This window comes from Nelumbo lutea, chromosome 3, assembly GCF_056320005.1.
Source record: "Nelumbo lutea isolate HS-2025 chromosome 3, American lotus-T2T, whole genome shotgun sequence".
NCBI lineage: Eukaryota > Viridiplantae > Streptophyta > Magnoliopsida > Proteales > Nelumbonaceae > Nelumbo > Nelumbo lutea.
In genome coordinates, this window is record NC_142686.1 from 99,612,919 (window position 1) to 99,685,007 (window position 72,089).

The 72,089-nt window shown below is 40.2% G+C and overlaps 1 protein-coding gene across 8 annotated transcripts; it reads left to right on the forward strand.

The window, feature by feature from the left end:
- Positions 1 to 6,869: 6,869 nt before the first annotated feature.
- Positions 6,870 to 52,734, forward strand: LOC148867135 (putative LRR receptor-like serine/threonine-protein kinase At1g53440). 8 transcript variants are annotated; one of them, XM_088978216.1, is made up of 25 exons: positions 6,870 to 7,123; positions 7,210 to 7,241; positions 10,313 to 10,479; positions 10,617 to 10,688; positions 10,993 to 11,061; positions 11,168 to 11,239; positions 11,327 to 11,398; positions 11,846 to 11,917; positions 11,993 to 12,064; positions 12,193 to 12,264; positions 12,403 to 12,474; positions 12,560 to 12,631; positions 36,825 to 36,896; positions 37,058 to 37,123; positions 37,317 to 37,379; positions 37,468 to 37,506; positions 37,588 to 37,637; positions 37,767 to 38,134; positions 38,257 to 38,455; positions 38,532 to 38,666; positions 40,452 to 40,570; positions 48,753 to 48,963; positions 49,095 to 49,332; positions 50,985 to 51,135; positions 52,088 to 52,734. In XM_088978216.1, exons 2-25 carry the CDS (start codon positions 7,233 to 7,235, stop codon positions 52,511 to 52,513), a joined length of 2,958 nt encoding a protein of 985 aa, XP_088834342.1. In that variant the 5' UTR covers positions 6,870 to 7,123; positions 7,210 to 7,232; the 3' UTR covers positions 52,514 to 52,734. The 8 variants fall into 8 exon arrangements, with proteins under 8 accessions (XP_088834342.1, XP_088834345.1, XP_088834339.1 ...); XM_088978219.1 differs by having other exon boundaries at positions 6,895 to 7,123; positions 10,308 to 10,479; XM_088978213.1 differs by having other exon boundaries at positions 6,993 to 7,241; positions 10,308 to 10,479.
- Positions 52,735 to 72,089: the final 19,355 nt, after the last annotated feature.

A 72,089-nucleotide genomic window follows, 5' to 3' on the forward strand; every position in this document is an offset into this window, starting at 1 on the left:
TGGCCCATATTGTGCCAAGTTGCGCCGGCCTGTACAATTCAAATTCCACATCATCAAATTCTCCTCCTTGCCCCAAGAAAAAAAAGGAGGGTTTCCTAATGCTTTTGTAAATAAGTTAAAAAGGTATTTTAATAAATTTATCTTTTCTATAAATTCCATTAACGGAATTAGGGGGTGGAAATTGGACGGATTGGGTTTGATTCGGTTTGGGTTATGCTTAAATGGGTTGGATTCAACCCACTAACTTGTAAATGACCCAGTTAGGAAAATTTAAATGGATTGGATTCAACCCAAAACCGCCTTAACCCATTAATCCTACATACATAAATTACAAAAAATACAGCAGGAATTATAAAAAAACATAAAAACAAAAATTACAAGAAAATATAACAAAAGTTATATATAAACATAGAAAATGAAAAAAAAAACAAAATTTATAGGAAAATATAATAAAGATTATAAACAAACATAGAAAATAAAAATAACAAAAACTACACCGTAGGTAAGAGTTTTTATGTTCAACAGTTCAAATAGGGTTTTGGGCTTTGTATAAGGGTTAGGTTCGAACTCGGACCTAGACATTTTCTATTAATAAAGAGGCAAAGCTCGATCCAAACCTGATCAAACACAACCCATGAACAAATCTATTCAACACCAATTGATGAAGACTTTTGCATAGATGTGTAAATCAGGTCGTATCGGGCCCAACCCATTATTGTAGCATAAGAGCCATGATGTGGCCTAACCCATACCTCCAGGCCATGCTGGACTTCGACTTTTAGGCAAACGAGCTAGCATGGCACAAGACAACAAAGTGAGCTGTGTTGTCACGGGCCTGTAGTCCAATCCGCAACATGGCCCAACACAACCGATATATAAACAATTGTATGCATCGAAATTCAAATAAAATAAAATTTTATGATTTTTTCAATTTTGTTATTTTATTTAAAAAATTTCTTTATTTTTTCAATTCTTTTAAAAAAATGTGCATCTTATGGCCTAACGCAAAGCCCGGCCCAAGCCTGCTTGGGCTCGTGCCATGGGTTGTGTCAGGCCTAACATCTTAATGATCCCAAAAAAGGCAAGCACGTCCCACATAGGCCCGCTAAACATTGGTAACCAACAAAGTCGTGTCATGCCAACCCGACATGGCCTAATTTATACTTCTACTCTAAGTTAAGTGAAAATGATAAAAATATAAGAAGAGGAAGAGTGAAAATTTGTTCATCTTCACATGCTCCAATTATTGTTTTCAATTCTTTTTTGATATTCTAATGGAACTGATGAATAAAAGAGGAGCTAGTGTTGAATGAAAAAAAAGGGAGAATGACCGATCAGCTGAGGGTCAGAATTTGTAGGCTCAAAGTATTGTTGGGGTAGGTGTCAACTCGGAATTGATGCCAATTCACGGCCAGGCATTGGTGCATAAAGTGTGGGTTGTTGACCTTTTGAATGTTTATAGCTTTGCAGTGGAAATTAGAAATTTGCATTGGGCAAATCCGTATTTCTCCGAAAAAAAAAGACTTGATTATTATAAGTTAGAAAGAAAGAGTAGAGTTGCAGAATTAAAACGAGTAGAGAGAGAATAGTGGTTACCCACATATAGAGGTGTAAAGCGTGCTGTGTTGGGCATCGGCCCATGGGCGGTCTATGAAAAAGATGGGACGTGCCGTGTTGGCTCATGGGCTATCACAAGTTGTGCCGCCTTCCCCAATGGAAATTTTGGGGGTTGACCTGGCACTGCCCACGGCCCAGGCCCGTGCAGGCCTGTGCCATGCTGCGGGCCTTGGGCCTGGCCGAACCGGGCTACACTGTTTTTTTTTTTTTTTGAAAATTTTGATTTCTTTAAAATTGTAAAACTAAAATATTTAACTTTCCTTTGAACTTTGGGAATTGGGAACTATTTAAAAAATTAAGAAATGAGAAATCTAAGTTATCTAACACATAAATGAAAAAAAAATACTTAACCAAATTGAAATAAGAATGATGGAATAACAAATTGGAAGAAAAATAGAAATTTTATTTCATTTAATTTTGAATGGTACAAATTACAAATACAATGATTGGATCATTGGATACTTGGATGAATGAAATATGAAAATGGAATAAATTAATAAAATATAAAAAATACAATATAGTTACATATTGAAAATACAAAATTGCATTGTTAAAAAATTAAAAAATATCAAATAAATTAAATAAAATTAAAAAAATTACAATAATTTGAAAAAAATAAAAAAATTCTATACAAGTAGTCAAATTCATGAATCATGAATCATGACTTTCATCATATGCTTTAGGTGAAATATCCGGTGTAGTATCATGCCCTCCTTTGTCTTGTAATCTATCTTCTACATCTAGCCAATCCTTGAAGCAGAGGCATATCTCTATGCTTTCATCATTCATGCAGTTTCTTTTGTCATCCAGCACCCTGGTACCTGCACTAAAACAAGACTTCGATGGAACTGTAGACACCAGAGGGGTTAGTAGATCACGTGACATGGCGGTGAGAACTGGATAAATTTTTGAATGTTCACTCCACCAGGCTAAAATATCAAAATTATTTGATCCTTCACCTAAATTAGAAAAATTTGCTTGTAAATAAAAATTAAGTTCAGTAAATGAACTTGTTGTAGAAATAGCAGATTTCTGTCTTCTACTTATTAAATAAAAATATTTTTCTCTTCTACTACTGGGCTCAAGGTCAAAAGTAGAAGATGTTGTACAATATAAACTGTACATTTCAAATAATAAATTATTAATTTCTTCTTTTTTATTTCCTATATCAATATTCATATTTTCACAATATGATTCAAGTAAAATATCTAAATCATCTTTCCTAATCCTAGGGTTTAATATTGTAGCTAAACAATAAAGGGGAGAAATGTTCTCCCAATATTTTTTTTAATTTATTTTCTATTATTTCAATAATACATTGAAATTGTAGATTATTTCTATATTTTGCAAAACAATCACTAATTACCATTAATTGATAAGGTAAATTACAACTAGTTGGATAATAAATTTCAGATAATTCATTAGTTACATCATAAAAGTGTTTTAAAAAATCTCTTATACACACTGCCATTTCCCAGTCTTCCTCAAATATCATATCATTAGGCATTTTTGAATTATAAAAATCAGTAAGAATTTGTTTATGAGAAATACAACTTTCTAACATAGCATAGGTAGAATTCCACCTATGATTTACATCTAATATAAAATGTCTATATTTTAAACCATAATTTTGACATAAATATTTAAATTCTTGTTTTCTTGCCCTTGAACTTTTTATATATATAATACAATTTCTAATTTTTGAAATATGAGTAGAAATAATATTCAAGGCATCTTGAATACATAAATTTAAGATGTGGCATGCACATCTAATATGAAATAATTTACCATTTAAACATGGTCTTAATTGGGATTTTAAAATATTTATTGCAGAATCATTATTGCTGGCATTATCAAAACTAATAAAAAATAATTTATTTTCTATTCCATAAGCATGCAAAGTATTTAAAATACTTACATCAATAATTGTGCCAGTATGTGGTCATTCAAGTCTAGTAAAACTTAAAATTCTTTTATTCAAAAGCCAATTTTCATCAATAAAATGGCCGGTAACACAAATATAACTTATATTAAATTTGGATGTCCAAACATCCGAAGTAATTGCAACTTTATAATTAAGATTTGTTAACAAATAAATTAAATTTTGTTTGTATGAACAAAAAAAAATTTAAAGTATCCGACCTAATAGTATTCCTACAAACTTTTTTATATTGTGGATTCACAGAATTACACAACCATTTTTCAAGCATTAGATCTTCAACTAATATAAATGGTTGTTCCGCATGTACAATATACTTAGCAAGTTCTTGTCTCATTTTTTCTTGTGAATATTTAAAAGTACCAAAATTACTCCCCCTCCCAAATTGTGTTTGAGTTGTTTCTCTCCCTTCATCTTTTTCTTTCTCATGTGTGAGCAGATGTCTGCTCAAATGACCTGTACCACCCTTGCTACAATAACTAAAATCCTTCATACATTTTTGCCAAACGGCCCTTTTCCCCTTCCCCTCAATATCCTTTACTTTAAAATTTTCTAAACCGGGCTACTCAACTTAGAGGCCCTCATTTTTCCCTTAGTATCAGTGTCGGGGTTGAAATTTCACTTCCATTGACATCAATTGCTTCAGTGCTAACACTATCATAATGTGATTGAATATCATCAATGGTGAACATGTTAGGGAATCGGTTTTCAAAGAGCCGATCATTTTTTTTAATTATAAAAAGATAAAAATTAATCTAATTCGACTTACCCAAATTGTCGGATCAAAATCCCAACTTGATTTCAACGGTTGAAGCCTTTCAACGTCCAAGCCTCCCAAATTGAGATACTTGAGTTGGTTGAGTAAGCCTTCTTCTTGTTGAAAGTTGAAACTTCAATAAAGTTGAGACTTGAGAATTGGAGAATGCAGAATCAAACAATCAGATAATCAAAATTATTCAAATTGTAGATAGTTGAGAATGTATGAGTATGAGAGAGAGAGAGAGAGAGAGAGAGAGAGAGAGAGAGAGAGAGAGAGAGGGAGAGTGAGAGAGAGAGAAGGGATTAAGAGAATTGTTGAATTGGTGTGATGATAATGGTGGAGGATAGGGCTATTTATAGGAATTGAACATAATTCAATTGCCCAAAATGCCCAAAAAACTAGCTGTTATTCAATTGTTAGGAGGGGTATTTTGGTCATTGTAAAGTTATTTATAACTTTACTCAAAAATCCCCTCTAAACTAGTTGTTATATAAGTGTTGGAGAGGCATTTATGTCATTTTTTCAACCCCCAATAAGCAAACTACACATAACCATTGGGCCCCATTGGGGGAGGGCAACAACTATATTCCAGGCGGGTCGTGCCATGCCGGCCCATGACGGGCCGTGTTGTGGGCTGTGCCGCAGGTTGGGCTGTATCGGCACGTGGGCTACGGGTTCATCGGGCCAGGCCGATCCAATTTCGTACCAGGCCACGGCGGCTCGACTTGATTTACACCTCTACCCACAAGATAACCGTGACCAACCCAACCCAATCCATTAAATAATAGTTTATTGCAACCCATTAAATAGTAATTTATTGGGTTAACCAACCCACTAGTTACCCAGACTAAATGGTTACAACCCAAACCCAAACAGTTAATTAATGGATGGGTTGGCCGGTTGGATAAAAAAATTGCCGCCCCTAAACAGAATGGAGCAAATGTTGACATCTAAAACTTCATGGGCCTTGGACTGGAATGAAAGTTCGGGGGTTTAGTGTCACTACCCCCAAATTTCAGGGGATTAATGGTGATTTGACGTGAGGCCAAGAATTTGTGTCGCGTCAAATAGTAAAATGTGCCAAAATCAGTTGACGTAATGTGTTTTTTGTTTAATTAGGCCTTAACTTACCATTAGCGGCCTAATCTTATGAAGTTCGTCCCTTCTGGGTCACATCCGGAAAAACTTTGGCCAGCTTTTGGGCATATCGCATATGACACGTAACCGTGGGTGTGGGGTGAAATAACAATTTCCCTCTGTGTTGTTTTGGCTTAAAAGACAAACAGAGCCACAGAGGCTTGAATGGATTAACGTGTCATGTGAATATTCTCCCCAAACACTTAACAGCCAAAATTTTCTGCATTTCATATGTAAGAAAAAGACTATGCTCAGGTACAAAACAAAAACTCCAGAGACTCCCGCACACCAGCTCCCAAGAATATCACTGTTGATAGTAATAAAAAGTAAACAGTAAGGATAATTTTGTCTAATGCTTATTTACCAATAATTGGTGGTATGCCGTATACCTACATGTCACAAAGGGATGGAGGATAAATTGTTAAAACCTTTAAAATTTGGTAATTGCAATAATTTTCTATAAACTTTTTTAGGGATAGTTGCAAGGACCCCTTTGTTTGAATCTAAAAAGAGGTATCCAAATGTTTTTGACCAAAATTTTCTATTTTCAATTTTCAATTTTTTTTATATGAATGGCTAGTTCAAAACTTTCCATTTCTTTTCTAAAATTGATTTATTTTTTAAATTTACCCTTCATATTAATAATTCAAAGATAAATTTGTAATTTTAAATTCTCATTTTTATTTTTTTAGGGGGTGTTTTTTTTTTTTGGGTTTCGAGAGAGGGAAGTTGGTCAATGACATTTTGATTCCCATTGGTTAAGAATCTCATGTTCTTTTTTTTTTTTTTTATATTTATATGGGGACCGAGTGATACCCATATTCTAGGTGGATAAATAACTTTTTTACCTTGGGGAAAAGTTGTCAACATTTAAATTGGACAAAAATACCTCTTATAATAATTAGTTTTTATGACTAAAATGGTCATTACCTTATTTACATGGGAAATAAAAGAACATGGATAAATGTAATTACCCAGGTAAGTCTTTCGTGAAAAACACTTACTTGTGTAAGTGCATTTACTTGGATAAATAACTTACCAAAAAGTGAACGGGCCTTAATTATTTATAAAGTTTGTATTATTTTTTCTTGTAGAAACTAATCTTAATAATAATAATTATATAGGTATTTTAGACATTTCTATGCCTTTTGTTAAAAAATTATATAAAAAGGGATCCAAATCATATCTACACCCCATAAAGAGTGACCCAGAGCTTATCCCAATCATGTATTGAGAACATCTTCCACCGACAACTTTGGGAGATGTTTCTGCGATGTGTATGTAGAGCGCCCTTTGGGGTGATCTATAAGGGATCTATTTGGAACTGTATCAAAAAGTTCAGGGAGATGATTGAGGGAGGTTTCAACAATTTCCCTTATATTTTATTTACCGAAATAGTTTGTACTTTTGTTATTTGTTACTCTTCCCGCTACAATCAGCTATTCTCTTCTCGTCTCATCAACGTCAACCATCTGAAGTGCTGCTCTTTCTCCAAGGGTTCTCAAATCTCGTAGCTATGTTTTGAAGTTCACTTTGGCCGTTCACTGCTCTTTAACTTCAGCTTGCGTAGGAGCTTTGCTTGTTGATCTGTAGCAAAATCCACGAGGAATTTCGTTGCAGAAGAACTGAAGAACGGATTCTCTGTTCTTGGAGCGAGAAATTAACTAAAGGTACCAATGGTTGTTTTAGCAGACTCGAGTAAGATTCTGTCTGCTCTTCTCTGTTTCCTCGTGTTAAATTGCTTCGCCGGTTTCAGATCTGAAGCCCGGGTCTTACCTGATGAAGAAGGTACATCTCGATCTTCTCTCTCTGTTTTGAATATTTTATTAATTTAGAACGAAAGAGTATCTTCTTTGTACAATTTTTGTTTGGTTAGCCGATGAAATTGCTTGAACTGCTCTGTTTTCTCTCAATTCATGGCACCGGAAATTCGCCATCACCGGCGACAAAAAATTCAATCAAAATATATAGTTATATACTCCAGTAAACGGAGAAAGGAACAATTCCCTCAAATGTCTGGAAATTCTTTATTTTCAAGATAAGAATTTCTTGGTTGAATCGGAGATTTCCATAGAAATGCACTTCGTTGTTGCTTGTTGGTGACGTTCTTCTCCTCGGCCGGTCAAAAACGACGCCTGTTTGTTTCGATAATTCTTTGGTGACCTTCTTCTCCTCGGCCGGTCAAAAACGACGCCTATTTGTTTCGATAAGTCTTCGAATATAAAATTTAAAAGTACTGGCATAAATTTGTCGTTGTTTCAGTGGTTTCTTTGCTAAAAGCTAGCAAGTAGCAATAAACAAGCCCTTTTTTCACTGGATACCAAGTACATGCTCACATGGTGGGTGTCTGGGTGGGACCAATGCACAGGATCACGAAGTTGACATCTCATTCGAATTCTCACCATGAATCTGCACTTCTTGAGAAATTCAGTCTTCCTTCGAATATGGTGTATCGGGATCACACCTGTAGCTGCAGGCTCTCTCTCTGTGTAAGGTAGGGGTGCTCACGGTTCGATTAACCGAACCGTGGGGTAATTTTCTAGACAAACCCGACATGTTCGATTTTAAAATCTAATCGAACCGAAACCGGACCGATGCAATCGGTTAACCATGGATTTTTTTATTTTTATGTACTTAAATTGAAAAAAAGAGGAAAAAACTTTCCTTTTGCAAATAGAGAGTGAAGAAGAGTGAACAGAACTAAGACTAAGATTAGAGAGAGATTGAGAGAGATGAGTGGCTGAGACTAAGAGAGAAGAAGAAGACATTGAGGAAGAAGAAGAAGAATTCTCTGATAGAGAGAACAAAGAGTGAGACAAATGGTCGCCTGGTCAAATGTTAATGATGGTGACTTGATCATCGGAGGCCGTCGGTCCGTTGGGGAAGAAGAGAACTAAGATTGAGAGTGATCAAGAAAACTTAGAGTCTCAGAGAGGAAAGAAAGGGGGAAATAGAGACTGGAAAGGTACGACAGAGGTAAGAGGCTTATTAGCGACAAAGGGAGAGATTGTTAGTCTAGCAATGAGTTCGCATGACTTCACCTATTTGCTAATTTGCCAGCCTTTTGAAGAGAAAGGTTGAAAAAGCCTGAGTTAGCATGTTCGCCAGTCGCTAGTCTGTCTTCAAAAGGTTGAAAGCCTGAATTAGATTAAAAAAAATGAAAAAGATAATATATAATATATAATATATATATATATATATATAATATTTATATAAATATATATCATTGTATATATCAGTTGGTTTGGTTAATCGTCGGTTTTTTAAATGGTTAACCGAAACTACTGATATTTTGAAAACATTAAACTGAAACCAAACCTACCGGTTTGGTTAACCGAATTTTTAGTTCGGTTTTTCAGTTTTTTCTCACTCCTAATGTGAGGCACACAACCACCGGTAGGGGTGGATTCGATCCGAACCGAGCCTTATAGTATCAGGCTCAAACTCAGCTTGAGTCAAGATTTCATAAGCTCGAATTCGGCTTAACTCATTTTATATTTTATTATAGAAATATTTAAAAATATTTTATAAAAATAAAAATTATATATATTTATTTTATATTTAAAAAATTAAGAATTATAATATTTTTATTATATATTATTTTCTATAATTTTACTTTATATATATTGAAACGCCTCGCGAGCCTCACGAAGCGAATTCTAATAAGCTTGAGCTCTAATAAACTTGAGCTCGGCTCGTTTAATAATCGAATCGAGCGAGTTCTAATAGGCTTGAACTCTAAGAGCTCGGCTCGTTTAATAATCGAATCGATCCTCACGGAGAGCGTGCGCCCGCTGCGTCATCGGCAACGGAACAACATTGCATAATGATCATGTCATCCACTTTACGCATCATAATACTGCCAATAAAATAGTAAGTTGACTTTAGAAGGCGTAGTAGACCTGCGCCACCAAAACCACTCTCCTTATTTCTGGTCCATCCGGACTCCCTACTTACAGCAGGTTACTACACCAAACAAAATAAAGGATACATGAATAAATTTCTCTTGATCTCTTCTCTGTTCAATTCCTATGATCCTAATTCCAGTTCAAAATTATTTCTTCCGTTCCGATCTTTTCGTCCTAGGAATTTCAGATCAAATAAGTTGCCAATAGATATGGACAATGGCAAGTTAAAACGAAATCTGTATTCTAAACCTTGTTATATTGTTCTTTTGCTCATGAAATCCAAGTTTGTCTATTGAATTTTTGTTTTTTCTATTGGGATATTAAAGAAAAGAAAGAAGAACCCCAATAGAAGATTTTGGGTCACTGGCAATGACAAGATCATGTGGTTGTGTAAAACCTAGTTATAGGAAACGCAGACAGATGGGGAAAAGTTGTTTCGACTTTCAACATTTTAAATTTGACACTCCAAAGGCTGCAAAGACTTGGAGTCACAGAATTGAAAATTTGTGGAATTGGGGGCATCAATTTTGCTGCAAGTTGCAGAGAATTCTTTCTTTCTTTCTTTTTTTTTTTTTGAAAGCCCTGAAAGTTTTGGAGATTCAAACCCGAAAGAAAGGTGTTATATTTATTTCGATGAAATTCAGTTGGGAATGGAATTCAAGTTCGTTCCCCCCCCCCCCGAATTCCAGAACAACCCATGCACAGCCTCGAAAAAAGATACAGCTCGCAAACCAGCAACAAATGAACCCTATATTATTTTCTTGTGTTTTAACTTTTAAGTGCGTCGATGGAATTTACATATATGTTAAAAAAAATCGAAGTTCAACGATGATTGCCACTTGTTTTGGAGTTTACATGTATATTGGATTTCGAGTGGACTTTAGAAAAATGGCAATCCTTGTTATATTGCTAATGGCGATTAGCCGATTATTATCTATCTTTACAGTACAGGCGCTCCGGAAAATATCAGCAAAATTAAATAACAAATACTGGACCATCAAGTCAACCTCTTGTAGTGGAGGTTTTATTAACTCGTACAACTATGCTCAGAATATCATCAGCAATATCACCTGCGACTGTTCCTACAACGCCTCCACCGTTTGCCATATCACAAAATTGTACGTTCCCTCTCTCTCTCTCTCTTGTGTCTTTGAGTTTAAATGGATCAATTGTTTCCATGCATATGATCAACCAGAGAGCATATTTAATATTTGACTTTCCCATTTTAGCTTTTACTTTCTTTGGTGTATTTCAGTAAGATGGAAGGTATGAACCTAACTGGAATTCTACCCGACGAATTTGGGGATCTTCCATATTTGACAGAGATGTAAGTGCTTTTTTAACAATGGTAGTTCTGAATATGTTTTCTCAATTATTGTTTTGGTTGTTATTTAATTTGATCATCAGACTGTGATCACTGATTAGGTTGTTGCTTATATTCCATGTTCTACAATCGTGTGTATATGCCTGTATAGTGGACTCGTCTCCAGGGTCTCCCATTACGGGATTGCATACATTGTTAGGGGCTCGACAACGGCTAGAAAATATTGGCACCACTTTTCCACGCCATCTTACACCACCCTTGAAATTTTGAAAGGTTTCTAATGCAAGGTTTTGTCTTCTTAAATCAGAGATCTTATTCGCAACTATATCAATGGGACCATTCCTGTGAGTTGGACTCGGATCCCTCTAGTAACCATGTAAGCTCCAAAATCCAAATCAACTCCATTAGTTGTATTTGTAATTCTATGGCTCTAGTAGAACCAATTGATAGGGATGTCTCCACTGAAATTATTGACATTGCAGAAACCTTATTGGAAACCGCATTAGTGGATCAATTCCAGCGGAATTTGGAAGCATTGAAACGCTTGAAGAGCTGTGAGTCATGACCAAATTAACATTATTGGTAATTTATGACAAAAAATGGTGTTTATTTATGTCTCTAATCCAAAACTGGATTCACAGGGTCTTGGAAGATAATCAACTGGGAGGAACACTTCCTCCACAGCTTGGCAACTTAATCCGGTTGCGTAGACTGTACGATATGTTTTCATTTCCTCTTTTTTTTTTTTTTTTTTCTTTTGTTATTCTTTTTGTTTTAATTTTTGTATACTTTGTGACAATTTCGTAATATAATGGCTTGGGTACTTGAAACAATTTTTATCGGCAACAAATCCTTGTTAAATGCCTAAACTGAGATTTTTTTTTTTTTTACTTTTTCCTTTTTGAATGTTCAACTTTAACCAAGTAACTCTTGCACTTGTTGGTTCTAATTCCATATAGCTAAACCATCTCAGTATAAGTATTCAATCATTTTTCTGATTGTCATTATTTCGTAGCTCATTTTTAATTTTCTCCTTCCATGTCCTACCTCATCAATCTTAACATCCTCATATGTATAATCATTTTATGTTTGTTATTTAGTTTACTTTACTATTGTTGTTATTTTTCTTGAACTCATGTAGATTGCTCTTACTTCTGCAGTCTTCTTTCTGCTAACAACATAACAGGGCCACTCCCAGAAACATTTGGAAAACTGAAAAACTTGACAGATTTGTAAGTTGTTGCTTTTAATATTGGTAGCTGTACATCTTCAAATAATAGTTTCCTAAATCTGGTTACTACTTGCAGTAGGATAGATGGGAACAGTATATCTGGGAGGATACCTAATTTCATTGGAAACTGGACCAAAATTAATATTCTGTGAGTACCTTTTCTGATATTCACCAATTTGTCTTTCTGCATTTGGCAAGTTTAATCAAAACTTAAACAGAACAAAGAATCTGTTTTCAAAGATAATTTATGTGAATTATTACTTGAAACTGTTCCAGAAATATGCAAGGAACATCCTTGGAGGGCCCTATTCCTTCTGAGATCTCCTTCTTGACAAACTTAATTCAACTGTGAGTTAATATTTCTAGTTTCTTGTAACTTCTATATCTAGTCTAGTGACTTTTCTTACTTTTAACAAGTTAAGAATAATGTGGATAGTAAATAGAATGATGATATGAATTTTCTGATATGATGCTTTTAAATTTCAGGAGGGTGTCTGATTTGAATGGATCAAACATGAGTTTCCCTGACCTCAGTGGCATGAAATCCATAACTGATTTGTGAGATGAAATATGCATGGTGTAATTGTGTAATAGTTTGTGGTTCTTTTCACTCATGAGGCATTTTGTTTTGTTGTGTTAATAGGATACTCAGAAATTGCATGATTACAGGACAAATCCCTGACTACATTAGTGAAATGAAAAATATAATAAGATTGTAAGTTTCCATGGGTGGCTAACATCTTCCAGATGCTTTGTTCTGTAAAATTCTTCAGTTATCTATTAGCTTTTAGGTTTTTCTAGATTCTGAGAATTCCTAAAATATGCATCAGAGCTTAGCTTTTCAGCTTCTCAATTATGTGTTCTGATTTTGGATGCTATGTAATCACAAAGTAGTGAATCAAAGGGTTGTAAAAAAAGTGATGAATCAAGGTAATTTCACTTGGATATTTAAATAATTGAGGCAGTTGAGAATGCCTACAAACAAGAAATTCACAATTTCCTATCTGCTTACTAGGATCTTGCATTGAACTAGCATTCCATTACTGGTTGAGTAGCAACAATTGCAACTATAGATTGTGAAGGTTAAGGATGAAGAAAGGGATGGTGAGAATTTTTTATGCTGTCTTATACATCCCATTGGAGTATTATTAATCTAATAGAACAATAAACTAGAAGAATAAAATGCCCTTAAGAACTACAATTAATACTACATAAATAACAGAATACCAATACCATCATCATCTAAGCTACTAAGCCTTGTCCTAACTATATGGGTCAGCTGCATGTTTGCCTCCATGTCCTTTTCAGTGCCATATCCATCATTAAATTATGAGTGCTTAAATCATTTCTTACTGCTTCCACCCAAGTCTTTTAAGATCTGCCCCTATCTCTTGTAGCTCCTTCAACTTGTAACTGATCACTTTTTACTTACAGGAGCTGTAGATGGTCTTCTTTGCACGTACCAAATCATCTCAATCTACCATCTCAACAGAAATAAATACCCTTAGATGTTTCATTGCAATATTATTAATTTAAAAGCAGGATAAACCATAGGAGTAAAATGCCAATAAGAAGTAAAAACAAAACAAAGAGCCATTACTTGCTGCAATGGTAAGATCTTTGTTTGACAGGTGTGAGAATGAAGGTTTGAGTCTATGAGTGGCCACTTAATACTGAAAATGCTAGAGGCCAGGTCCATGTCCAATACACACCTTCCAAGACCTAGGATAGCCATGACCACCAGTCTAGCATTGGGTAATGCCCTTTTATTTCAATACTCTTCCTTGAGTTGGGACAATTTGACTAACAGCTTAGATGGGATTGGGTGCTGTGGTTGTGAGTGTATCTTCCAGGTGGGTTGCTATATTAAGGTGTGGGTAGCCTTTTTGTTTTAAAGGCCTTTGTCATCTCTATATTTTCTGCTTCCTCTTTTGTTTATTTTGAAAGTTATCTATTATCGAAAACAAAATAATTGACGAGAAAACCAGACTAGAAGGGAGTGGTAAATATGTAGAAGAAAGCCTTGCTCCAAGCATTCAATAATACTAAACCAAATAATATGGGGATTGATGAAACCTCACTTTTTATATTGTTAAAATATTTTAGTTGTTGGTGTTAGGGTTTGTTTGGCTGGTTAAATTGTTTTTTTATTTCGTTTTTCACTTCTGCTATGTCTGTTATTGTACTCAAGGGCACAAGGGCCTTTTCCCTTGTTATTTCTGCCGCCCTATATATATTATAATAAAGGCTAGCGCCGCCAGCACTGTTACATTGTAAATTCCTTCTCTTCTCTTCTCTCTTCTCTCTTCTTCTTCTCTTCTCTTCTCTTCCTCTTATTTATGGCCGGCCATACTGTCAAGATGGTATCAGAGCGGGAATACTGACTAAAGAGAGCAGATCGAACAACCTTTACTGAGAGAACAGATCAAACAGACTTGTTGAACCTGGGCGGAACAGAGATCTGAATCTGGACTGAGGAAAATAGCTCTACAACTGGTACAGTTCTTCCGTTTCCCCTTCTTTACCCTCCTTGGTCATGTACCAAGTGAAAACCAAATGAATCTGGGCTGTTGAATGCTGTCGGATCGGTATACCTCTGTTTTTTTTTGGATCGTGTGATCCTGTTCATGTGTTAAGACGACTGTAGGTCAAGGATGACCTGTCATCTCAATATTTTGACTTGATTATAGGTGATAAGGATCTCTCCTGCTGATTAATGGCTTTAGACATTCTGGAAGGCTGGTAGGTTGGCACTGCTAAAACCGTACAGGTCTGAAATCTGCTGAATATTGCCTCTGTTTTGTCCTAGATTTGGTACTGTTTGTACTCGGCCTGTTTTTAAACCCAAGTGTGTAGGTGTGGACTGAGTGGAGCATTGTTTTGTGGAGTAAGGAGGGGTCCTAAGTCCGGTTTTTGGGACTGATTATCTGTTTTGACCATGTTGTCTGATAATTCTGCTACTTCAGAGATTTCAGGGAGCCACAATGGAGTGAGTGGGTGAATGGATATGAGTTTTCCCATGGCTGTTATTCCCTTTGATGGTCTGAACTACCTTGAGTGGTCTAGGGGAATAAAACTCTACATCATTTCTAGGGGGAAAATAGGATACATCAATGGGAGAGTGAAGGAATCGAAGTATGGAAGTGCTGAATATGATAGGTGGAACCAAGAGAATAGTATGGTGATGTCTTGGCTCTTGGTTTCCATGCTGCCACAAGGAAGACTTTTATGTGGGCTGAAACTACTTGTAAGATATGGGAACAAACGAAGTCCACCTATTCTGAGCAGAGACACTATGCCAAGATATATCAACTGCAAGCTGAATCCTCTACTTGCAAGCAGGGGGAGAGGAGTCTCTCGATGTACTATTCTGATTTGACATCGATATGGAAAGAACTTGATCACTATCAGAATGTGAATTGGAAGTGTGATGAAGATGCAAAGGCATATAAGTCACTTGTATTTCAGCAACGAGTTTTTGCCTTCCTCTTAGGGCTGAATCCTTCGTATGAGTCCATCAGGGTGCAGATCTTGGGTAGTAAAGATTTTCCATCAGTTTAGGAGGTGTATGCCTTGGTGCAGTCAGAAGAGAGTAGAAGAATTGTGATGAATGGTATAGAAGGGGAGTCAGTTGCCCTAGCTGTCCGGGGAAATTTAGATACAAATGTTGGAGGTGTTTTTAAAATAGGACTTAGAAAAAAACAGATGATAAGAGCAAACTTTGGTGCACTCATTGCCAGAAGACACGACACACGAGAGATGCATGTTGGGATCTCCATGGAAAACCTAAATGGGCACAGGATTTTGGGTAAGAAGTCAACACCTAATCAGGGCAAGAAACCAGGCCAGCAGAATAAAAAAAGGTATAACTCAGCTAATATGGCGTCGACGGAGACTAGTCCTTTGGTAACTCAGGAGAGGCATCCCAGTTCTGACCCTAAGGAAGATACTATCAACTCCTTTCGTGAACATTTGTAATTGTATGGTAGGACTCTCCGCCAGATGGATTCTGGTCCTACTCCCTCTACCTCGTTTGCGTCTACATCAGGTAATGCTGCCACAACCTTCCATGTGTCATCTCCTACCACTGATTCTCCTTGGATTATTGACTCCGGAGCCTCAAACCACATGACCGGTAAGTCAAATTTGTTTCAGACATATAACCTTCTCTCTGAGAGAGATAAGGTAAGACTAGCTGATGGTTCTTTTTCTACCATAGCTGGCCGAGGTACCATACCTCTCCCACTTGGCCTTACCCTTCCTAATGTACTACATGTTCCGAAATTACCTATTAATTTGCTATCCATTAGTAGTCTAACTCACTCCTTGAACTGCTCAGTCACTTTTTTTTTCGTCTTCATGTGTGTTTCAGGATTTGGCCTCGGGGAAGATGATTGGTAGAGGAAGCATGGTGAATGGTCTCTACGTGTTGGAGAATAATGCTGGTCTTGTGGCTACAGAGTCTATGAGTTCGTCAAGTGAGAGTCAAGTCTATTTATGGAATATTCGTCTAGGTCATCTTTCTTTTGAGTCTGTAATGATTTATGGAGTGGGGGAGAGAGAGAGAGAGAAAGAGAAGAGAAAGAGAGGTACGATTTGAGAGAAAAGGATGCTACTGGCTGTCACCAGTCTTCTTATTTATATTAACTTAATAAAGTAATAGAAATTACAAGTATGCCCTTGGTGGCACATCTTAGAACAAAAATAATAAGAAAAAAAAAGAGACAAGTAACTAACTGACAGTATCCTAAGAAGTCATCCTACTAACAACAGCTATAAAGTAACAATTAAATAAGCCTTACAACACTCCCCCTCAAGTTGGGCTGGGTATGTCTATCATGCCCAGCTTGTCACATAACTCATTGTGCCGCGAGTATGGAAGCCCCTTTGTGAGAACATCAGCAAGTTGTTCCTTGGAGTTGACATAAGGAATGCAAATTTCCCTTTTCTCCAATTTCTCCCTTATGAAGTGTTTGTCCACCTCAATGTGCTTGGTCCTCTCATGTAGGACAGGGTTGCTAGCGATGTTTATTGCAGCCTTGTTGTCACAGTAAAGGGACATAGAACTATGAACAACAACTCCAAGCTCCCCTAGAAGATTCTTTAGCCAAAGAACTTCAGCCACTCCATATGCCATAGCTCTATATTCAACTTGCACGCTTGACCTTGCTACCACACTTTGTTTCTTGCTTTTCCAGGTCACCAGATTTTCTCTCACAAATGTGCAATACCCACTGTTGGACTTTCTGTCATCCACAATTCCTGCCCAATCAGCATCTGTAAAGACTTTCACCTTTAGGTGATTGTGTTTACTGAATAGTAGGCCTGTTCCGGGATATTTCTTCAAGTATCTAAGAACTCTCTCTGCTGCCTCCATGTTTAGTTTCTTAGGAGAGTGTATGAACCGGCTTAAGACCCCAACGAAATAGGCAATGTCTGGACAGGTCATGGACAAATAAATCAGCTTCCCCACTAACCTTTAGAACTGTTTCACATCTTTCAGAGGTTCACCAACAGAGTCACCTAACTTGTGGTCCGCATCCATAGGAGTATCTGCCGGCCTTGCACCTAATTTGCCTATAACTTGTAATAGATCAAGGGTGTATTTTCTTTGAGAGACAAAGATAACATTTTTTGAGCGAGCAACTTCAATTCCAAGGAAATACTTCAGGGGGCCTAGATCCTTCACTTCAAATTTAGACGCAAGGAATTGTTTCAAGTTCTGTATCTTTGAGCTCCAACTTCCTGTAATGATGATATCATCCACATATACTATCAATACAGCAACCTGTTCCTGACATCTCTTCACAAAAAGTGTATGATCAGACTGACATTGTTTGAAGCCCATCTGTTGAACTGCCATGTGAAACTTATTGAACCAGGCTCTGGGAGACTGTTTTAAGCCATAAAGAGACTTTTGCAGCTTGCACACCTTATTTTCACTTCCCTTGGCACAGAATCCAGGGGGTCGAACCATGTATACTTCCTCCTCTAAGTCACCATTCAGAAAAGCATTCTTTATGTCCAGTTGATGCAATTCCCAATCAAGATTAGCAGCTAAGGACAAGAGAACCCTAATTGAGTTCATCTTAGCCACTAGGGCAAAAGTCTCATCATAGTCAATCCCATATACTTGTGTGTACCCTTTGGCTACTAATCTTGCTTTTTATTTTTCAACTGTTCCATCTGCCTTGTGCTTAACCGTGAAGACCCATTTACACCCCACAGGGTCTTTCCCCTTTGAAAGATCTACCAATTCCAAGTTTGATTTTTGTGAAGAGCATTAATCTCCTCCTTCATGGCATCTGTCCATTCAGGGCATTTTAAGGCTTCTGCAACATTTCTAGGAACAGGGATGCAATCGACTGTAGATAGGAAGGCATGGTATGAGGGGGAAATGTGATCATAGGAGACAAAATGGGCAATAGGGTGTTTGGTAGTGCATGACCTGACTCCCTTTCGTTGGGCAATAGGAATGTCGAGGTCATCCACAGTAAGAGCAGGGTTAGGGGGTGGATTTACCTCCTAGGAGTCTAATGGTGTCGGTTGCTCTGTGTTTGGCTGCTCCATATCTCTATCACACCGCTAATCTCTACGACGTGTACGTTGGAAGACACGGAAGGGAGTAAGGTCTGGAATAGAAGGAAGAGATACCTGAACCTACTTCTCCTCTTCCACACTACTACTCTCCCCCTGAGGAGAAGAAGGGAAAAATGGCTCAGACTCAAAGGACACATCCATAGACACAAAAAACTTCTGACTAATTGGATCAAAGCACCGATACCCTTTTTGAGAGGAGGGATACCCCAGAAAGACACAAAGAATGGACCGAGGGTCTAACTTACCTCGGGATGGAGACAAGTCATGGACAAAGGCACGACAACCAAAGACTCTCATGGGGATGGAAAATAAAGGAGACTGGGGGTACAATAACTGATGAGGGGCCATGTAGTTCAGCACCTTGGAGGGCATGCGATTGATGACATAAGCAGCTGCAAGTATAGCATCCACCCAAAACCTTTTTGTAACATTCATGTGTAACATCATCCCGCGAGCTACCTCAAGGCGGTGTCTGTTTTTTCTTTCTGCAACACCATTTTGTTGTGGTGTTCTGGCGCATGAGCTCCTATGAATAGATCTGTGGGAGGCAAAGAACTCATTGAGCTCCCCATGGAAGTATTCCTTTGCATTATCGGATTGGAAGATCAGTATTTCAACATGGAACTGTGTAAACACCATCATCTGGAATTCTTTCACTATCTTTGGAACTTCGTCTCTACTACGCATAGGAATTACCCATGTATAGCAAGAGTAATCATCGATCAATGTGATAAAGTACTTATATCCGCCCTCAGAGATTACAATGGTAGGCCCCTATACATCAGAATACACAACATGAAAAGGAACATTTGATCTTTTATTACTTGAGTGAAAAGTTGTTCTACACTGTTTTCTCAATTGGAAACAAAGACTTTATTATTTCGAAAGAAGCATGACCTAAATGACTATGCCACAAAAAAATTTGACTCTTATTTGACTGACTATGTGACTTTGAGGATGACACCGAGAGACCAGCTTTGTTGTCAAGAATATAGAGACCATCCACTAGGCTTCCTCTACCAATCGTCCTCCTAGAAGTTAGGTCTTGAAAAACACATGAGTCAGTAAAAAAGGTCACGCTACAGTTCAAGGAGCTTGTAATGCTACTAATTGAAAGCAAATTTATAGGAAGTCGAGGGACATGCAATACACAATTCAGGTTAAGGCCATGGGGAAGAGATAGTGATCCTTGGCCTGCAATGGAGGAAAAAGAACCATTTGCAAGTCTCACTCTATCCCTTCCTGACAAAAGGCTATAAGACTGAAACAAGTTTGGCTTACCGGTCATGTGGTTGGAGGCCCCTGAGTCAATGATCCAAGGGGATTCCGTGGGAGTGACATGGAATGCAGAAGCCGTATTACCTAAAGTAGATGCAAATGAAGTAGAGGGAGTACCAGTGACTGAGCTGTCCATTTGCCGCAAAGCCCTACCATAAGATTCTAGGTGCTTTCTGAAGGAATTCATTATATCTTCCTTAGGGTCAGACTTATTAGGGTGGTCCCGGGTACTACCGGCGACTTGAGTATCTTGGGTTGCCACATGTGCTGTGTTCATTTTCTTCTGACCTTGACCTTTCCCCTGTTCTTGATTCTTTGCTGCCCACTTGGGTTTCCCGTGGATATCCCAACAAGTGTCACGTGTATGTCATCAACGTCGACAGTGGGTACAGAACAACTTATCTTTATCATCAGTCTTCTTAGTGTCACTTTTCTTTCTCGTGGAATTATTATTCATTACAGCCAAAGCAACTTGTTGCTCCCCCTCAGCTGTAACCATTACATTCTGCCTGCTTTCTTCCGATTGAACAAGGGAGTATACCTCGTGAACTGTAGGCAAATCTTTACTTCCTAGGATCTGTACCCTCAACGGCTCATATGCAGAGTTCAGTCCCAACAAGAAAGCAAACACACGTTGCTGAGAGACCAGCTTCCTGGAGGCCTTACCATCATCATTATGTTTCCACTCTATAGCCTGATAATGATCCAATTCTTTCCATATGGAGGTAAGGGCTGAATAATATGAAGACAAACTACGGTTTCCTTGTTTACATGTTGAGGATTCAGCTTGTAACTGGTAAACCTTGTCATAGTGCCTCTGCTCAAAATAGGTAGTTTTGGCTTGTTCTAGATCTCACTAGCGGTGTCTGCCCACATAAAGTTCTTCACATCAGGTTCCATGGCTGCGAGGAGCCAAGACATCACCATACTGTTTTCTTGGTCCCATCTATCATGTTCAGTTGTCTCACCCTTGGGTTCTTTCACCCTTCCATTAATGTAACCAGCTTTACCCCTTGCCGTTACATAGAGTTTTACGCTCTTAGCCCACTCCAGGTAGTTCAGACCGTTTAAAGGGGTAATTGGCATGGGAAAAACCATGTTTTCACCTCCCATATCCGCTGTGCTATGGGTTGGTGTAGCCCCTGATGAAGCTGATTCATAATTTGCCATCGGATACTACTGAAAAAAAATCCAAACACCACCCAACTACATTGGAGCCACAATCAGGATACCAATCCTCAAGGAATTTACTTCTAGGATGTGAGCAAGAGAACAAAAACCACTGCTGAAAACAACTCTGAGAAGGTTCAGTCAACACAACCAGTTATTAAACCAGCCCGGTAATCAGTTCAACACCACCAAAATAGACATTACTATTAGCCTGACTGTAGTTCATACAGTCTAACCCTCCTGTTTTGACCAAGGAATGAGCCCTACACACCATCGGCCAAAGAGGACTGAAACAAAAAAACACTCTTGTTCAGCACTTGTACGAAGGTGCTAACCTGAATTTGGCTTCTCAGCATCGAACAGAGGAGGAAGGGAGTCTGTACCAGCATCACCCTTCTCCGACTAGGGTTTTTTTGGTATTACAACCAAGGAAAAAAAACCACAGAAACTGCCGCCAGAAAGCTGCTAGGGTTTCCACAGAAACTGCTAGGTTTTCCACAGAAACTACTGCTAGGTTTTCCACAGAAACTGCCACCAGAAACTGCTAGGGTTTCCACAAGAAATCTACTAGGGTTTCCCTATCTTCCACGTCCAAAACTTTTAAAGAAGAAGACCTTGGTCAAAACAGGAGGGATCGTAGGTCTTTTATAGCCCAGAAAACCTGCTCTGATACCATGTAATGATTTATGGAGAGTGGGAGAGAGAGAGAGAGAGAGAGAGAGAGAGAGAGAGAGAGAGAAGAGAAAGAGAGGTACGGTTTGAGAGAAAAGGATACTACTGGCTATCGCCAGTCTTCTTATTTATATTAACTTAATAAAGGAATAGAAATTACAAGTATGCCCCTGGCGGCACATCTTAGAACTAAAAATAATAAGAAAAGAAAAGACAAGTAACTAACTAACAGTATCCTAAGAACTCAGCCTACTAACAACATCTATAAAGTAACAATTAAATAAGCCTTACAACAGAGTCATTAAAAGTTATGTTTCCAAAGTTGTTTGAGTCCTTGTCAGTGAGTCAGTTATAGTGTCAGACTTGTCAATTGAGTAAGCATTGTAGAAGTTCTTTACCTTTGCTGAATAAAAGATCTGAATTTCCATTTCATATTGTTTATTATGATGTTTGGGACCCTGTTACTCTACCTACTGAGGCTGGCTATAAGTACTTCATTACCTTTATTGATGATTATTCTAGATACACTTGGGTTTACCCTATGCGATCTCGAGATGAAGTGTCAAAAATTGTGAAAGATTTTCAACGCATGGTGTTCACTCAGTTCCAAACGGAAATCCATATCTTCTAGTCGGACAATGCGAAGGAATATTTCCATAGTGATCTCACGGAGTTTTTTGCTTTGAGTGGGTCACTTCAACGAAGCTCTTGTGCCAGGACACCCCAACAAAATGGTGTGGCTGAATGGAAGAACCGCCACCTTCTCGAAATAGCTCGTGGCTTATTAATTCATATGAATGTGCCAAAACAGTTTTGCATGGATGCAGTCTTGTGTGCTACATATATCATCAATCACATGCCCTCTCGGCTACTAGAGTATAAGGCTCCACATAAGCTTTTGTTCCCTATAGCCCTGTTGTCCACCATTCCGATGCATGTTTTTGGGTGCCGTTGCTTTGTCCATAATCTGCCCCCTACTCGCGGTAAGCTTGATCCTCGGGCTATTCCTTGTGTTTTTCTTGGTTACCCTTTATCTCAAAAGGGGTATCGCTGCTATGATCCCACCTCTCGCAAGTACTATGTCTCCATTGATGTATCATTCTTTCAGAATCAACATTTTTTCTCGGTTCCTCCATTCCGGGTTTTTCATCGTCACAATAAAAACCAGCAGAGTTCAAGAGCCATGGAACTTGACACTATGCAACCAACATCATCGGATTCACCCGAGGCAAATCCGTCTCATTAGCCAGGTACACTTGCTCCTGTTGATATGTCTGTTCCTCTAAATGTTGATTCACCTGTCATCAATGATCTTAATATTCCTATTGCTAAGAGAAAGGGTGCTAGGTCTTGTACCACTAATCATCCTATCTCTAATTTTGTGTCCTATGGTCATGTTTCACCTTCATACCGTGCCTTCCTCTCTTTTGTGGACAGTTTTGTCCCTGTTCCTAAGAATGTGGCAGAAGCTTTGTTTAAACCTGAATGGACAAATGCAATGCAAGAAGAAATTGATTCTTTACACAAAAATGGCACTTGGGAGTTGGTAGACCTTCCTGAAGGGAAGGAACCAGTGGGTTGGTGAAACACAAGGCTGATGGAACTATTGAAAGGTACAAGGCTAGACTGGTAGCAAGATGCTTTACACAGGTATATAGAGTGAACTATGCAGAGACTTTTGCTCCAGTAGCCAAGATGAACTCTATTAGGATTCTTCTTTCATTGGTAGCAATTCTTGACTGGGAACTTCACCAATTGGACATAAAAAATGCTTTCTTGAATGGTGACTTGGAAGAGGAAGTGTACATGACCCAACCCCTAGGGTTCTGTGCCAAAGGCAGTGAACAAAAGGTGTGCAGGTTAAAAAAATCTTTATATGGGTTGAAACAATCACCTCGGGCTTGGTTTAGTAAGTTCCATTTAGCATTTCAATAGATGGGGTTCAAACAATGCCAGTCAGATCATACTCTATTTGTGAAAAGAGGTGAAGGTAAAATTGCAGCTCTTATTGTATATGTGTGTAATTACTTAGTTTGAGTTGCTGCCCTACTAAGGGCATCCTTGTAATATCTCATACTTAAGTTAATTATAAATAGAATGAGGGGCTGGCGGCTAGGGTTATGTTAATCTATCCTAGTCGACCTTCTTCTCTTTTCTCCCCTTTCCTCTCTTGCTGAAATCCCCAACTTTCTACTATTCCTTTCACAAGAAGCTTGGTTGAAATCAGCACATAAGGTTTTCTACTTGGTATCAGAGCAGGTTGAAGGTTCTTGAAGAGATTTATTCCTGCAGCCCTAGATCGGCCGACTGCATGGAGTTTTAAGAGGCTGATCAAAGCTTTCAGGTAAGCCCCGTTTTTGGATTTTCTTGATGGATCTGTATGCCCTATAGCTGGTCTAGGGTTTCTCATCAGAATCAGGAAAAACTGGAGAAAGGGGAAGAGTCCTGATTTTGTTGAACTCTTCAATTTTGACCTAGGTAGTGGCGCCCTATTTTTCTAGGGTTCCTCTAGGTTTTTTGTAAGGGGCGATTCAAGTTCCATGTGGTTTGGAGGCCTCTAGAGAGGGCGGTTGCTTCTTCTCTCTCTTCTCCCCATCCCACCGAAAAGGAATCTTTCGTGGAAAGAAAGTCCAGGACACCAAAGGAGTGTCGTTGATTCCAGAAGGTATTCTGTTTATTCTTGTTGCATTTTTAGCTGTTTTCTGGACCTCTTTGAGACACATGGAGGGACACAGAGTTGAATATAAGCCCGGGAATGAAATGAGACTAGTGGGAGGAGGTGCTGGAGACCCCTTCGGAGCCGGAACCATTACTATTAGTTAGGTTGGATGGTACAAATTACTTAGAATGGTCCCAATCTGCAAAGATGGCCATTGGGGCTCGTGGAAAATTGGGGTATATTACTAGTGAAGAGGTAAAACCCGAAACTAGCAACTCTCGGTGGGTGCAAGAAAATTATATGGTAATGACATGGTTGTGTAATTCTATGTTGCCACATATAAGTAAAAACTTTTTATGGGCAAACACTGCTAAGGAGATATGGGATGGGGTTGCAGAGACCTATTCACAGAAGGAGAATGTTGCTAGGGCTTATCAACTGAGAAATCAGATTATTGCTACCAGGCAGGGAGATAGATCTGTTGCAGCTTATTTTTCAGTCCTTATGACCCTGTGGCAGGAGATTGACCATCTAGAGACCTTTGCTTGGGAAACCACCAAGGATGCAACTACCTATCAAAAACACTTAGAGAAGTATAGGGTGTTCGAATTCCTTGCTGGCCTTAACCCTGAATATGACATTGCATGACAACATCTTCTTTCTAGGGACAGTGTCACTCTCTTCCAAGCATATGCATTCGTCTTAGGAGAGGAGTGCAGGAGGGATGTAATGATGAAGAATCTCATGTCTCATCAGTCTGCTATGGTAAGTGTTGTGAAACCTAAACAGAATGGCAATGAGAACAAGAAGGAAGACAAAAGGGACTTAGTCTGTGACTACTGTAAAAAACCAAAGCATACAAGAGATACTTGCTGGAAGCTTCACCCACATCTTGTGCCGATCAGATTGAAGAATAAGAGAGGAAATGCACATATGGCAGTTACTGGTGACACTCTGGCCCCCCCTACTACAGCTGCCTTGGATTCTGTTGCAGCTGCTGTAGTAAGGGTCGAGCTTGAGAGGTTTGGGTTACTTCTAATCAGAGGGATACAGCTAGGTCCAATTCAGCCGCAACTGGACAACAAGGTACAAGTAGCATAGGTGGAACTCACTCTACCTCCTTTGCCCACACAGGTAGTCCACATGTCACTACAAACTATGTTTCTACTTCAGGTAAGGAGAGATCTCCTTGGGTTATAGATTCTGGAGCCTCAGAGCACATGACCCATTGCTCCACCATTTTCTCCTCTTACCAGCTCAGTTCTGGTAGAGATAGGGTCTCCACAGCTGATGGATCCCATGTTCCTATTGCTGGGAAGGGATCTGTCAAGATTAATGATTCCATTTGTTTACCCTCTATCCTCCACGTTCCTAGATTGAGCACCAACTTGTTATCTGTTAGTAGTTTGACTAAGAATCTGAAGTGCTCAGTAATTTTTTCTCCTGGACACTGTATTTTGTAGGATCTGGATTCAAAGAGGACGATTGGGAGTGGTCGTGAAGTGAATGGATGCTCTTCCAATTCACCAAAGTCATCATGTTTGCAAGGACAGTGAGTCAAAACTTGTGGATCGGATTATACTTTGGCATAATCGTCTGGGTCATTTGTCTTTTTCTTCTTTAAGTTCTTTGTTTCCAAAACTGTTTGAGTCTGTGAGTCTGTCAAGGTTAAAGTGTGAAGGTTGTGAACTTGGAAAGCATTGTAGACACTCTTTTAAACCGAGTAATAAAAGATGTTCTTCTCCTTTTGATGTTATTCATTCGGATGTGTGGGGCCCTTATAATGTTCCCTCTATGGGCGGCTATCGCTATTTTCTTCTGTTTGTGGATGGTTTCTCTCGATATTCCTGGATTTACTTGATGAAATCACGCGATGAGGTACCATCCTTGGTGAGGCAATTCCATCATATGGTATTAACACAGTTTGGAATTAGAATCAAGATGTTCAGATCTGACAATGCTAGAGAATATTTTGAGAGACATCTTGCCTCATATCTGTTGGAGTATGGTGTTGTCCATCAGAGTAGCTGCTCCTACAGTCCACAGCAGAATGGTGTTACAGAGAGAAAGAACAGACACATTGTTGAGACGGCAAGAAGCATGATGATTACAGCGACAGTTCCGGTTCGGTTTTGGGGTGATGTTGTTCTCACGGCAATATATCTGATTAACAGGATGCCTTCTCGTATACTTGGATTCAGCACTCCATTCAGCCTTCTTTTTCCTCAGGGGGAGATGTTTCATATTCCCCTAAGGGTGTTTGGGTGTGTTTGCTTTGCGCATATTCTTGGTCCTTACCGTTCGAAGCTTGACCCAAGGCAAAGAAATGTGTCTTCCTTGGATATGCAGATAATCAGAAAGGGTACCGCTGCTATGATCCAGTCTCTGGGAACCGGTCTGTTACTATGGACATCACCTTTTTTGAATCTACATACTTCTTCTTAAGGAATCCTTCTCAGGGGAAGTGTTTTGGGGAAGTAAGTCAACAGTCTATCCCTCTCCCAGTTCCAGTTCCTGTGTCCACTACTGTGCTTGACAACCATCCGATGTCACCTACCTTGCCACCCCCTTTGCGTTCTGTCTCATAGTATTACTCACGGCAGAGACTTCATAAGGTGGTTGATTCCACTACGGCAGAACTCACACCACTTCCTGTCGATCCCTTGGAGACTCTAGATTTGGCTGATACAGATCCAGGTATTCCTCTTGATCCCTCTACTATTTCAGTTCCCGTTGGTCCCACTAACACTGTTACAAATAACCTTGATCTCCCTATTGCTCTTAGAAAAGGGAAGAGGAAGTGCACTGCTCATTGCATATCACAATACTTATCCTACAGTGGACTTTCTCCTTCCTACCGTGCTTTTCTCTCTTCTCTTGATTCCGTGTCTATACCCAAGGGTGTTAGTGAGGCTCTCTCCAAACCTAAGTGGAAGGCAGCTATGCAAGAAGAGATGGAAGCCTTGATTAAGAATCAGACATGGGAGATTGTGGACCTACCAGAAGGCAAGGAGGCAGTTGGATGCAGATGGGTTTACACAGTAAAGTATGAGGCAGATGGAAGCATAGAGAAGTACAAGGCAAGACTTGTTGCAAAAGGATACACACAGACCTATGGCATTGATTATCTAGAGACCTTTGCACCAGTCGCAAAGATGACCTTTGTTCGGATACTCCTTTCTCTTGCTGCCTCATACTCTTGGCCCTTGTTTCAACTAGATGTGAAGAATGCTTTCCTAAATGGGGATCTACAAGAAGAGGTGTATATGGATCTTCTAGCTGGTTTTTATGATAATGCTAAAGAGGGAAAGGTATGCAAGCTGAATAAGTCACTATATGGCTTGAAACAATCCCCCAGAGCATGGTTCGACAGATTCAGAAAGGCCCTGATTGTTTTTGGCTTCACTCAAACTCAATCTGATCACACCTTGTTTGTGAAGCGCAGGGGATCCTTGGTGTCAATCCTAATTGTTTATGTGGATGATATTGTTGTCACTAGGAATGATCTGAGTGAGATTGATAGTCTGAAGAGGAACCTGCATAAGGAATTTGAGATTAAGGACCTTGGAGCTCTGAGATACTTCTTAGGCATTGAAGTTGCAAGATCGAAACATGGAATTTTTATCTCTCAAAGGAAGTATGTCTTGGACTTTCTTCAAGAAACAAAGAAACTTGGAACAAAGGCAACTAGCACCACCCCATTGATCAGAACCATAGAATCAGTGTATCAGAAGGTGAACCAGTAAAGGACCTTGGGAGGTACCAAAGACTTGTGGGTCGGCTACTATACTTGTGCATGACAAGACCGGACATCTCCTATGCAGTAAGTATAGTGAGCCAATACATGCATGCTCCACGAGACCAACACTGGAAGGCAGTTGACAGGACCCTTGCTTATCTGAAGGGACATCTAGGCAGAGGCATATTGTTTACTGATCATGGACAGCTTAAGCTAGAGACCTATACAGATGCGGACTAGGCAGGATGCCTCGATGACAGAAGATCAACTTCAGGAGTGTGCACCCTAGTTGGGGGAAACCTAGTCTCATGGAAGAGTAAAAAACAAACAGTTGTGGAAAGATCAAGTGTAGAAGCCGAATATAGGGCCATGGCACATGGAGTTTCAGAACTTCTCTAGATCCATTCTCTGTTGGAAGAAATCGGTGTTCAGGCAGAAGAACCTATGATGCTATACTGCGATAACCAGGCAGCAATTAATATTGCTCATAATCCAGTCCAACATGACCGAATTAAGCACATTGAAGTAGATAGACATTTTATCAGAGAAAGGGTAACTTTTGGAGAAGTTTGTCTTCCATACATTTCTTCTGATCTGCAGCTTGCTGATGTCCTCACAAAAGGCGTTGCAAAGAATAAGCTGGAGCATGATCTACACAAGTTGGGGATGTATGACATCTACTCCCAACTTGAGGGGGAGTGTTGAGTGGGCCGACTTGTGTTTAGTTTATTTTCTTTTCAATTAAGATGTTGTTGGGCCTTGGGCCCATTAGTTTTTATCTTTTAAAGAGCTGTAATTACTTAGTTTGAGTTGCCGCCCTACTAAGGGCATCCTTGTAATATCTCATACTTAAGTTAATTATAAATAGAATGAGGGGCTGGCGGCTAGGGTTATGTTAATCTATCCTAGTCGACCTTCTTCTCTTTTCTCCCCTTTCCTCTCTTGTTGAAATCCCCAACTTTCTACTCTTCCTTTCACAAGAAGCTTGGCTGAAATCAGCACATAAGGTTTTCTACTATGTGGATGACATAGTGATCATAGGAGATTGGGAGGCTGAAATACGGAGACTAAAAAAATTCTTAGCCACTCAATTTGAGGTGAAAGATCTAGGCCCCTTACGTTACTTCCTTGGAATTGAAGTTGCCCGCTCTCACAAGGGCATCTTTATTTCCCAACGGAAATATGTACTAGATCTACTAGAAGATATAGGCAAGTTGGGGGTAAAACCAATTGATTCACCAATTGAATCTAATCATCATCTGGGAGACAGTCAGGGAGAGTTTTTGAAAGATGTGAAGAAGTTCCAGAGACTCGTGGGGAGACTTTTGTATTTGTCTATGACCAGGCCTGATATTGCCTATGTAGTGGGTGTCCTTAGTCAATTCATGCACAACCCTAGGACAACTCACTTTGAAGCTGTAGAGAGGATCTTGAGATACCTTAAGAAGTTTTCCGGAGCTGGTTTGTTGTACTCAGGGGCACAAGGGTCTTTTCCCTTGTTATTTCTGCCGCCCTATATATATTATAATAAAGGCTGGCGCCGCCAGCACTGTTACATTGCAAGTTCCTTCTCTTCTCTCTTCTCTCTTCTTCTTCTTCTCTTCTCTTCTCTTCCTCTTATTTCTGGCCGGCCATACTGTGAAGATATATATTTTCACAGAAGGGCTCTGAAAACATCAGCAGTTAACCACTTTGATCAGGAGCTTTAGAAAAGAATATTCTCCCTTGTTGCTCTTTCTGTCACACCAAGTTACAACTAAAGTTGTAAGTTTAGGGAATACAGATTATGTGAAGACAGGGATTGTGCATTACTATCTTAACATAGTATCACTACTGGAATAAAAATACATATTTCTATGAATAGTAATTTAATTTGTGCAACAAAGTAATTGGTTCAGACTCTTCCGATTCTTTAAGAATTTCATAATTTTAAGCAAAAGGAATTCTGAAATTGATAAGATTCAAGTTAATGCAATAGTGTTAATATGATCTAGGCTGAAAACTTAAATTTCTAAGTCATGGTTTCTTGATTTATATTTTATACTTATTCATGTAGAAGATCCTCTCATTGTATTGTTAAATTCATTTGTTATCTTCCCAAAATTGTTAGATTCAATGCAATGGAGTTAGTATGATCTAGGCTGAAAACTTAATCTAAGTTATGGTTTCTTGATTTATATTTTATACCTATTCATGTAGAAGATCCTCTAATTGTATTGTTAAATTCATTTATTATCTTCCCAAAATTGACATTCATGTTCAACTTGTGTATAATTTCTCTTAAAATCACATCACCAGATGGAAACCTTTTGGCATAAGAGGTAATTCATGCATCATCCATGTTGTGGAATGTCTGAATTAAAAACACAAATAAATAAATGGTAAACTGTTTCATTAAGGAGTTTTTTGGTAATAAAGCTATTTCTTTTCACACCTAGTTAGTATTGTTTTTCATCTTATGGTTTGCCAAGCAAAAGGTTTTTGCATCCTTTGGTTAGGTTTTCAATTGAGCTTTGTAAAAGAATTCTTTTTTATGGAGTTCTGTTTGGAAATGAAGATTTTAAAGCACAGATGGTAATTCAGCTAGTATATTTATTAGGAAATTTCATTTGCAATCAATGTTGTAAGACTCGGACTGGACACAGAACTGGAATGGCCATCAATTCCCAAGCCAAATGGTGCAGTGTCGAATTGTATAAATAACACAAAATAAATTTTGGGGGTTACAACACATGTCTACGATGCGGCCAGATGGTTAAAGTGCTAGTTTTAGATTCAACTGCGCAGGGTTCAAGCCTTACAGTTTGCATTTTATTCAAAATATGTGTTGGACTAGTGGTAGCATGGTTACACACGACTAAGAGGTTTGAACTTCAAATCTTCATATTGACATTTTGAAAATTGTATCAATTTAGTGACCAGGGCAGGTTGTGAAAGCTGGTTGGATTGTTGAAACCCAAATGATTTTCAACAGTTCTTCTGGGTTTTGACCAATTTGACCGATTTTCCAGATTTCTAGAAAACTGGGTATTGAAAAACCAGAATGGCCTCCAGTTCCCGGGTCTGGTGGTCCAGCCAGCCATTCCAGTGCGAGTCTTACACTCTTTTGAAGAATGTAGTTTTTGACTGGTAATTAGGGGAGTGGTCCACTCCTTTATGGTCCAACTGAACTTACCATTCTTAGGAGCTATGAAAACCTTATCATTCTATGGTTGGGAAATCCAATATGGACAAGATGCATCATGAACTCATGGTTTATGTTGAAGTTTGACCTGCCCTAGAATTCTGTCTTGTTCGTTGACTGTAAAGTAAAGTAAACAACAAGTAGGAGAGGAAAGAAGAAGAGAGAAAAGAGAGGAAAGAGAGAAAGGCTGGTTCGAATTAGAGAAGAAGTTACCCCTAGATTCGTCCAGACCTGTTATTATATTATTAACTTATTGGAAAAGACTTAAGTGCCATTCTTTAAGTAAGAAGCACTCAAACTAACATAATAGTACACATCAACATTCTCAACAAGTACAAAGACCAAAATACCCCTTCACTAACACCACTAACACTCCCCCTCAAGCTGGTGAGTATATATCATATAATCCCAGCTTGTTACATATGTAGTCCACTCTCCCCCGACTCAAACCTTTTGTAAACAAGTCTGCCCACTGGTTTCCCGTACTAACATATGTAGTTTCTATCACCCCATTCAGCACCTTCTCTCTCACAAAATGACAGTCAACTTCGATGTGCTTGGTTCTTTCATGAAACACCGGATTGGAAGAGATATGAACCGCTGCCTGATTGTCACAATAGAGCTTCATTGGAGTACTGATGTCATATCCTATCTCCTGTAGAAGGTTCCTCAGCCACACTAATTCACAAGCAGTATGTGCCATGGCCCTATATTCTGCTTCTGCACTGTTTCTTGCCACAACTGTTTGCTTCTTACTTTTCCACGTTACCAGGTTACCCCCCAGAAAGGTGCAATAGCCTATGGTGGATCGTCTATCAGACATAGAACCTGCCCAATCAGCATCGGTGTATCCTTCTACTACCAGTTTTCCACCACTCCTGTACAGTAAACCACGACTAGGAGTTTCTTTTAGATACCTCACAACTGTTTGCCTACAAGTCATCGGTATCTGCCAGGGTCTTCAAATACTTCACCTATATCACTGCTCAGCCTCGTATTTGTTTCCATAGGTGTCTCAGCCGGTTTAGTACCCAACAACCCTGTTTCTTCCAGTAAATCGAGCACATATTTCCTCTGACACAAATTAATGCCATGCTTAGATCTTGCTACCTCTATGCCCAAAAAGTATTTCAACTTGCCAAGGTCCTTTGTCTGAAAGTGTTCCTGTAGGAATGCCTTCAATCTTTCAATGCCCATTTTATCATTCCCAGTCACAACGATATCATCCACATACACCACCAATATTATTTTGCTTGCTGAAGAGTCAAAACTGAAGACAGAGTGATAAACTTGGCACTGTTTCATACCAAACTTCTTGGCCACCTCACTGAACCTACCAAACCATGCTCGAGGGGACTGTTTAAGTCCATAAATAGCCTTCTTAAGTCTGCATACCTTACCATCCTCCCCCTAAGCAACAAACCCTGGTGGTTGCTCCATGTAGACCTCCTCGAGCAAATCACCATGCAAAAAGGCATTTTTGATATCTAGCTGATGGAGAGGCCAATCATACATAGCTGCAAGGGAGATGACGACACGAACTGACCCTATCTTAGCAACCGGGGAGAATGTCTCTGTGTAGTCAATGCCATAGGTTTGGGAGTGTACCCTTTGGCAACCAGCCGCGCCTTCAGGCGCTCAACACGACCATCTGGCAAGTACTTAACACTATACACCCACTTACAACCGACAACCTACTTCCCAGGAGGAAGAGCGGTGAAATCCCAAGTGTGATTATGATGCAGAGCAGAGAGCTCTTCTTCCATATCATGGCACCACTCTGGAGAGGTAAGGGCTTCCTGGACATCCTTAGGAACAATCACGGAGGATAACAAAGAGATGAACTGGCGATGGGAGGCGGAGAGGTGGGTAAGTGAAACAAAATTGGAAATAGGGTGAAGGGTGCAAGTACGTTTACCTTTCCGGAAGGCAATAGGAAGATCTAGGTCGGAGGCTGGTGTCGGAACTGGAGCTGGATCTGTCGACGGTGATGAAGCTGGAGGAGCTGCAGCCGGTACACACGGGCGATGTGTATACACGTGACGGATGGGTGGACGGTCAACCGACGGTGGCACCGGAGGCAAGGACGTAGGCATGACCGGAACCAGAGGAAGTGGATCAGCCACGGGAAGAGGAAGAAGAGGTGGTGATGGGGAGGAAGCAGCAGCACCGGACCCCATGAAGAACGGAATAGACTCGAAGAATGTAACATCAGCCCATACCAAGGAACGACGAGAACTGGGATGATAACACTTGTACCCTTTCTGAGTTCGGGAATAACCAAGGAAGGTACACTTCAGGGAACGTGCATCTAACTTGTCAGTCCCGGGACCCAGATTATGAACGAAGCAGACACACCCAAATACCCGAGGAGAAAGCAGAAACGGAGACATATTGGGGAATAAGACACTAAAAGGAGAACGACCATCAAGGATAGACGTGGGCATCTGATTAATTAAGAAACAAGAGGTGAGCATTGCATCGCTCCAAAAGGTTTTGGGAACATTTTTGTGGTGCATGAGGGAGCGTGCCGTTTCTACAAGATGGCGGTTCTTTCTCTCAGCCACCCCATTTTTTTGTGGAGTGTAGGTACATGAAGTTTGGTGTATAATGCCATGTTGGTCCAAGTATTCTTGAAAAGATGAAGACAAGTATTCATGTCCATTATCAGAACGGAAAATTTTGATGTGAACGCCAAATTGATTGCGGATCTCAGCGTAAAATTTCTGGAAGACGGCAAATAATTCACTTCTTTTTTTCATTAAATAGAGCCACGTCATTCTTGAACAGTCATCAACAAAAATAACAAAATATCGGTATCCATTATATGACATCACTTTATAAGGACCCCAAGCATCTGAATGAATTAAAAAAAAAAGACTCGACACACGGTTATCGACCCTAGAACGAAAGGGAACACGATGGTGTTTCCCAAATTGACACGACTCACAATCTAATACAGAAAGTTGACTCAATGAAGGGACTAAAGACTGCAACATTTTCAGCGAAGGATGACCAAATCTACAATGCCACTGGAAAGGAGAAATAGATGACTGAAGGGCCGTCGACGTTCGTCCACCACCATCAAGATAATACAGTCCACCGGTTTCATGCCCTCCACCAATCTTCATCCCCGTCTTGAGATCCTGAAAAACACACATAGAAGGGTAAAATGTGATGGAGCACTTAAGGGACTTGGTCAGCTTACTAACAGACATAAGATTAAATGGAAGCTTAGGTACATATAAAACAGAGGATAGGAATACAGGGTCTAGGTCAATATTACCAACACCACAGATAGATGATGTGGAGCCATTAGCAAGGGTAACAAATTGTGATGTTGAGCAATGAGTGAGAGATGAAAACACACCTGGAGTTCTCGTCATGTGATCAGAGGCTCCAGAGTCAATAATCCAGGGGTTGGGTGTGGATGCCAAACAAGCCATACCTGAGTGTGCAAAGGAAGCTGTGTTCTGATGCGACTTGGACTGAACAAACCTCTCATACTCATCCCGAGGAACACTCACCATCTCTTTGCTTGGACCATCTGAGGGAGTAGAAGGCATTGGGTCCGTTGACCGGTTCTCCTGTCTAGAGCTGAAACTGGTGTCACTAGTCATGGCATGGTTGGCCCACGTCGAGGGAGGACCATGTAAGTCATAGCAGTAGTTAATGGTATGTCCATCCAATCCACAATGAGTACACTTCCGTGGACCCGAGCCACGTCCTCTACCACGAGCTCCCCCTAAATATCTGCCCCCAGTACGACCACCAGCACGGATATGTGTAGATCCACCACTACCACTCCTGCCAGGCTGAGCTCCTCGAGCCCCACTTCTGCCACCTTGACCTCTCTACACTGCAAATGCTGATTTATTGGAGACATTAGAATCCATAGATCCAATGGAAGCCCTCCGAAGACGAGCAAACACCTCCTCTAAAGATGGAAGAGCAGATCCCCCTAATATCTGAGCTCGTACTGGTTCATACTCAGACTTCAGCCCCACCAGAAACCATGTCACATCAAGCTGTTCTCGCTGTTGCTGTTGAACTTTGACATCAGAAGTGAGAGGATGATAGGCATTTAACTCATTACGGATATTCCTCACACTGGCATGGTACTCCTCAAGGCTCTGATTTCCCTGTTGCAGATTGAAGTATTCCTGATATAGTTGATAGACCCTAGTGGTATTATCCTGACCTGAATACAGTTTCTTAGCATGATCCCACACCTCTTTGGCTGTGTCAAGAAACATGAAGTTCACACTGATTTTGGGTTCCATACTGTTCCACAACCATGTAATGATCTGTGCATCTTATTGTTCTCAGTCTTCATACTCCTGAGAATTAGCGGGGGGTTTCTCCTCTCTTATATGCTTCACTTTCTTCTTCGCCTTTAGAAAAACCTCTACAAACTTGGCCCAAGGGACATATTTCTCTCCATTCAGTTTAATGGAGGTCATTTGGGCACTGAATTATGACACTAGGTTTACTATCACTGTTATCTGCCATTGCCGAACTCCCTTATCACTGAATTCTGAGCACTGAATTATGAGCACTACACACTGCACACTACACACAGACACTTCACCGAAATCTGCACACTGATTTCAACAGTAATAAATGCAGAGAACTGCAACACCACAAACCCTACTCACCGAAATCTGCACACTGATTTCAGCAGTATAAATGCTGAAAACTGCAACACCACAACCCCTACTCACCGAAGTCTACACACTGATTTCAGCGATATCAAATGCTGAAAACCACACTTGTAAAACCACAAACCCTAATCCACAGCTACAGGAAGTTTCACCATTAAGTAGACACTATTGCCCTTTGAATCACACACAAACCAGAATAAACCCTAGCATAAATCCTAGCATAAACCCTAGCATACTGCAATCGAAAACCCATCATGCAAACTGTACTACACCTCTCATGTATTCCATAACAGAAAATATGCATAAAAAAACTTTACCTCATCGCCTGAAGGCCAACCACACGAAGGGCTGAGACACCACTGCACCACACGTACCAGCCCTAACTAGGGCTTAGAAACCACAGCAACCAATCACCAACAACACAATCGGAGGCACAGGAACCTCCTAGGGAAGAGGGCGATCACTCCTTTTCAGCCCTTTTCCCAGTCTCCAACTCACAGCTGAGAAACCCAAGAGAAACCCTAATTCGAATGCGCAGAAGACAGAATTCTAGCAAGTCTGATTTGTTGAACCTCGCTCTGATACCATGTTGAAGTTTGACATGCCCTAGAATTCTGTCTTGTTCGTTGACTGTAAAGTAAAGTAAACAGCAAGTAGGAGAGGAAAGAAGAAGAGAGAAAAGAGAGGAAAGAGAGAGGCTGGTTTGAATTAGAGAAGAAATTATCCCTAGATTCGGCCAGACTTGTTATTATATTATTAACTTATTGGAAAAGACTTAAGTGCCCTTCTTTAAGTAAGAAGCACTCGAACTAACATAACAGTGCACATCAACATTCTCAACAAGTACAAAGACCGAAATACCCCTTCACTAACACCACTAACAGTTTATATTTAAAAGGCATGTTGCCTTCATTTTTCCTCATAATAAATCTTTATTTGCAGAGACCTTTCTTCCAATAAATTGACTGGTGAAATCCCTACAAAATTTCAAGATTTTCGAAATTTAAGTAACCTGTAAGTAAATGATCATTTAGAGTAAATTAATCTAAACTCAATTTCTCTGCATGCAAAATTCTGATTTTCTTCTTAAATGTTTTGCTTCTTTATTTGTTTATTACCTTTCCTTCATAGATTCTCTAATCACAAGATAGGCATGATATTGTTTATGGATGTAGGTATCTCACAAACAACTCACTAACTGGATCTGTACCATCTTGGATCATTGATAACAAAAAATATATGTGCGTACTTTTTATTAAAACATTTGAATGATATTTTCTTTGTCTTCTTCCCACATATCACTTTCCTTTTATAACTAAATTCTCTTCTAGTTCTAGACTGGTATGCCCCCTTCAACTCCTAACCACTGCTCAAGCAATTATCCATTCCATCAAGGAATTCATTACACTGACATTCCCTAGATCTGTCCTGCAGAGATATATCTTACAACAACTTTACAGGATACTCTCCACAACCTGGTTGTGAGCAAACAAACGTGTGGGTTGCTTTATGAACTGGATTTGATATCATTTTTAAGTCAATACTCTTTTTTTCTGTAAACCTACCTTTTCATATTGATTAACAGGAAAACAGTTGCTAGTTATTCATCTCCAGAAGGCAACTTGTAAGTCACCGGTTCCTTGGTTCACTTAACTCTGAAGCTGTACAAACGGAAAAATAAATGAATCTGATTTTTTTTTTGTAGAGTCAATTGGTGTTTGAAGAAGGATCTCTCATGCTCTAGCAAACCCAGATGTAAGTAGTTTCTCTCTATAAGATCTTCAAGTTTTTATACTTCTGGTGCTTAGTTTAGAAAAGACTGTAGAATTGAATCACAATTTCTCTTGTGATTATGACTACCTATTGTTCATCTAACAATTGCAGATCATTCCTTGTTCATTAATTGTGGTGGTCCAAAGGTTGTAATTCATGGGGAGGAATATGAAGAAGACTTGTCACCAATGAGTTCATCTGCATTTCATGCCTCTAATGAAAGATGGGCTTGTAGCACCACTGGAGATTACTTATACAGTGATCCACCCAATTTCAAAGTCCAAGCAAACACTGCTCTGAATGTGACCGACTCAGAATTATACTCAACAGCTCGCCTTTCCCCTCTGTCACTCAAGTACTATGGACTCTGCTTACGCAAGGGAAGCTATACAGTGAAGCTCCATTTTGCTGAAATTATCTATACAGAAGACTGGACATTTAGCAGCCTTGGGGAGCGTATATTTGATGTATCAATCCAAGTGAGAGATTGGCAGATTCTCATCATTATTAATGAATATAGATATCATTTTTCATTGGTTATAATCTTCTGATAATCATTGCTCCTCTTCTTGTAAAATTTGTATATTGCTTCTTATTGCAGGGAGAGATACGCTTGAAAGATTTCAACATTGCCAAAGAGGCTAATGGTGTTGGTAAAAGTAACATTCAGGAATTTAAAGATGTTTTTGTTGACGGAAGCACTCTGGAGATTCACTTATACTGGTCAGGAAAGGGGACTACTGCCATTCCAGACAGAGGTGTATATGGACCTCTTATATCAGCTATTACAGTGACACCAAGTATGTATATACATTTGCCTGCTGATCCCCTTGCTCTCTAGAAAACTTTTTCATAATGACAATTTTTATGTTGTAGACTTCAACCCTGACACTGGGCTATCTGTTGGAGCTATTGTTGGCATTGTAGCTGCTGCATGTGTGGTTCTAATATTGATTTTAGTAACTCTTCGGATGAATGGTTACCTGGGAAGAAAGGACCTTGAGGACAATGGTAAGAAAATTCATTTAAACTTGTGTTTTATAGATCAACATAAACTCCATAAAACCCATCTTTCCTGATCAGTTTTTCTTTTGTCTTTTTGGTGGCTAATTCATATGACAGGGACTTTGGCTTTACTCATCCAGGATAGCATGTAGCTAACATTTTGTCATTTTTTGACTATATGTCATTTGCCATGTTTGAAGTGACCAACCTCTTGTACATGTCCATATATGATGCATATACGTCCCTTATGCAGCATAAAAAATATGATGTATGACAATGCAATTTAAAAATGCCTACTTTATGGTTCAGAGTAAAGCATCTAGGGTTGGAATAGAGTGGGATCAAAGGGATTCTATCATATGAAATTATGCTGGTTGACTTGGGCATGGAGAAATGTGTATGAACTAATTGAATAATAACAATGATTTAGGAATACAATTCAAGAATCATGCAGAGGATATGTCATTAAGCTCAAAAGTTAAAATAACAAATTTAAGAATGAAGAAAGCTTTGGGTCAACTGGGGGCAGGGTTGTGTTGTCATTTTCCTTTGCATTCTCATATATCTGATTTTTCCTCCTTTTGGTCTTTCATTAATGAATCCTTGTTATTGATAAAAAATAAATATATAAGTTTAAGGAATTTAACCTATATTTGAACAATCATTAACATCACAATATGTTGTGAAAGGTGCATATGACATTGTAAACTCTTCAAATACGATTCGAAGTGCCAAAGAGCAAAAGCTTCTTTGAAACTTCATTATTCTGTGTAAACTCGTCTTGCATCACAATATTGTGTACATATACAAGTTTTTGGTGCTGGATATCCAGGTCCAGAGAAGCTCTATAAACTATTTGACTGCAAACGAAAATTTTTGTTGGACTTGAGGTAAGCCGCATTGAAACTTCTTATACAATTTACCTACTTTTGTGTAGGCTCAAATAACCATAGAGTTCTATCTATGATACCAAAAGGGCATGATACCGTAAAAACTGATAACTAATAAATTGGTATCAGAAAAGTCGTAATCAATCAATCAATCACTATTCATAAAAATTCATGAGGGGGGAGGGTCTGATTGGTCAAAGTTCTTCCAATACCAGTATCATACCCTTCCAGCATCATAGCAATTGCCTAAACCAAAACAGGAAGCGATCCAAAAAAAAAAAAAAGAAATTCCAGAACTCTATAAATGGAAAGAAAAAGAAAAATGAGAAAGTATCCTAGGATCCTACTTTTACTTAACCTAGGGAGACCAATAAATTTTCTGATATCTGTCTTTCACAATGTAGATTCTGAAACACTTAAGAAAGCAGAAAAAAAATAAAAAAAAAAGGATATTGAAGTAGAACAGAGAGTCAAAGCCTACTACTAAGAGTTGAAGAGTCCAAATATAATTTGAGGAATAAAACATGCTAATTTCCATTACTGATCATATGATATCTTCAATTTGGTCTTAACTTTCTTTTACCATATTCAGCAGTTCAGGTCTCATGATTTAGGCTGTTTGCAGGGTATCAAATGAATTTCATGAGGTTAAGAAAATGAATGCAGCTGAACACTGTCTGGTAGGACAGAAAAAGAAAATTGCCTAAAGTAGAATGATGGACTTGGAAACTTAAATCTAGTGCATTTATTTGAACCATAAATTCATAATAGAACAAAAATGAAATAACTTTTTCATGCTATTGGTTTAGGTAGTTTTTCATGAAATATTGAAAGAAAATAAACTGCAGTATTTTTTGTAGATTATATTTAATTTGTGCAAGAATTATTACTGATTTTGCAGAGCTTGGAGGACTAGAGATACAGTCAAGTTATTTCAGTTTAAAACAAATTAAATCTGCCACTGGGAACTTTGACCCTGCAAATAAGATAGGTGAAGGCGGTTTTGGACCAGTTTACAAGGTAATCATGGATGGAAAATGGTTTTCCTCCCTTCTTTATTGCCCCCATCAATTTCTTCTGATATCTTAACAGGACCTGATATGTCTAGCAGCCTTGTGGTTGACAGCCCAAGCTAGGCATGTCAATGGGTTGGGTCTGGCTCATGTAATGATAGACTTAGTCCCAAACTGGTAAAGAAAACACAGACCCAATCCTCACTCAGATCCTATAGGGTCTATAAGTAATGAACCAGAACTGGCATTATTAATCAGGTTTATTGGGTCAGACCTGATAAGCCTGATCATAACTGACAGTCATTCAGATTCATAAATTTTAAAATAAACCTATTATTTCCCTTGATCTAACTTTACAATTTATCTTGTGTATTCCCTATAAAATTGTAGAGAACACTGATGTGGGCCCCACAACTGTGGTCCCCACTGTGTTTGTAAGACAGTATGTGTAATTATTTGTTTCAGTCATGGTAGTGTCAGTTGGTGGTTAGTTTGTTATTTCAGTTGTTATTTATTTCAGTTTTTATTTGCTTTATTTGTCATGTAAGTACTGAGGGCAGATCTGTCCTTTCCCCTATGTACTGAACATAACCTATAAATACTAAGAGAGTGGCGGCGGCAGATCATTAGAATCTGTCCTTTCTTTCAAACTCTAGGTGTTCAGGATTGCTATCAGTCTTGAGCACTAATAAATTTCAGGTTCAAAGAGGAGAGAAAGTATAGAGGAAAGAGGAGAAAGAGTAGTGAGAGAGCAGTAGAACACAAACTTTGAAAGGAAGGACAGAATCTCAATCATTCTACCGCCGCCACTTCTATTTAATATTTATAGGTTATGCTAGTTACATGAAAGGACACATTTGCCCTTGGTATTTACATAACACATAATAATATAAAACTGAAAAATAAATAACAACTAGAATAGCAGTAGCTAACCCTAGGATGACTAGGTACATTCTACCCTACGGACAGAGTGGGACCACAGCTGTGGGGCCCACATCAGTGTTCTCTACACTCCCCCTCAAGTTGGGAGTAAATGTTTATCATTCTCAACTTGGATAGATCCGCCTCTAGCTTCTTTATTGACACAACTTTAGTGAGGATATCTGCTAGTTGCATACTGGATGTGATGTAAGGGAGGCATACTTCTTGAGATGAGGCCCTCTCTCGTACAAAATGTTGGTCAACTTCAATGTGTTAGGTTCTGTCATGCTGCACTGGATTATGTGCTATGTTAATAGCTGCTTGATTATCACAATACAGCATTAGGGGCTTCTCATACTCAATACCCAACTCCTCAAGTAGAGATCTTAGCCATAGGATTTCAGCCACTCCATTAGCCATGGACCTGTATTCTGCTTCAGCATTAGACCGGGAGACAACACTTTGTTTCTTACTTCTCCAAGAGACAAGGTTACCTACCACAAAGGCACAATATCCTGAGGTAGACCTTCTGTCATCAACACTCCTAGCCCAATCGACATCCGTATAGACCTCCACCTTCATGTGGTTATTGTTCTTGAACAGTATACCCCTACCCGGGCATCTCTTCAAGTAGGCTAAAATTCTTTCTTCTGCAAGAAGATGTTTGGTTCTAGGAGAATGCATGTACTGGCTGACAACACTAACATCATAAGTAATATCTGGCTGAGTGAGGCAGAGATATAGGAGCTTTCCTACCAATTTCTGTTCAATGGGTGTATCCGTAGGCTTGACACCTAACTTTCTAGTTTCTGCCAACAGGTCTATGACATATTTCCTCTGAGAGATAAAGATCCCCTGTTTGGATCTAGCAACCTCAATACCCAAAAAATACCGGAGTACACCAAGGTCTTTCACCTCAAATTCTTGATGAAGCTGTTTAAGGGACTCAATCTCATGGCTATCATTCCCTGTCACCACAATATCATCAACATATACTGCCGGTAGTGTCAAGGAGGACTCTACCCTCTTGATGAATAGAGTATGATCTGACTGGGCCTGTACGTAACCAAACTTCACAAGGGCTAGTCTGAATCTATCGAACCAAGCCCTAGGTGACTGCTTCAAACCATACAAAGCCTTGTTGAGCCGGCAGACCTTCTTACCTGTTTCTGCATCATAGAATCCAGGAGGCAAACGCATGTAAACCTCTTCCTGTAGGTCTCCATTCAGAAAAGCATTTTTCACGTCCATTTGGTATAAAGGCCAAGTGTGACTTGCTACAAGGGATAATAGGACCCGAATGGTAGTCATCTTGGCTACCAGGGCAAAGGTCTCCAAGTAATCTATGCCCTAAGTCTGTGTGAACCCTTTTGCAACTAACCGAGCCTTATACCTCTCAATGGATCCATCTGCATTATGCTTCACCGTAAATACCCATCTACATCCAACTGGTTTCTTTCCTTTGGGTAGATCAATTACCTCCCAGGTGTTATTTTTCAACAGGGCATCCATCTCAACCTGCATTGCATCTTTCCATTTCGGGACGGATAGGGCTTCTTGCACTGTTCTTGGAGTAGGGACATTGGAAATGGAACTAAGGTAGGACCTATAGGTGGGAGATAGGCGATCATAGGATAAAAACTGGGAAATACAGTGGGCTGTAGATGTGGTACAATGTTGTTTCCCTTTACGGACGGCAATCGGAAGGTCAAGGTCATCTGTAGGAGGTGAAATGGCAACAATAGAGGAAGTCTCTGTGGGCCCTGGGACTGTAATACCTGGACTTGGAGCTGCAGATGAGATTGGAGCTGGCCTAGACTACTGATGATCGGGATCAACCTGCCTGCACCGCCTGTAATAGACCCTCAACTCCTGATCCCTCTAACCACCCTCACCATTGCAGCTCTCATCACCCAATGGAATAGGTAAAGGAACTGCCCCACTCTCACTACTCTCACCCTGAGGAGAAACCCGAGGATAATAGGGTGTCCCCTCAAAGAAAGTGACATCCATGGAGACAAACTTCCTCCTTGAGACAGGATCATAGCAGCAATAACCCTTTTGAGTTTGTGCATAACCAAGGAAGATGCATTTGGAGGCCTTGGGTTCAAACTTGGAGTGATGGGGTCCGAGAAGCTGAACAAAGCAGGTACAACCGAATGTTTTAAGGGGAATAGAAAACAACTCCTCACTTGCGTATAGAAGGGAAAAAGGAGATCTCATATCAAGGACCCGGGAAGTGACCCGATTAATAAGATATACCGCTGTGAGGATAGCGTCACCCCAGAAGCGAATAAGAACATTGGAAGTAAACATGAGACTTCTAGCCACTTCCAAGATGTGCCTATTCTTCCTTTCTACAACTCCATTCTGCTGAGGTGTATGAGGGCAAGAGCTCTGGTGGATAACCCCATGATTGAGAAGGTAAGATGTCAATGGTTTAGCAAAGTACTCCTTTGCGTTATCAGATCTGAGAACTTTGATCTTGGCATCAAATTGGGTTAGGATCATTTGGTGAAAGTTTTGGGTCAGGGCAGGTACCTCATCTCGTGAACGCATGAGATAAACCCAAGAAAAACGGGTATGGTCATCAACAAATAACAAGAAATATCTGTACCCACCCATGGAAGGAATGTGATAAGGCCCCCAAACATCAGTATGCACAATATCAAAAAAATTATTACTCCTTTTATTGCTCAATAAATAAGGCTTTCTACAATGCTTAGCAAACTCACAACTTTCACACTGCAACTGAGACAACTCAATAGACTCAAATAAAGCTGGAAACAGACTCTTTAGAGATTGAAAGGACAAATGACCTAATCGGTTATGCCAAAGCATAACCGGACTCACACTCTGAGAAACAAAAGACACCTTCTCTACTGACTCTTCCTAACAGAACCTCTCCCTGAGCAGATAGATCCCATTCGTCTCACGGCCAGTCCCAATCACCTTCTTCGTCTCCAAGTCCTGAAAAACACATCGGTCAGGGAAGAAGGTTACTGAGCAGTTCATATGCTTGGTAATACTACTGACTGAAAGAAGGTTAGTGTCAAGCTTAGGAACATGCAAAACAAATGACAAGGAGATAGTATCTGATAATTTGATGTCACCCTTCCCAGAAATAGGAACCAAGGAGCCATCAACAATAGATACTTTATCCCTACCAGAAGACAAATGGTAAGTAGTAAATAGTGAAGGCAAGCTAGTCATGTGGTCGGATGCACCTGAATCTATTACCCAACAAGGTTCAGTAGTACCTGGAGCTGAGGCATGGTAGGCTGAAGCTCGAGTACTTGAATGTGCGAAGGCAGATGTGGCAGGAGCTGATGGTGACTGCGGTGGCTGAGCTGAATTTCCAACTTCCTTTTCTAATTGTATTAGGGCAGCCCAAACTGCAGCTAAGGTCTCTAAAGGTGTTCCTCTTGTGCCAGATGAGGATGTTGAATCAGTGTTCACGGCCACATGACCAGTGCCCTTCTTGCTTCTCAACTTCGCAGGAACCAAGTGAGGATGCAGTTTCCAACATGTTTCTTTTGTATGTTTAGGTTTCTTACAATGTTCACATACCACATCCTTCTTGTTTTCCTTCCTCCTGTCCTTCTCTGAATCACCTCCTGATTTGGGTGTGACCGCTACAAAGGCTGGTGTGAGGGGCTGAGGTTGCATCATAACTTTCCTTTTGGTCTCTTCACTATGTACGAATGAGTATGCCTGAGAGAGAGTCACACTGTCTCTAGTCAAAATCTGTTGCCGCACAATATCATACTCTGAATTTAGGCCCACCAGAAACTCAAACACCCGATTTGTCTCGACCTGCTTTCTATATATTTGTGCATCTTTGGGACTCTCCCACTCAAGAGTCTCTAAGTGATCAATTTCACGCCACAGGGACTGCAAGGTAGAGAAATATACTGAAACCGGTTTCCTTCCTTGCTTAAGATTTTTCACTTCACATTTCAATTCATATGCCCTGGCAACATTAAGGGATTGAGAATAAGTTTTTTTCATCACATCCGATATCTCCTTAGCTGTCTTTGTCCACAAGTAATTGCGGCTAATATGAGGCTCCATAGAATTACATAGCCATGTCATAACCAAGTAGTTTTCTTGGATCCACTTGGTATACATAGGGTCTCCCTTGGAGGGTTCTTTCACATCTCCCAAGAGGTACCCTAATTTACCTCTTCCCCCAATAGCCATCACAGCTGATTGGGCCCATTCCAAATAGTTTGATCCATCAAACTTTACGGTTGTAATCTGACCACCCATCTCAGAAACACCACCATAACTGATGTTCCCAAAGCTACCCTCTACCTGATTTTTAAACTCCATCTCGGTCAAGTCTCAAAAACAACACTTGGACTACCAATTACAATAAAAAACAGTGTAGAACCGATCTGTATTCACAGTGTATGTGCACAAAACTGAGATAACTTTGATCTGAAACCAACTAGCAAACACAACAGCAGCTGTCTGTAGGGTTCTCACCCCTTAAGAGAGTTCGAAAACCCCAAAAGACTGAAAAAAGCTTAGAAGTAAGTCTGATATGCTTGGCAGAATTAGGGTTTTAATCAGTCCTTAAAGTGCACAGTTCAGTTGCACAATCCAATCAGTACCATATAGATAGACTTGCAGTAGGGTTAATATGAACCCTAGAATCTGATCAATGCTAACAACAAACTTGAGGACAGCTCCAGGTATATCGCAAGGTTTAGTCTAACACTAGGGCTTGCCGCAAGATCACTTTCTAACCCTAGAGCAGAGAGAAACAAAACTAAGGCAGTTCGGCCCAACAGTAGGGTTTGCTGTAAAACCCTAGAGAATCGAAGGGAGAAAACCCTAGAATGGTTCGGCCGCCCTCTCCAACACTCTGCAACCGTGACAAGCCTTCAACAGCTGCTAGCCCTTCTGGCGATGTCCAAGAATCAGTCTGCGAACTCCACCTTTTCAGCTTCCAGTCCTAGGAGATTCTCATGTGGTTGGCTGGTAGTAGACTCACATGAGAAACCCTAACTTGGCTCTGATACCATGTAGGTGTTCAAGACTGCTATCAGTCTTGAGCACTAATAAATTTCAGGTTCGAAGAGGAGAGAAAGTATAGAGGAAAGAGGAGAAAGAGTAGTGAGAGAGCAGTAGAACACAAACTTTGAAAGGAAGGACATAATCTTAATCATTCTGCTGCCGCCACTTCTATTTAATATTTATAGGTTATGCTAGTTACATGAAAGGACACATCTGCCCTTGGTATTTACATAACACATAATAATATAAAACTGAAAAATAAATAACAACTAGAATAACAGCAGCTAACCCTAGGATGACTAGGTACATTCTACCCTACAGACAGAGTGGGACCACAGCTGTGGGGCCCACATCAGTGTTCTCTACACAAACCTTTGTGTTCTCCAGTTCTTCTCCTCTCTTTTCTTTCTTCCTCTTACTTTTCTTCTACTTTTCTTAATCTGAAATCTATTAGGGTTCAAGGCTGATTGTTGCCTTGATTGTCTACTAAAATTACAAGTTTTTCTAATAGGAAACAGTAAATTTCATTAACAAAACCCACTGCTCAAAAGGTGGCAGCATACTAAAAGCAGTACAAACAGGCTTTCAAGAATCCAAAAATACAGCTCCTGTCACAAGGAGATCCAATAATAGAAATATCATCAAGTTACAAATTACAACCTGGCCCTGGACATCCCCATTCAAGCTGTTTTTTAGTCACCCCTGCCCTAGCTAGAGAATCAGCTAGGCACCTAATTGAATGAGCTGTGCAATAAGGGCCGTGCCTGTCTCACCAGCAGCCTTAACTTCCATGGTATCATGTCTTGTTTTCTCGGACCGGTGTAGCTAAGTAGAATATTTCCATTATGATCCCTGACTACGCCTCCAATACTTTAGTTTCCTAGATTCCCAAGGTTTCGCCCATCAAAATTTAGTTTGACACTACCTACAGCCAGCCCATATCAACTGACTACTCTTTTTTGATTAGCTACCAACTAACTACTCTTCCTGGTACCCTTTCCTGAAAATCAGCAATAACTTTCCATCCCCTTTATAGACAACTTAGAGTGACCCCTTTAAATTTATCACACATCAAAGCCCAATGGGCTACCCTTATCATAGTGATCTCAATCAGATCTCCCACCCCTCTTTCCTTCTTGTAAAAAGTTCTCTTGTTAATTTCATTCCAAAACCCCCATAATATAGCAATCCCTTATGCATAGCCACAATATTTTTTGTCCTTTTGTGGTGCATCTCATCCAATTTGTACTAAACAGCTCTTCGACACCTGTTGAAGCTACCCAAATACACCCAACCAATGAGAAGTGTTCCCACATCTGGGATGCATAGGTACAATACAATAATAGGTGGTTTGTGGTTTATCCACTCCTCAAACAAAGGGCACAGACGTGAGGAGACAGGAACTAACTTTTCCACTTTCTTTGGAGCCTATCAAAGGTGTTAATGATTTGATTGGCGGCTTCTTAACAGAAGACCTTAACCTTAGGTGGGATAAGACTGCCCGTACTTCTTTTACTGGAAAAGGGTTCCCTTCATTGGATTAGTGAAAGATTTGAAAGAAAGAGGCACAACTGCACAAGAAAAAAACCCATAAGCATCAGGTTTCCACACTCTCTCATCCACCCATAATCACAAGGTTTATTTTTTGAGACATCAAGTAGGGAAATCATCTCACCCATCTCTTGCTCTCTCAAAGCCCATCTTAAACTCAGCCCCAAACCCACCCTCTCCCATGTCCCGTCATGAGACATCAAATCTGCAATATGTTTGTTTTTAAAGGTAGTGACATTATATATTCTCAGAAAGGCTTCAAAAAAACTAGAATCTCTCCACCATGTCTGTTCCGAAAACTTCACCTTCGTAACAAAGACTGCATCATACCTTATATGTTTCATGAAAGTTGGAATTGCTTTCCATTGGCTTCTTAAAGTGGAGAGATCTTATATAAAGTTATTACAGTTAAACCCTGAGAAAACACATAATATTTTGGGGGGTTATATTTGTTATATGCATTTATGCATTTATGTACATATACACATAATTTTACATAATTGGTTAGGGTCTTAATTGGGTCAGATCATTTCTGATCTGTCAAGTCAACACAGATTATTGGCAGGTTTTATCCAATTTTTCCATATAAAATGAAAAAGAGCATAATTTTTTTTATCTTTTAATTTCTACATATTTTTTTTACTCATCTTTCTTCAAAGTTGTGATTCCAAAATTTACCTGTGTAATCTTAGGGTATACTGCCAGATGGCACAGTAATTGCTGTCAAACAACTATCCTCAAAGTCAAAGCAAGGGAGTCGTGAGTTTTTAAATGAGATAGGAATGATATCTGCTTTACAACACCCAAACCTTGTGAAGCTTTTTGGATGCTGTGTTGAAGGAAACCAATTATTATTAATATATGAATACATGGAAAATAACAGCCTTGCTCGTGCTCTTTTCGGTAAAGTCCTTACTTCAACCTTCTATTTTGATTTTGGAAAAAAAAAATTCAGTTCCACAAATACCATTGTTGTTCATCTGGTCCAGTCAATTACTATATCCTTATTGATAAGAATGGTGATCCATGTGTAGGAAGTGAGGAACATCGACTAGAATTAAACTGGCCAGTTAGGCGCAAGATTTGCTTGGGAATAGCAAGAGGTCTAGCTTATCTTCATGAAGAATCAAGGCTGAAGATTGTCCATAGAGACATAAAGGCGACTAATGTGCTTCTTGACAAGGATCTGAATGCTAAGATATCTGACTTCGGTTTGGCTAAACTTGATGAAGAGGGGAACACTCACATCAGCACCAGAATAGCTGGAACTATGTGAGCCATCTAATTTACTCCCTATTTACCATTTCTTCTATGCATATTATTGGGTTTAAATTAAAAGAAAATTAGATTTTAAAGTTGAAAATGCAAAACCTTGATGGTTAAACGGTAAAATGGATGAAAAATCATATGGCTAGAAATTAATAATGAAAATTAGGTTACCGAAGCTGGTAATAGGAAATATAGGTCATTTAGATGAAGTGTAATTATGATATTGGGGTCCTTGATGTGAACATAGGGATTATAGATGGAATATTTTATTGTACAGTTATAGCATCATATTATGTGCATCCTTCACTTTTATTTCATTCTTGGATCAAAGGGAATATCTGTAGTTGTAGATAAAAGCTTCTATTTAATAAAGAGCAATTTCAATCCTCCTCTCACAAGTGGTATTAGATATGTACTCTCACCAGTGCTTTTACACATGTCCATGTTGGCAGGTAAAATAACCAAACCAATACCATGTGAAAAGGCAAAGTGCCTTTGACATGGACACATGTAAAACAATTGATGAGAGTAGATCTCTAATCCTAGTTGTGAGGATATGATTTGCATTCCTCATGTAATAAAAGGCTCATTGGAGAGGGGTCTAGTGTAGTTCCTTCTTTGTGTCCGTTTTTGTTCTCTCCTGATGTTTAGGTATCTTTGTGAAAGTTTTTGAGATGATATATTATTTATATTGAAAATATACATGTTTAATGCTGTTCAGTTTCTAAAGAAAACCAATTAGACACAGGAACAGACATGAAAATTCTTATTTCCCACATTGACAAGTTCACGTGTTATTATTGTATTCAGATTCAAATGAGACAACAAAGCAAAAGAAGAAAGAAGTTTGTACTAGACATTAAACACATGTTATAACCTTCATTGTTCTAAATAACCTATTATATTACTAAATATTTTTATGAAAATGCATGCATACATGGCATTGGTTGCATGCTAATATTACAGGAAATGATACAGGATCAAATATGGTAAGCCTGAACTTTACCAAATTGATCTGTTGGGTGGAGCAAAACTGGTTCAACTAAGCCCAATTATTTGCACTTGAGTAATCTCTCTTAGGAAAAATGACTAGCTTATGACCAGTGATAGTCCAGAATTTTGAGATGTCAAAGGTTCAAAGTATTGATATGGATAAGAAAAAAGAGTCCTAAAGGAAATTAAATAGAAAGAATGTGAAGAGAAGACTATAATTTAGGACCTTGTCTAAGACCACTTTGTGAGAAGATAACCTGAGCTTGATTAAGCATGAGAAATTTTTTTGAAGAAAAATATCAACTCAATCAAGGGTATAGCAACAAACTGTTGCCAGTCCCATTATGATCAAGGTTCAAAATTTCAATACGATACGCCCTGTACCGGGCATATTGTATCGTATCGTTCATTTAATGATACATCCCCACAGGGGTCGTATCACAGGGTGTTACCTGGTTCACGGGGTAGACCAGCCTTAGACCAACCCCACTGAACCAGTTTCAAAGAAAAAAAAAGGGGGAGCGAGCTTCAATACAGAGTGACCCCTCTGTATCGATACTTTAAACCTTGATTATGATCTCTTTCTTTTAATTACTTTCATCAGATCATTTCTTCTGTGCCCCATGCTAAACAGTAAAACGTGATTTTTTTTCCTTCTGTAGAGGATATATGGCTCCTGAGTATGCAATGAGGGGTTATTTGACAGACAAAGCAGACGTTTACAGCTTTGGAGTTGTTTTGTTAGAGATTGTAAGTGGAAAGAGCAACACAAGTTATAGGCCAAAGGAGGATTTTATTTATCTTCTCGATTGGGTAAGCTGAGCATTATTTCAGTTTTTAATCATACAGCTTCGTGTCATTTCTATACGAAATTCATCAGTCATGATATATTTATCTGTCAATGCATGTTATTTTTATTGACATAGCAGGTAAGCATGTTGGTCTATGCATTTTATATGCTTAACTAAAATATAGATCCTGCTAATTTGATTATTTATTCTTCAATTTTGTTTACTTCATCTGGTTAGTTAAACTTTATTATCATTAAATTCATTACACGGCTTTCAAAAATAAATGAATGAATAAATAAATAAGTATCATTACATGACAAGGTAATCAAACACAATAGCTAATATTTATGGAGGATAAGTTGATACAGGAAAATTCATGTATAAATTAGTATCAAGAGTTAATACACACGTACATATACATGGTCAAGCAAACATGATAAAAGAACAGATAAAGCTGCATTCTTGTCTGGTAAACATAATTTGAAAATCTAATGTGTGTGTGTAATTGATAAACTTGGTCTTCTTTTTACATCTGAAAATGCATAGTTGCATGTATTTTCAAAAAAAATGAATTAATATATGCATAATGTCAATGTTAAGGCTCTGAATCTACAAACAAGACATGTACACTGGGCTACAAAATCTAATTCATGATATATCTGGTTACTGTACAGATTTCTGGTGTATTTATTTATGATTGGATTTTGTACCTGTTGTACTGTAGCAGAAGTCAAATACTGTATAAAAAACTACGGTGAAATGTCTTCCTAGTTTCATAGCTAACTTGTACATTCTTTTGGTGTTTATGAGAAGCAATCTTCAATAACTTAGTTGGACTATTTTTTTCTTTGTTCTTTTCAAATTGGTTGAGCAATAAATCTAATGATGGATTAACAATCTCATCTGCCCCAATGATATAAGGAAGTTTTGATTAAACAAAAACAAATACAATTTCTTTTCTGATGGAATGCCAGGCCTATGTATTACAAGAGGAGGATAATCTCCTAGAGCTTGTTGACCCAACCCTCGAATCACGCTATTCCAAAGAAGAGGCATTAAGGATGTTGAGTTTGGCTCTCTTGTGCACCGGTCCATCTCCTTTTCTCAGGCCAACCATGTCCAGTGTGGTGAGCATGCTTGAAGGAAAAATTCCAGTAGAAGCTCCACTTAATCAAAGCTCCATGAATGATGAATTGAGGTTAAGAGCCTTTGAGAAGTTCTCGCAGGACAGCCAATCGTACATCTCAGGAACATCTCAAGAAAGTTGGGTGCAGAAGAGCATATCCACGGATGATCCCAGGTTTGGTTCCACTACGTCTTTCCAGTACAATGAAGAGAATGAAGACCAATCTGATGAAAGGAAACTTATCCATGATGTTAATGACATTAGCTTAAATTGAATACCATTAAGAAGCTGCAATTACAAAAAATAAAAAGAAAAATGAAAAATGCCATCTTAACGTTTTTTTTTTTTAATGTAAGTTCATGTGAAATGTTTGAATAATCAACTTGATTTATAATTTAGCAAGGATACAACTGACCTAAATTGTATATATCAGATTGTCCATGCTTAATACCTTCATGCTTACATTAAATGGAGAGTTATCCTTTGATTGTCAAAGATTGCTGCCCATTGCCCAATGCCAATATGAACTATCCCGTCGTAGTCGAACCATAGTGAACATTGATATTCACAAGGATTAAAAAATGGTGAAGTTGGACAGCAAGTAGATTTTTTTATTACATCTCAAGTCGAATCAAGAAATACAGACTGAGGAAACGAGATTATGGAAAAGTAATTTAATCAATATTCTATAAGACCAGTTTCTGTTTCAGTTAAGCATGCAGAAAAGAATTAGACAAATTTTTAAAATGAGTGTGTTGACATATATTATTAATAAAATAAATAACAACAATGTTGCTAATTAAATCAAAGGCAATCTTTCATTTTTTATGGAAGTACGTTCTGATTCACATAAATTGCTTGTATCCATCTTTTTTTTTTTTTTTTTGAAGAGGGGGGGGGGGGGGGTTAGTCCATTCCCAAATTCATACCCCCAACCTTAGTCAAGTATGATTAAATCCCAAGTCCAGGCAAACACCTTGCCAAATGGCCAGTTGGCACCTTGCTTAATTCAAACTAAAGTTGAGTTCATATTTTTTAACCCTAATCTTGACCCGAACTTCAACTTGACCCTGTCCAACTTGACTTTTTCAGGGTGACAAGATCTCATGAAAGTAAAAACCCTGTAAATACTCTGCAAGCATTGGCAACCAACTGCATATTTGGAACTTATCTTCTCATGAATTTGAGATAGGTATGAAAGATTTTCTTTGTGCGGATGGATTTTATGTTGTTAGAGTTTTTGCTTCCAAGAGATCTGGCCTCCTTTACAAGTTTTGTTTAGGCTAACCTACACAGGTGATGAAATTTGATCACATAGAGTGACAATACTTAAAAAAAGTTAACTATTAAATATAATGACATAAGTAGATCGATAGGTACATGGATAGTAGATAGATAAATGTACAATGCTTGACCAACATCTTTTGACGTGGCTTGCTGCATCTTTTCATGTTGAGCATGTTATATAATTAAAACAAAAAAAAAGCCAAAAACTGTAATCCAGGTCAAATGAGTCAATGATTTTAATCACCTGGGCCAGTGGGTCACTGACCAAGTCAATAGTTTCTGGCAAAGGACTAAGTTTAATTAAAATGGAACCGGTTATTTAGACGGTTCCCAAACCCAATAATCCGACTGTTGGGGTCAACGATGGTTCCAAAATAGATGTATTGCTGTGGCCACCATGACATAACTTCTGATTCAAATTGGGTTTATGATAATGCATTGAACGCTTTGATTGCAAAACCGAGTTGTATTTTCACCCTCTTTTTCCAGCAAAATTTTGCTTTCTGTCCCTCATAATTTTTTTATTGTAAATGGAAAAAAATGTATAACATTTTAATTATAAAGACTGCATTTATTTTGGAAAACAGAAGAATTTGTAATATTTCTGCTATATTTTCAATCTTTTACGATATTCTCTTTGCCATTACCATTTATTCTTTCTTAATCCTTCCTTTGCCGTAGGGAATCAACATACCACTATAATATATTCCTGCAGGCTGCAGCCCCAGCACTATTTAACCTTTTTTATTGCATGAATCGATGTGTAACAGAGAATATTTAGTTACGTTCGTTATTTAACTTAGAACCCTTTTTGACCATATCTGGTTAAAATTATACTCTTGAATGTTCACGGGTTGGCTTTGAGCCCAATTTTATATTGTCTTGGGCTAGGCTTTGGTCTAGGCCCAATAGAATTTTGGCAAAAGTAAAATCCGAGCCGGGCCCATGAACTTGAACCAAAAATCATTCTTTCTTAAAAGTAATATTTTCAATTCCTTATTAAAATTTGATTTTTATAATGAGATTCTAAGTAAGAAATACTTGTGACACCTGGCACCTCATGCAAACTAAGTGCAGCCTCTTGACAATTGGGCAGCTCGGGCAGCTCGGTAGAGCTTGCCAAAGCTTGCCACTTACAAACAGCTCGGGCAGCTTGGCAGAGCTTACCACAGCTTGCCACTTACAGACAGCTCGGCATGGCTCGCCACAGGCAGCTTGGCATAGCTCGGGGAGCTCGGTATAGCTAGGGGCAGCTTGACATAGGCAACTGGCCACTCCACAGGCAGCCTGGCGTCTTACGAAGAGCTCGCCACTTAGGGGCAGCTCGGCACTTACAAGTAGCTCGGCATAAGTAGCTCGCCACTTAGGGACAGCTCGGCGTATCGCAGGAAGATCTCCTACCTGACAACCGAACCTGACAGATCCGGAGACCTGCGCCCGCGTCTCTTGCTAGGCGGCGCCGTGCTTGTTAGCCCTGAGAGTTGTCCCTTGATTGGCAGAGCCGTACTCTACAGCAGCCGTCTGCACCCACCACCTCAGCTCTGGCAGTAACAGCTGCGGCAGAGAGACAAAGGCGGTTACACCTGACTTGACAGAGGCTGTTACGCCTGAATTGATAGGGCACCACTATATAAGGACTCTGATCCCCAAAAACAAGGAGAGAGAAAAAATGGAAAAATGGAGGTAATCCCTGCTCTCTAGCTCTCTCATTTCTCTCCAAGCTGCCTACAATCAGAATGCTAACTTAGGCATCAGAGAGTCTCGCCGGGAAAATACCCCCGGGTCCTCTGATTTAGTTCTCACAGGTTCCTCAGCTCCCGCCGCCTACAAAGGAGAGGAGATCACCTCATGCAGAGAGCAGTCGGGTTGCACTACACCAGGGAGCTCCATCATCCCGAGTTACAGGCCGCCTAGGAGTAGGTCAAATGACGAATCCACCCAAGTAGCTCACCACCAGGGAGATCGTAACCAGGCAACTCACAACTAGGGAGCTCGTCACCAAGTAGCTCACCACCAGGGAGCTCATCACTAGGTAGCTCACCACCAGGGAGCTCATCACTAGGTAGCTCACCACTAGGGAGCTCGTCACCACGTAGCTCACCACCAGGGAGCTCGTCACTAGGTAGCTCACCACTTTGGAGCTCGTCACCAGGTAGCTCACCACCAGGGAGCACGTCACCAGGTAGCTCACCACCAGGGAGCTTGTCACCACGTAGCTCACCACCAGGGAGCTCGTCACCAGGTAGCTCACCACCAAGGAGCTCATCACCACGTAGCTCACCACCAGGGAGCTCGTCACCAGGTAGCTCACCACTAGGGAGCTCGTCACCAAGTAGCTCACCACCAGGGAGCTCCACCATCCTATCCTGGGAGTAGGTCAAATGACGAGGCACTTAGCCAAAAAAAATTGATACACCACAAAAAATTGGTACGTGACCAGAAACAGTTATATCAATTGGCGCCATCTGTGGGAAATGCTACAAAACGATAAGTTCTCATCCTACAAAAAGTTAAGTCCTCTTCTCCCAGAAAGTTAAGTCCTCTCGCTTTATAGTTTCCATTTTTTATGAACTCAAAGACTATGCAGGGAGCTAACAGACTAAGCAGCTCTACCAACTTTACTTTCAATTCAGATAAAACCTCGTCAGTCCTCTTCGTGAGGTCCCCCTACAAAGATGAGCTCTTCGCGGCTTCCGCGGGAGTTGGCGGCCAACAGACTTCATGGGCGCCCTTGCTGGTTGAGCCTTCCAAGGCTCTTGTGTGAGCTGGTGACCTAAAGTTAGTAGTGCTACCCCCGAAGGTCGAGCTCCTAGTAGCTTCTTATAGGAGTGGGTGACCGGCATTACGAGGCTGATGCAGTGCAATCATAACTCTAAGGCACCCACTTGGTCAGCTCGGCACCTCATAGGTAGCTCGGAACTTGGTTAGCTCGGCACCTCACAGGTAGCTTGGCACCCGGTCAGCCCGACACTGCACAGGTAGCTCGGCACCTCACAGGTAGCTTGGCACCTAGTTAGCCTGACACCTCATAGGTAGGTCGGCACTCGGTCAGCCCGACACTGCATAGGTAGCTCGACACCTGGTCAGCTCGACACCTCAAAGGTAGCTCGACACCCAGTCAGCCTAACACTGCACAGGCAGCTCGACACCTGGTCAACTCGGCACCTCACAAGAAGAGACTTTGGCACCACATAAGTCATAGTCGCCTCTTCGGCATGGGCAAAGTCAAGAAGAGTGGACTACGAGTCGCTCCCAAAGCCTGCGATCCACATTATTGCTGAAAAACCCAGTCGCCTCTATGGCATGGGCAACAAAACTGCTTAAGACCCAGTCGCCTCTTCGGCATGGGCAAAGTCAAGAAGAATGGACTACGAGTCGCTCCCAAAGCCTACAGGCCACATTACTGCTTAAAACCCAGTCGCTTCTTCAGCATGGGCAAAACCAGAAAAGGTAGACAATAAGTTGTCCCCAGAGCCTAAGGGTTACAATACTGAACTGGTGGAAACCTCCTCACCTTACAGGCAGCTCCCAGAGCCTAAGAAATTGGATCAACACTTACTAGCTCGTTGACTTACGGGCCAAAAGGAGAAACCTATTCCCTTTGCTGAGTTAGTCTTAGCTCGGCAGTAGGGGGCAAATAATGAGGGCGGATTTGGCCCTCTAGTGAAATTGTGACACCTGGCACCTCATGTAAACCAAGTGCAGCCTCTTCACAACTGGGCAGCTCGGTAGAGCTTGCAACCCACTTATAGACAGCTTGGCATGTTTCGCCACAGGTAGTTCGGCATAGCTCGCCACAAGCAGCTCGACATAGCTCGGGGAGCTCGGTATAGCTAGGGGCACCTCGACATAGGCAGCTCGCCACAGGCAGTTGGCCACTCCGTAGGTAGCCTGGTGTCTTACGAAGAGCTCGCCACTTAGGGGAAGCTCGGCACTTACAGGTAGCTCGACATAGGTAGCTCGTCACTTAGGGCAGCTCGGCGTATTGCAGGAAAATCTCCTCCTTGGCAACTGTACCTGACAGATCTGGAGAAATGCGCCCACGTCTCTCGATAGAAGGCGCCGTGCCTGCCAACCCTGAGAGTTGTCCCTTGACTGGCAGAGCTGTACTCTACAGCAGCCGCCTGCACCCACCACCTCAACTCTGGCAGTAATGGTGCGGCAGAGAGACAGAGGCGGTTATGCTTGACTTGACAGAGGTTGTTACGCCTGATTTGACAGGACACCAGTATATAAGGACTCCGACCCTCAAAGACAAGGGGGAGAGAATGGAAAAATGGAGGTAATCCCTGATCTCTGGCTCTCTCATTTCTCTCCAAGCTCCCTACAATCAGAATGCTAACTTAGGCATCGGAGAGTCCCTGCCGGGAAAATACCCCCGGGTCCTCTGATTCAGTTCTCAGAGGTTCCTTAGCTCCCGTCGCCTACAAAGAGGAGGAAAAGATGGAGTTCTCACAGGTTCCTCAGCTCCCGCCGCATACAAAGGAGAGGAGATCACTTCATGTAGAGGGTAGTCGGGTTGGGCTACACCAGGGAGCACCACCATCCCGAGTTACAGGCCACCTAGGAGCAGGTCAAATGACGTGTCCACCCAAATAGCTCACCACCAAGGAGCTTGTCACCAGGCAGCTCACCACCAGGGAGCTCGTCACCAAGTAGCTCACCACCAGGGAGCTCGTCACCAAGCAGTTCACCACCAGGGAGCTCGTAGCTCACCACCAGGGAGCTCGTCACCAGGTAGCTCACCACCAGGGAGCTCGTCACCAGGTAGCTCACCACCAGGGAGCTCGTCACCAAGTAGCTCACCACCAGGGAGCTCGTCACTAGGTAGTTCACCACCAGGGAGCTTGTCACCAAGTAACTCACCACCAAGGAGCTAGTCACCAAGTAGCTCACCACCAGGGAGCTCCACCATCCTCTCCTCGGAGCAGGTCAAATGACAAGGCATTTAGCAAAAAAAAAAAAATGATACATCACAAAAAATTGGTATGTGACCATAAACGATTACATCAAGGATTTGGCCCTCTAGTGAAATTGTGACGCCTGGCACCTCATGAAAACCAAGTGCAGCCTCTTGACAACTGGGCAGCTCGGCAAGGCTTGCCACAGCTTGCCACTTACATACAGCTCGGCATGGCTTGCCATAGGCAGTTTGGTAGAGCTCGCACAAGCAGCTCGGCATAGCTCGGGGAGCTCGGTATAGTTAGGGGCAGCTCGACATAGGCAGCTCGCCACAGGCAGTTGGCCACTCTGCAGGCAGCCTGGAGTCTTACAAAGAGCTCGCCACTTTGGGGTTGCTCGGCACTTACAAGTAGCTTGCCACTTAGGGGCAGCTCGGCGTATCGCAGGAGAATCTCCTACCTGACAACCGTACCTGACAGATTCGGAGACCTGCGCCCACGTCTATCGCTAGGTGGCGCCGTGCTTGCCAGCCCTGAGAGCTGTCCCTTGACTAGCAAAGCCGTACTCTGCAGCAGCCGCCTGCACCCGCCACCTCAGCTCTGGCAGTAACGACTGCGGTAGAGAGACAGAGGCGGTTACGCCTGACTTGACAGAGGCTGCTACACCTGATTTGACAAGAGACCACTATATAAGGACTCCGACCCCCAAAGACAAGGGGGAGAGAATGAAAAAATGGAGGTAATCCCTGCTCTCTAGCTCTCTCATTTCTCTCCAAGCTCCCTACAATCAGAATGCTAACTTAGGCATCGGAGAGTCCTTGCCGGGAAAATACCCTCGGGTCCTCTGATTCAGATCTCGCAGGTTCCTCAGCTCCCGTCGCCTACAAAGAGGAGGAAAAGATGGAGTTCTCATAGGTCCCTCAGCTTTCGCCACCTACAAAGGAGAGGAGATCACCTCATGCAGAGGGCAGTCGGGCTGCGCTACACCAGGGAGCTCCACCATCCCGAGTTACAGGACGCCTAGGAGCAAGTCAAATGACAAGTCCACCCAAGTAGCTCACCACCAGCCAGGCAGCTCACTACCAGGGAGCTCGTCACCAGGTAGCTCACAACTAGGGAGCTCATCACCAAGTAGCTAACCACCAGGGAGCTCGTCACCAGGTAGCTCACCACCAGGGAGCTTGTCACCAGGGAGCTCATCACCAGGTAGCTCACCACTAGGGAGCTCGTCACCAAGTAGCTCACCACCAGGGAGCTCGTCAGCAAGTAGCTCACAACCAGAGAGCTCCACTATCCTCTCCTAGGAGCAGGTTAAATGATGAGGCACTTAGCCAAAAAAAATTGATACATCACAAAAAATTGCTACGTGACCAGAAACGGTTACATCAAAGATTTGGCGCCGTCTGTGGGAACACGCTACAAAAAGCTAAGTTCTTATCTTACAAAAGCTAAGTTCTCATCTTACAAAAGCTTAGTCCTCTTCTTCCAGAAAGCTATGTCCTCACTTTTTAGAAATTGAAGCTCTCGCTTTATAGCTTACATTTTTTATGAACTCAAAGACTACGTAGGGAGATAACAGACTAAGTTTACTTTCAATTCAGATAAAGATTCATCAGTCCTCTTCGCAAGGTCCCCCCTTACAAAGATGAGCTCTTCGTGGCTTCCGCGGGAGTTGGCGGCCAACAGACTACATAGGCGCCCTTATTGGTTGAGCCTTCCAAGGCTCCCGTGTGAGCTGGCGACCTAAAGTTAGTAGTGTTGCCCCCAAAGGTCGAGCTCCTAGTAGCTTCTTGTAGGAGTGGGTGACCAGAATTACGAAGCTGATACAGTGCAATCATAGATCTAAGGCACCCACCTAGTCAGCTCGGCACCTGGTCAGATCAGCACCTCGTAGGCAGCTCGACACCTAGTTAGCTCAGCACCTCACTGGTAGCTCGGCACCTGGTAGCTCGACACCTGGTCAGCTTGGTACCTCACAGGCAGCTCAACACCTGGTCAGTTCGGCACCTCACAGGTAGCTCGGCACTTGGTTAGCCCAACACCTCACAGGCAGCTCGACACCTCACAGGCAAAGCCTATGGTTCACATTACTGATTAAGACCCAGTCGCCTCTTCGGCACGGGCAAAGTAAAAAAAGAGTGGACTACGAGTCACTCCCAAAGCCTACGGGCCACATTACTACTTAAGACCCATTCGCCTCTTTGGCACAGGCAAAGTCAAAGAAGAGTGGACTATGAGTCACTCCCAAAGCCTACATGCCACACAATTGCTTAAGACCCAGTCACCTCTTCAACATGGGCAAAGTCAAGAAGAGTGGACTATGAGTCGCTCCCAAAGCCTATGGGCCACACTATTGCTAAATACCCAGTCGTTTCCTCAGATGAACAAAATCAGCAAAAGTGAACTATAAGTTGCCCCTAGAGCCTAAGGGCTACACTACTGAACCGGCGGAGACCTCCTCACCTTACAGGCAGCTCGCCACTGGCAGGCAGCTCGCCACATACAGGCAGCTCCCAAAGCCTAAGGAATTGGATCAACACTTACTAGCTCGTCGACTTACAGGCCAAAAGAAGAAATCTACTCCCTTCGTTGAGTAACTCTCAGCTCGGGAGTGGGGAGCAAATGATGAGGGCGAATTTGGCCCTCTAGTGAAATTGTGACACCTGACACCTCATGCAAATAAAGTGCAGCCTCTTGACAACTAGGCAGCTCGACAGAGCTTGCCAAAGCTTGCCACTTACAAACAGCTCGGGCAGCTCGATATAGCTTGCCACAACTTGCCACTTACAGACAGCTTGGCATGGCTCGCCATAGGCAGCTCGACAGAGCTTGCCACAAGCAGCTCGGCATAGCTCGGGGAGCTCGGTATAGCTAGGGGCAGCTCGGCACAGGCAGCTAGCCATTCCATAGGCAGCCTGGCGTCTTACGAAGAGCTCGCCACTTAGAGGCAGCTCGGCATATCGTAGGAAGATCTCTTGCCTGACAACCATACCTGACAGATCCGGAGACCTGCACCCGTGTCTCTCACCAGGCGGCGCCGTGCCTCCAGCCCTGAGAGCTGTCCCTTGACTGGCAGAGCCATACTCTACAGCAGCCGCCTGCACCCGCCACCTCAGCTCTGGCGGTAACAGCTGCGGCAGAGAGACAGAGGCGGTTACGCCTAACTTGACAGAGGCCGTTACAACTGATTTGACAAGACACCACTACATAAGGACTCCGACCCCCAAAGACAAGGAGAGAGAAAAAATGGAAAATGGAGGTAATCCATGCTCTCTATCTCTCTCATTTCTCTCCAAGCTCCCTACAATCAGAATGCTAACTTAGGCATCGGAGAGTCCCCATCGGAAAAATACCCCCAGGTCCTCTGATTCAGTTCTCACAGGTTCCTTAGCTCCCGCCACCTACAAAGAGGAGGAAAAGATGGAGTTCTCGCAGGTCCCTCAGCTCCCGCCGCATACAAAGGAGAGGAGATCACCTCATGCAGAGGGTAGTCAGGTTGCGCTACACCATAGAGCTCCACCATCCCGAGTTACAGGCCGCCTAGGAGTAGGTCAAATGACGAGTCCACCCAAGTAGCTCACCACCAGGGAGCTCGTCACTAGGTAGCTCACCACCAAGGAGCTCGTCACCAGGTAGCTCACCACTTGGTAGCTCGTCACCAAGCAGCTCACCACCAAGGAGCTCGTCACCAGGCAGCTCATCACTAGGGAGCTCGTCACCAGGTAGCTCACCACCAGGGAGCTCGTCACCAGGTAGCTCACCACCAGGGAGCTCGTCACCAGGTAGCTCACCACCAAGGAGCTCGTCACCAGGTGGCTCACCACCAGGTAGCTCGTCACCATGCACCTCACCGCCAAGGAGCTCGTCACCAGGCAGCTCACCACTAGGGAGCTCGTCACCAGGTAGCTCACCACTAGGGAGCTCGTTACCAGGTAGCTCACCACCAGGGAACTCGCCACCAAATCGCTCACCACTAGGGAGCTCATCACCAAGTAACTCACCACCAAGGAGCTCCACCGTCCTCTCCTGGGAGCAAGTCAAATGACGAGGCACTTGGCCAAAAAAAAATTGATATACCACAAAAAATTAGCACATGACCAGAAACGGTTAGATCATTAACCAAGCATAATTAATTATCTGAAATCACAACATATCTGGCCTTTCGAAAATCAAGCTATTAAAAAAGTAAAAACAAGCCGGGATTAGAGACCTAATCCCACGTCAACTTAAGATGATGATAACTTCATAATATATATACATGGACGCACGAGGAAGGATTGATTTCAACAAAAATTAACAGATACAAATGCCAACAAGAGTTGTTAGAGAAGGTAGGTAGAGAAGAAAAGTAGAAAGTGGAAAACCGTGGAATAGATTTTAATTCAAGCATTTGGACTTCGATTAACCAACAGAGTAATCAAGGAGAGCCAAAAGCAATAGATCCCTATAAAAGAGGAGAGATATTTTGCATGAAAAGTTGGGAGGTTAATTCTGGGAAGTTAGGACTTAGGACAGTGGACCATGGTTGTCTGTAGAACCCCAATTATATATTTATATTGTGTGGTTTCCATTAATCCATGAGGGGCCTTCTCACTTTAGTTCGGTTATTGGAGTCAGAATTTGTTCAACTCAACCAAATCCTCCTTTTCATCTTCTTTTTTCATCATCTCTCATGTTATCCTCAAGAGTTAATTACAATATTCAGATTTCAACTCCATTGATGGTGACAACAAATAAAGGGAAATATGATTGTTTTGCTAAGCTAAAAAGAGTACTTGATTTGAAGACTAAAATCTGTCTAAATAGCAATCATATTTTGTGAGAAACCAGGCTGCTGGATTGAAGACTAAGAAGCCTTTGTAAATCTTATTCTTCATAAGAAATATGAGATGTGGGTATTATCTATACGGAACATCGTGATAGTTACATATTTAACATAAACAGGACTTCCGTTACTGCACTGTTTAAAACCGTTAACAGCACAATCAAAAAATTTTATAATGTCAAATTGAGTAGTCGAGACGCCTAATTGAGTAGTCCAATAGTGAAGGAAGATTGATAGGGATCTTAACGGTATTCAAAAATCCGATTTTGAATTTGAAATTGGGCATAGTCGAATCGAATTTAGATAATTTGAGTATTTAAGCGGTCAAATTCAGATATCTTATTCATACCAAATAGTTAATCGGATTTGAATTTGGATATGACCTATTTCGATTCGATAAATATCCGAATTCAACCGATTATTTAATTTTATATATAATATATAAAATTTTTAAATATTTTATATAATTTATATATAACAATTAAATTATATAAATAATTTATATATTTATATACTTTATATAAATAAAATATTTATTTTTATATTTATTAATTACCTAAAATAATTAATTAGTCGAATTCGAACCGAATCGAATCGAATATTCGAATATTTAATCGGATTCGGATTCGAATATTAATTTTCACCATCCATCAGATATCGATTCGAATTTGGATATTGAATTTTTTAATCAGATTCAAATTCGGATATCGAATGTTTTAATCAAATACGAATTCAGATGTTGTCTGGTCCGATTCGAATTCGAACCTTTTACACCCCTAAAGATTGATAGTTCGAGCAACATATGTACAAAAGCCTTTAATGAACAAGATCGTTGGGTCAGCCGAGGGGTGGATTCGGGCCGAGCCGTGCCGAATAGTACCAGGCTTGTGCTCAGCTCGAGACTATTCTATAAGGCTCGAGCTCGAGCCAGAACCTTGAACTCGAGCTTGGCTTAAGTCAAAAGTTCATAAGCTCGAGCTCGGCTCGGCTCGTTTGATATTTTATAAAAATATTTATTATATATTTTATTATAAAAATATTTTATAAAAATTATATATAAAAAATTATTTTATATGTTAAAAATTAAGAATTATAATAATTAATAATTATAATATTTTTATTATATATATTATTTTCTATAATTTTATTATATATATTATTATATATATTATATATATTTGAGCCGGCTTGCGAGACCCACGAGCCAAGCTCTAATAGGTTTGAGCTTGGCTGAAACCGAGCCAAGCCGAGCTTTTCACGAAACTGAGCTCGAACAGCTCATGAAAAGCTCAACTCGTTACCACCCTTGACTCAACCCTTCTATAGTATGTACAAAAGCCTCAACATATACATATCCGGAAGTAGAACTCTCCCGTTTGTTATTATTTGACTGCAGTATCTCTCACTTAAAATTTTCAATTTGCTGCTTAAGTTGTTCTACTTTTTTGTTAAATAAGTAAATGGTTTTGAATGCAAACAAACGCAGCCTTGCTTTACTTTTGATACAGCCATACAGGGAATGCAGACTCCATCTTTACTTTTGATACAGGGAAGGCAAAAAGTAAATGGCTTTAAATCTCTTTTAACAAAAATATTAAGAAAAATAAAATTACATTCTTTCTCGTTTTGGGTATTTTTGACAATTACATATCATCAGAGTGTAAGCACTGTCCCAACTATATCAACCCAACTACAGGCATCCTATTACATATTGGAAGTTTCAATATGATATACGACGCGTATCGCATCGTATAAACAAATGTTTTGAGGAAATTAGTTTTTTATTGATTAAATTATATAAAAAGCATGTATAAAAATGAACTTTTTGAAAAAGAGTAAAATATAAAAACCTCCTCTTAAATTTCTGATAATGACGAAAACTTTTTCTAAATTTTTACTTTAACTAAAACCTCCCCTGACTTTTTTGGAAAGCCTAATATATACCTTCTTTCCCCATTGACCCAGACGAAAAATGTTTGACTTATACATTAGGTTTTTCAAAATATCCATTTTATCCTTTTATATTTGATTTCATATAAAATTTTACTAAAACAACCCTAAAAGAAACTTCAACATGGAAGAGAGGCAGCATTCAACCACCATACACTTTATCACCCTCAAAACTTCCTTTACACGATCCAACTCATGTAAACCCACCCTCAATACTTCCTTTACACGAACCAACTCATATGAAGAAATAACAAGTTCTAGTGTAAGGCCTGAGACCTGAATCAATTGCATGGTTGAAAGATGGGTATCCAACTTGTTTATACGAACCAATTGAGTTTTTCAGAAATAACAGGTTCCTTTACGAACCAACTGAGTTTTTCATGGAGGGACCCAGATGGGTGTCCAACTTGTTTCCAAGGTTACAACCATGGCCAATTGAACTATGCAACATCTCTAAAATATTAGCTAAGCCTCTCTCTCTCTCTCTCTCTCCAACAGACCATCGTCTTCTCTTTGATCTCATTTGAAGACTCAACATTTTAAACAGAGAAATTTACATATCACTTTTGCAACTCTACTAGAGAGATCTCCCTTCTCCATTTCCTGCACTAAAACAAATCCCACCAAGACCTTTCTCATCAATATGGTCAATATCTCATTGCAACTCTATTAGAATTCAGCGGAATAGAGAAAAAATACCTAGTTGGTTTTGTTGTTTTTATCTTGTGTTTTCAATTCAAAACCTCTCCTTTTTTTCTTGTTCTATATTGTGATTCAGAACTCAAGAGAAACCCAGTTGGGCCATTGTGCTTCTTTTATCTCTATTCACTCTTTTCTTAATTGGGTTTTTACACCTCCCTAATTCAGAGGATATTATACACTTTCCTAATTGTACACCTTCCTAAATCAGAGGATATTATTCACTTCATAATACTCCCCCTCAAGTTGGAGCATGAAGGTTTGAAATGCCCAACTTGCATAGGAGAAATTGAAATTGTCGCTTGCCAAGACCTTTAGTGAATAAATCTGCAAACTGTAAATGTGATGGAAGGTAGCGTGGTAAAATTTCGCCAGAAAGCAGCTTCTCACGTACAAAATGGCAATCTACTTCGATGTGTTTAGTCCTCTCATGGAAAACGGGATTACTTGCAATGTGTAAAACTGCATTGTTGTCACAGAAAAGACTAGTGGCTCCTGATTGCGGTGTTAATAATTCACTCAATAGTATCCGCAACCAGACTACTTCACTAGTAGCCATGGCCATGACTCTATATTTTGCTTCTGCCAAGGATCTAGACACTGTGGGCTGTTTCTTGCTACTCCAAAGAATAGGAGAAAAACCAAGTTGGAAGTACAAACTCATTACTGATTTTCTAGTCAAATGGCAACTTGCCCAATCTGCATCGCAGTATCCTCGCAATACCATATCATTCTCACTATTTAGCAATATACCTTGCCCTGGGCATCCCTTGAGATATCTCAGAACACGCATCAGGCTGTTCCAATGTTCAACTCGGAGTTGCTAGACGAATTGGCTAAGCACATGCACAACATATGTAATGTCGGGCCTCGTGATTGTCAAGTACAATAGTCATCCCACCAATCTTCGGTACTGATTTGGATTAGAATGAAAATCCCCATTGTCGTACCCCAAATGATGATTTTGCTCAATTAGGGTGTCTATGGATTTGCATCCAGTCAGTCCAGTTTCTTTCAAAATGTCTAGAACAAACTTGTGTTGATTTAGAAACAACCCAGTAGTGGACCGAGGTACTTCTATTCCAAGGAAATATTTCAAATTTCCTAAGTCCTTTATCTTGAAACAACTGTTGAGATACGCCTTGAACTTTGCACACGTTTCTGAACTGTTCCCAGCTAGTATAATGTCATCAACATACACTAAGAGACCAAGAAAGATGTTTCCCTTTCTGTATATGAAGAGAGTGCTTTCCGCAGTGGATTGACTGAAACCATACTCATGCAAGGAAGCTGTCAACTTTGTGAACCAGTTTCTAGAGGCTTGTTTTAGGCCGTATAGAGACTTTTGTAGCCTACATACTACATTTGGCTTTTTGGAGCTAAAGCCTGGTGGGAGCTTCATGTAAATTTCTTCTTTGAGGTCACCATGCAGAAATGCATTGTTTACATCCATTTGATGAAGTTCCTATCCCTTTGCTACTGCCATTGCTAAAAAGACATGAACAGATACATGCTTTGTTACTGGAGTGTAAGTCTCTGTATAATCCTCTCCCCATCTTTGAGTGAAACTATGTACAACCAACCTTGCCTTGAAACGTTCAATGCTTCCATCCGATTTGTACTTAATTTTGTAGACCCATTTGCATCCGACCACTTTCTTCCCTGGAGTTAAACTCACAATTTCTCATGTTTTGTTTTCTTCTAGGGCCTTAACTTCTTTGTCCATTGCCTCAATCCATCTTTCATCTTTGACTGCCTATGTATAACTAGCTGGCTCATCATGAGAATCGATGGCCGCTAAGAAAGCTTTATGAGTTGGACTAAATTTACTATAGCAAATGTAGTGTGTTAGAGAATGGGCCTTACCTACGGCCGCCTTTCGGACTGAGTTCACGTTGGATGGTGGTAGCAATGCATCACACACACAGTCTCTTAAATATCCAGGGCGTTTTCTTTCTCGTTGAGGTCGGTCCTGTTGCCTAACAGATTGCTCATTTTCGTTTCTTTGTGGTGTGCTCACTACAGCTTGGTCAGGCGCACCTGTTCCTTGATGCTCTTCCAAATTTGTTTTCTCATCAGTTGTGTGGACGCCTTCCTCATTTGTACCTATATGCTGGTCGTCATTAGCCCCAAGACTCCTCTTATCCCTAAATGGCTCGTTTTCATCTTCCACAATCATGTGCTCCCCCTCACTTAGAAGTCGTTCTCCTCTAAATGCCTCATTGTTGTTGAAAGGAAAGATTTCCTCATAGAAATGTACATCTCGGGATGTAAAGATATCTCCCTTCTCCAAATTATACATTTTTCATCATTTCTTTCCATATGGGAAACCAACGAAAACACACTTCTCGGCACGTTCTCCAAACTTATCCTTTCCAATGCCTTGCCTTTTGGCATACGCAAGGCACCCAAAAACTTTAATGTGAGAGTAATTGGGTGTTTTTTCAAACAATACTTCAAATGGTGTGTGGCCTCCTAGTACACTGATTGGAGTGTAGTTAATTAGATGAACTACTGCCATAACACACTCCCCCCAAAACTTCAAAGGTAAATTGGCTTGAAAGCGTAAAGCTCTTGCCACATTGAGGATGTGTTGGTGCTTCCTTTCCACTCTCCCATTTTGTTGCGGTGTCCCAACACAGGAGGTATGATGAATGATTCCTTGGGTGAGGAAGAATTCGTTGAGAGTCCCTAAGAATTCTGTTCCATTGTCACTACAAACTATCTTGATATCAACCCCAAATTGTTTCCTAACCATAATACAAAAGGACATGAAGACCTTTTGAGTTTCTGATTTATCATGCAAAAGATATACCCACGTAGTACGTGTAAAATCATCCACAATGGTTAAGAAATAATGGGCTCCTGAGAGAGATGGAGTATGATACTGTCCCCATAAGTCACAATGTACTAATTCAAATGCACATGAAGCTTTATTGTTGCTTAAAGGAAATGGAATTCGTGTCTATTTCGCATGATGACATATATCACAGTGCTCAACATAATTACTATTACGGTCAAAACCACATACTCCAGATACTCCAGATAAGTACGATAAGTTTTTCTCAGAAAGATGTCCTAGACGCTTGCGCCACAATTCCTCTGTATTCTTCTTGGCGGCCGTTGCATGAGCACTCTGTGTGTTTCGCAAATAGTACATGCCATCCTTGAGATCACCCGATCCAATCAGTGTCCACCGGGTGGGGTCTTGTATTACACAAATATTCAAATAGTAAGTAATAGCATAACCCATATCTTCACTTAACTTTCTTGAAGATATCAAATTACATTTAAAATCTGGAACATAAAGAACATCCTTCAATTTGATATGTCTGTTAATCATGATGTCCCCTATTTTATTCACTTTCAAAGAATCTCCATTTGGGATGACGACTCTTTCATCCCTTCCAGCCTCTCGAACATTCTCAAAGGCTTTAAGATTACTAGAAACATGGTGTGACGCACCACTATCAATAATCTAATTTGATAAGCAAACCAAGTAAAAATTCTTACCAAACAGTGCATCATGGATCATGTTTTCTGAATCACCTGTACCCAAAAGAGGCATTAAACGATCAAGTTGGGCTTGCGTGAGGGACGACATCTGTACAGTGTTGTTTGATGCTCCCACTTCTTCAGTGACGACACCTGCTCGGCCTTGGATGGCATTGGCAGTAGCTCCCTTGCCTCCACGATTTTCATTGCCTCGTCCTTAACCATGGCCTGCTTTACCTCCATTTCAATTCTTCTAGTGTTCCGGGTACCTGATGATTTCAAAACAACGGGATTTGCCATGTTCAGGTCTCTTGCAGTGAGTACAAACTACGACTAGATCAGCAAAGTCTCGCCCTTCTCTTGTTTGACCCCTTTGATCTAATTTGCCTTGGCTTGCAAAGGCAACAGCTTGTATCCTTGGATCTTCACGCTGCCCTGCCTTCAATTGTAATTCTTATCTTGATATTATGGCAAAGCAGCGAGTGAGTGAAGGCAGTGGGTCCATGCTTATAATGTTTGATCTAACTGTACCATATCGATCATCAAGGCCCATTAAAAATTTTTAGACCTTTTCATTCTCTCTTTCTTCCAATATATTGATCAACGTTTTGCATGTTGATCCGCATACACAAGTGTCAGTTTTAGTATACTGATCTAACTGATCCCATATTCCTTTTAGTTTAGCATAGTAATCTATGACACTTAGAGACCCTTGCCTGAATTCATTTAATTCTCCCTTTAATTGATATATTCGGGGACCATGTCCTTGATGATATCTTTGTTGGAGTTCAATCCACAACTCTCTAGCATCATCAAAGGAAATTATAGTGTTTTGTATGCTTTTGTTGACACAATTAAAAATCCATGAAATAACCACAGCATTGCATTTATCCCAAGTATTTTTGTCAATGTCATCCGCCTTAGCTCTCTCTAGAGTCCCATCAATGAAACTCAATTTGTTTTTAGATTTTAGAGCTCTTTGAAAGGCATTTTCCCAAATATGATAGTTTTCTCCATTAAGAATGATTTGGCTTAGAAGCATACTTGGACTATCAGACGTGCTCAGATAATACATAGACGTGGGATCACTAATTGATGGAATCTTGAAAGAGGTGGATGAGCTACTACCAGTCATTGCTTCAGATATGAGGTTACTCAAAATACGGCTGGATTCAAGAAGTGGTTCGGCACACACCGAACCTGGATGTTACGAGTCACACGCCCTCTGAACGGATCAGTGGTGAAACTCACCACGGCTCTGATACCATGAGAAAACTACGAAGAGAATAATAATTAAAACAGAATTATAAAAACCATAAGAAAGGGATAACTGAAAACAACAGAACTCAGAGAAGGAGAAGAACTTTTAGTGGGAGAAATTCTTTCTCATAAAACATATACGAGAGGGGCCAAATGTTATAATATATATACAAGTTTGGGGCAGAAAAATAGTAAGTAAAAGAAAAAAGAAAGTCTAACAATTGTAAGTAAAGGAAAAGGAAAGTCTAACAAGATATTGTACACCTCCCTAATTCAGAGGATATTATACACTTTCCTAATTATACACCTTCCTAAATCAGACGATATTATTCACTTTCCTAATAGTTTTTGTAGAAAATAAGATTACCACACCTGCAATCAACTTTGTATTAGAGGAGTAGTGATGAAGGTCTTAGAGCGTTTGTAGGGGTGAGTTTTCTCTCTCCACCTACTCTCCCTTTCAAAATTGGAGGCTCCACTATGTAGCAATCCAGAGATGAAAGGAAAGGCAATTTTGCGGGTAAATTACTAGTGACTAATTAGGGGCATTTTTACAGAATCTGTTGAAGATGCCCTAATGACTAATTAGGGGCAATTTTGCGACTTGACTGTTTTTTCTTTGGGTCAGCCATGAAAGGGAGGTATTTGTTGGGTTTTTTAAAGATTCCGGGGAGATTTTATTGAAGTAAAAACTCAAGGGAGGTTATTATATTTTACCCTTTGAAAAAAAAAGACTAAAAATAAAAAAATAAAATGTTGGTATACTTAAATCATTTCTTACTATTTCTATCAATGTTCTTTTGGGTTTACCCCCAAAACTTCTAGGCTTTAACCCCTTAAATCATATTTATTAATCTATCATCATCATCATCATCCATGCCTCATCCCAATTATATATGGTTGGCTATTTGAATCCTATTTCACCAGCCTATTTTATTGAAAGCCATATCCTCTATTAAATTACTAGTGCTTAAATAATTTCTTACTGCTTCTACTCATGTCGTTTGTTTTACCCCTAATCCTTCTAGCCCCTTCAACTTGTAACAAATCACTTCTATTAATCCATTATTGTTGTTGGAATAAGTAATTTCCTTAGAAGGAAAACATGCTAAACTATTAATAAACAATAATTTTGTTAATTGTTCAAAGATAGAAAATAGAGATTTTCCTTTATTCTTTTGCTAAAAAACATAATTCTAAACGCCATTCTAATTCTTTATTTCCTTGAGCCCTAACAATCCTGTTAATGTTGTCTTGCTTTTACATAACCATTAGATAGGTTGTGATTCAATAGATAAGAAGGGGTACTCCTATAACAAAGAGTGTGGTTTGTATATTGATCAGGGTAAGTTGACCCTCCAATCACAGCTTGTCATGTGGCAGACAGAAACAATTGCACAACACTTCCACATAACATGTGGCATGACCTCACC

Coding starts and splice junctions, on each gene's coding strand:
- LOC148867135 (XM_088978213.1), top strand. CDS start 7,130: ATGGTTGTTTTAGCAGACTCGAGTAAGATTCTGTCTGCTCTTCTCTGT. Junction 10,689..10,992: donor CTTCCATATTTGACAGAGAT/GTAAGTGCTTTT, acceptor TTCTTAAATCAG/AGATCTTATTCGCAACTATA. Junction 48,964..49,094: donor CCTTGCTCGTGCTCTTTTCG/GTAAAGTCCTTA, acceptor ATCCATGTGTAG/GAAGTGAGGAACATCGACTA.